At 39.8% G+C, this 60,948-nt stretch overlaps 1 protein-coding gene across 1 annotated transcript; it reads left to right on the top strand.

The window, feature by feature from the left end:
* Positions 1–6,729: 6,729 nt before the first annotated feature.
* On the top strand, positions 6,730–51,028 carry gal3st3 (galactose-3-O-sulfotransferase 3). The gene is made up of 4 exons (XM_084712271.1): positions 6,730–6,766; positions 25,249–25,288; positions 47,410–47,512; positions 48,603–51,028. The coding sequence occupies exons 3-4, from the start codon at positions 47,430–47,432 to the stop codon at positions 49,876–49,878; spliced, it is 1,359 nt and encodes a 452-aa protein (XP_084568397.1). The 5' UTR covers positions 6,730–6,766; positions 25,249–25,288; positions 47,410–47,429; the 3' UTR covers positions 49,879–51,028.
* Positions 51,029–60,948: the final 9,920 nt, after the last annotated feature.

Genomic DNA, 60,948 nt, shown 5'->3' with positions numbered 1-60,948 from the left:
CTTCCAAATGTAATATATTAATATTTGAATGTAACTTTCCCCACACTGATGGCTAGATTATTTGCGCAGTTCTGAATTGCCAAGGCGTCAGAACGTGAAAGTGCAGTGGTGGGTCCATGGGTAAGGTTACCTCGGATCTATAAGTTCTATTGTATGGTCTTGCTATTAATGCTGTCAATGGCTTCCTTTGTGGTGAGGCACCGTACTGGGAAACAGTGAGGATATTGTTGAAAGAATGACCGCATGTGTAAGATATGTACTGATCTTTTTATAGGTCGAGCTTGATCATTAAGTTATGAGCGTCTTGCGTCTTCAAGACATTTCTTCCCATCTGCGACTGGCCTATTAAGCAACACCCGTGACCCCCACTGATACCGACTCCTCCCCCATGTCCCCTTACACGTTACATCAACTTAATTTTCAGTCACCTGACTCTACTTTGAACATTGGATTATATTCCCAGACTGTGAACTTGTACATACCATGTCAACCTGCACAGCTTCCTCGTCTACTTAAATAACAGCTACACTTTTTTTCATGGTTTTATTGTTTATTCTCTATTTTTCTGTTTATGCTGCTTTAACCAGCAGTGCTTGCCTTTATCTTTATTGTATATTTTTAGCACTATCTTTGGTGTCATGCACCAACATGTCACAGAAAAGTCCTTGTAAGTGAAAACCTAGTTGACAATAAAACCGTTTCTGATTCTGATTTGTAGATTTTTGTGTAGGCTAGCGTTTGATTTGCTAAGTGAATGGAATCAGATAGATGGTAATACATACATTCAGTTTTCCTCCGTCTCAATCATTGACCTTGGCTTTTCTTTACCGGCGACACCGTCCACAACCTCATGACGCTGAATTATTCAGCTCCTGAGAGAAAGAGTGGTGGGGCCTGTTAGTGGTGCGAGGGACCCCACAGAGGTCACAGTAATGTCACAGCCCTGCCACAGTGCTCTCCATGTCTGCTGATTGCACCCTGACAGCTCAAATGGAAGATGAAGCCAAGCGTGTCCGGGGGACGGCGGCTAGCAGCAGAGCCCCCCGCCTCTGCGGACTGCACAGGGAGCAGAGGCCATGTTTGTAAAAATGCACGGTGTATGACTTTGTCCTGGTTTCACTGCTTTTCAATCTTTAGTAAAAATACAGGCGACGAGGCCGCGACAGTCACACACTGGAAAATGATGGACATTTGCCGCTTTGGCTGTTGTTTTATTATACAGAAATTGAACAGGGTATTTCGACAGTCCCAGAGCACAAGAGGCTTTTAATTTAAAATCCTGAGAGTGAAGCAAATATCATCATAAAAACCTTGTAAAAAAATAATGAAACTCTGCTCGCAGATTGCTCACATACAGTTCAGGGTGAGACATAACAAATACAGTTTAGGGGAGAACTGGGACGAATGTATCAGGATAATAATGGCTGCAAACCAGATCTTTTCTCCTGTAACACAAAAGTCAGCAGCATGTTGTGAAGTCGCAAAATACAGAAGCTGCCCTGTAGTTTGATGGTGTAGTAGTGGATACTTCTGTATTTCTTGCCAGACAGCAGCAAGTTGAATAAGCTGTTACTGGGGTAGGCATTGATTTAAAATTAACTTAATTTGCTTGTAGGACTAACTGGAGACTTGAATTTGGTTTTTACTATGCTTATGAGGACAGTATGTGTCCCTGTCACTCCTAAACTTTGCAACAACAGGCTTGATGATGTTCATTGGTACTGACTCCTGTGTGGATAACATGGTCAATAAGAGTAATTATAGGGAAGAGCAGAGAAGGGTTGTGGATCTTAACATACTGGTTTCCAGGAGCAGGGAGTGACTTATTAAGAGCTGTCTTTAAAACTGGATATCTTTTGCGATAAATACTTGTTTAGTCATATATCTGTTGTGAAAAAGAAACGATCACTTGCTCTGTAAAGTAAACACATTAGAAAACAAAACCATACACTTCATTTTTAGAAAAACAATTTCCTGCATTTTCCAATCACATCCATCACAGACCACATAAGCAGCAGAAGAAACAAAAGAGAGCATCCAATCAATCAGAAAATAGCCCCTTAAACAAATATTGTCCATTCAGCACAGTACTGTCATGCATTATTGCTGACCCACAAGCAAGCTAAAAACTATTAATTATAATGCCAGCTGGGTGTTTAACAAGCTATGGACAAACTCTACAGCTCATCACAGAGGGGATCAATAAGACGAAGAGGCAGCATTGCCTAATCAAAGTCTACTGTTCCTCCCTGAAATAATGACCCATATGGAGGAGGCAATATGCTGCAGTGTGGCTACCAAACACAATACCTCATTTAATCATTACACCCCAGAGTCCAGATCATTACTCAAACAATCTGCCTGTCATGATCCAGCAAGCATCCTTAGCCCTGTTGGAGAAACATCCAGCAATTATAGAGGGACGCAGTATAAATATAACATCAAAAGTGGTGGGATTTAATAGGAGGTAAAAGCCAGAAATCACAATAAGGTCACCAGCTATAAATTGTCTTTTAAGTAGGCTACCAGTGACTCATTATTAGTCTCTACTGGAACTGTGTGAGAAAGTTATAATAATAAAACAACCATGACATACAATGAAGTCTTTTAAAACTTACAGTTGGGTAGCAGAAACTATGGATCACTTTAAGAATAATATACAGGACACACAAAAGTGGTTAAAATAATCGAACTTAATACGCTGTAAAACGTGTATTATAGTTGAATTAATGTAATGTTCTGAATGAGTCTCATTCAGCTTTCTGCTTTAGTGATGGCAGTCACAGTCACTTAAGTTTCTGTCAGTTATAACAGCTTTAAATTATATGCCATTCCCTTAAACTGCTCTTCTTACTGCAGTAAATGCACATCAGTTAGGTTTCTCTTAGTAATGTATGTCTGACATCATGACATCCACATCTTTTTCCAGATTTTTACCCCTGCAGTCTCTTGCTGACCTGGGATGAAGTTAAGTTTAATGTAAGACAAAATTATATTTTGTGATCAAATAAAAATACAGCTATCATGAAGTCAGGGTAACTTTAAATCATGCTAACATTAGCAATTATGTTAATTATATTTAACAAACTGATAAATAAAACGCTACCATTACCATAAACAATGACTTTTTATAGCTGAAATCATACTACTATTGTTCAGGAGCATTATTTTACGTTTAGTTAAGCTGGCCTGCCTTAAATTTAGGTTGCATTAATGCAAACTGCTGATTTAAAAGCAATCGGATTATAGTACATCTGACTTAAACCAATTGTGAATATATCACTTGTAAACTTGATTTGAAAAAAACATAATTCATTAGTGTGTTATCAATTTAAGTAGTTTTTTTAAGTTGGTCCAATAATTGTTTAGTTTGTATAGACTATATGATATGTCTAATACTACAGAATATTGTCGCAGAAGTACAGTACAATGGATTTAACTGGACTACAGTGTAAACAGACACAGTTTGGGTCACAGTTTCACAATACTGGGTGTGGGCATAAAAAATTTGAAGTATTTTTTGCTTTTTATTTAATGGTGTGCAGTGTAGAACTGACTGGAAATGAGCAGAAAGAGATATGAGACGATGTTCAACAAAGATCTTTTTTTTTTTTCCTTTTTTAAGAACAACTTTAAAAACTCAACAGGCAAGACATGATATCCTGACATTTTGCTTAAGCACAGGATATCTACTGTAATTTAGAGACACTCCTTGTACTATTGTGTCTAAAAATGTCACAACGTCTTCAAACTTGCAAGCAATATTGGGTGATATTGGAAGAAAGTCTGAAGCACGTCGGGGTCATTAAGAAGACAATGACGAGGGAGTTTTTCATCTTTGTTGTGAGCTGGAAAATGAGGACAGATTTAGTTTTGTGATCTTCTCTTGAGTCACCACAGGAGCTTAGCACAGACTGCTGTCAAAGGTTACAACACTCATAAGACGTCAGAATACTAATGACAAGGACTGTCATGTCTCCAGGGTTCCTCTGTTTCCAATATCCACAACAAAACCATTTCAGCTAAATCACCTCAATCAACACGACAGAAAATACACAGCTGGCCCAGAGAGTTTATCTCTAATTTTAGCTGAGATCAGTCCAGTATTGTCCATTTAAAAGTATGAGAAACTGACCAAACTCATTCAAACTCACTCAGAAAATCATGCTCACAGACTGAGCATATCATGTCTGCCCAAACATCTCCACACAATTCCAAACGAGGAAGGACAGCCATGGCACACCAAACAAACATATGTGTTTGTTGGAGAAGGTTTGACTGGTGTCCATTGAACATTAAGATAATGTTGCCCATAATTAAAGCTTGCTGGCTAGCTTAGTTACAAGCAGACAAGCTAATGTAGTTTTAACCACACAGCAGTTGCATGATTTGTTGAAAGCAAGGGACATTTGAATTTCATCATTTTGAACTGCCACCTTGTGCCTGAATTTGTTTTCCTTTACATTGATGCATTTTCACTATAAATTTGTGCAGAAATTGGCTCAGAAAAATTCACCAGAATGCAGGAAATGAAGTGTTTAAACCCCAAAATCCCCTGAAAGAGACGCCCCATCCAGACCCCTGCTTAATGCGCCCCCCTCAAAATTTGAAACAAACCCTACGGCCTTGGAAAAGCCTGCATCCATTTACAACCTCATTAATACCAATAACATTCTCTGTTAGGAACAGGGTGAGAATAATGAATGAGGAGGCCTCCTTGGCTTTGCCTATAGGGCCCACTAATCACTAAACGTCTACACCTCACTAAACCTGTAAATTTACATATCAGTCAGCTATCAAGTTCTTGTTCAAATGCAAATCAACTTTGTTGGCATGACAGACGCATTTCATTTCATATTCAAGCACAGTACAGTAGAAGAAACAGCTTGCCAGTATTGAAGAACACAGGACAGGAGGTACTAACTGCACATAGGAGAAGTTTGCCTTCAGGGCTTTCTGCCAGAAAGATAAACTTACCAGACTGTTCTAACTGTTCAATGATTTGCCTTTACCCACTTAATCATTATGTCCACATTACTGCTAATTATTTACCAAAATCTCATTGCATTAATATTTTGTACAAGCATTCCCACAACACTGTTACAATATTGATCTTGAGGTATGTGAACAATATTATGATATTTGATTTGATGTTGTCCAGCCCTATAATGGTATGTATTTTAGAAAAAATGCGTAGATTGAGATGTATATTGCAGAATTGATCCTTTTAGGTCCTGCCCCTTTTGGAAACTTTTGTCAACTTTCTCCTCTCCTGTTTCCTGTGGGATATACTTATAGGCTATGTACAGTATTAGTGTTGTTTTTACAAGTCAAGACAGTCACAGATTGTTGTAAAACTGTTTAAGTGTAAGACTGTGAAGACACATTTTCTCCTAACAAAAATTAATGTTAGCTGCTGAAGCTAAAAAGCCTGTGTGTTTACGTACCAGGATGTAGTCACACAACAGCGGGTCTTACTTATTCTTTCTCTTCACGACTGATAAAATGACCAGGGGTCACTGGGTAAAACACTTCAGGTAAGATAAAAGGGGTATTGAGATTGGTACTAGTGATTTATATTGTAGTTCACTAAGTGGTTTCACACAAAACTAAACTAAACGATGAGTTTCTTGACTTGTGAAATGTTTTAAATTGACAAACAACATATATGTAATGTGTGGCACAGTTCAAACAGAATCAAAAAATAACTCGTCTCTTGTCATAGACCCTTTATATGTTTTTTGAGGCACTCTATTATATGTATACCCACTTTATGGACGGCCCTGCATTTGGCGTCCAGTGTCAAGTCTGCAGTATACATCTATGGTCATCAACAAGCCAGTTAATAACAATAACAGCATGCAGGTCACTATTGAGAAAGCCAGAAAATAACACATAAATGCATGCCAAATATTATTATTATCCTTGGAAAAAACAAAAACACACCAAGTAGCTTGATCAACTGCTGGTCTTGAATCATCCTGAGGGAGTTTACATACAGTGCATTATGCCTTACTTAGCAAAATGTTAGCTAGCTAGTGATAAAATCATTGCTGCATAGAGGGACATGACTTCTTTTCTGGGATAAAGAAAAACAGCACCAGGTACCATGCTTGCTCAACAGTTACTGGTGCGCTGGGCAGAAAGGGGCGGGACTTAGGAAGGGTCAATAGTCTAAAAATAATGAGATATGATTTATAAGCCATATAGCCCAGCTCTACTCTTATGAGTCACTATAACAGACCTACATAGGCGCAGTTGGCTGAGTATCCGTTAGAATTGTCCATGCGCGTTAATGCGCTCGTCTGTATGTGTGCGTGAGGACCATATGTGCTAGCTGTGTGCGTGTGTGCGCGCGGGGCAGCACGCATCCCCGCATCACAGGCTCAAACCCGCGCACATTGGCTGAATTGAAGAGAGAGAGGGACACAGAGAGGGAGGCTCAGTCTCCCGTTTTGTTGAGGAGGAGTGAGTCGTTAGGAGCCTCTCTGTGATGACAGACAGACAGATCCGCTGCCTCACTGACTGCGACACCTGAACAACCACCGAAACCAGTGAAGGAGAGCCAACCGGAGGGGAGGAAGAGGAGGAGGCGGCACGGAGGCTTTCCTAAACAATAAAGAAGAAGAAAAAGAAGAAGAAGCAGAAGAAGAAGAGGAGGGGGTGGAGAGGAGCGGGGGCAGGCAGCCGGCTGGCCGGGACACGGAGCCCGTTCACGGGGGGAGAAATCACCGTCACATCACATCCCCGCTCCGAGATGACAAAGGTGGGTGACGGACGGTGTGTTCCCATTGTGTAATATCAGCATCCCTGCCCTACATGGCGTCTTTAATCCTCATAGTAGAGTAGTAGTAGACATGTCTGTGTGCTGTAGAAGAGAAAACGGGGCCGGTGTGGTGCTACAGGAGGGCATTTATGTTTGTTTCTGCTCCGCTCCGTCCTGGAGACAGTTACGCACCGTGTGCCGCTATAAAAGCGGATTTATTTTTATGGATGAATGGGAGACACTTCGTCTTCAGGAAGATGTATCCACTCACAGCAGCCGACAGACATGTGAGCCGTTTGGCGGAGTGATTTCATTCAGCACGACCCCAAAAAAATCTAATCTAATCTGGCCCACATTTCACGGTGTGAGCGCTCCTGAGGAGATTTTTCTGTTGTTGTTTATGTCCTGTAAGAAGCGTCGTAGGCAGGGGCGGATCCAGAGGGGTGCCACCCCAGCTGCCACCCCCAGTTTGGGGCAGTTATAGTTCAAAATAGCCTCCAGTGGTGTAAAGTGCAAGGGCAGAAATTTCATGCCACTGCTGCTGGGGACAATAAACATGCCTCAGCTGGAGCTGCTAGGGTTCATGAGTCTGTTTGCAATATTATAGCTACACTACAATAATATAGCTATGTTTGAATTTAGTATCAGCAGAATTGAAGGAGACATTTAAAAGTAACACAAAACCTACAAAAAATCCTTTTCTATGCAGTTATTGGTGGTAATTCAGTTACTTAAGAGGGAAGTAACTAGTAACTGTAACTAATAACTAAATTTCACAAACTTTCTAAACATTCGTCTCCTGCCTGAGATTCACAGTGCATGCAAGGAGAGACAGAGAGATACCGTGCTGCTGCCAGAGGACTGCTGACTAAGATTACAGCATTGGCAACAAAAATGCATATGACAAGTGGGGATATTAATTTTAATAGTCAATGCTCAATTATTTTTTTTAAAAGTAACTCGATTACATAGTGGGATACAGACTATAAAAGTACAAGTACTGCAAAAAATTACTTCATTACAGACATTACAGGTATAAATTTTCAAGATTGAGTCTCTGAAGTTTGAGTGCAAGTGAATGCAGTAAGAGATGCACATAATTTAATGATCTGATCTGGCCACATTTTGAGCAAAGTGATGGGCTTATGTTGAATTTAAAAAAAGACAAATTCAGTATTCAGTTTGAAGATTTGAATATATATATATAAATATAGATATTTATTCATGTGCCACAATAATGCAATCTTCTTTTTCAAGCAAATATTTGTATAAGTGATTGTTTGCTATTTAATCATATATCAGCATATATTTTTTCCACTCCATGAATATTCCTCTAGATCCACCTCTGGTCATGTGTGTGTGTCCTCTGTGTGTGTGTGTGTGTGTTGAGGAGGAGGATGAGGGCAGAGAGGGTTGGGGGATGTTTATCGTGATGGTCTCCTTGAGCGCCTGAGGCTTGTCGGGATGATTGATTTCGCCTGTTCAGTCAGATTAGGAGAGCGCGAACACCTTTGCCGGCAAATTAATTAAACTGCACGCCAAGATTAACCACGTAAGATTATCAGCGTGCACCCGGAGGAGAGGGGGCAACAATTAATGACACACTATTTATATCTGGAGCTTTATTGGATGGACTAGTAGCCCCAATTGTTGCATGCATGTTCAATATTTTCCATAAGGCAGATTTGATTCCTCTCCATTAGTTGATTGGTTTTGTTGCTGGATGTTAACTTGGCTGAAGTTTTTCCATCTGCCGTGTTTGATGCTACAATATAGGGAAGAACCCGCATACAAATACGTAATTTGGGAGAGCTTATTGTATTATTATTTCCAAAATTTAAGAATACCAGTTTACTTTTATCTAAGTACATTTTTACACAAATACTTCAAGGTAGAATCAGGGAGATTTGTCTGAGCCGTTTGTAAATGCACCAGGAAGACATGTGATTGTTGAACTCATTCTCAGGATGTAAAATACCAGTGTTTTGGTTTGGTAAAGTGTCCTGAGCAAGTAATGAGAATATAAGGAAATACAGGCAGAGTCTCATGCAGATACAGATACCACCAAACACATCAGGCGTTTCATAAGTGATGATTGAAAGGGATTATGTTCATATGTACATGAACATATATTGTTTTGTTTTTTATATCCGAATACAGATACAGATAATTTGGTTGGTTGAACAGATACAAGTACACATAATGATGTCTATATGCACCTATGCTACAACATTTCTTAAATATTTTGTCAAAACGTCACCCTGGTCTGTATTTTGCAGCACACAACAGGCTGAATCTGGCAGCATTGAAGTGATTGATGAAGAGGAGCGAGAGCGAGCAGATAAAGAGAAAATTGGCAGAAATGGTTTGACAGTGAAGAAGCTTGTTTGATAAAATCTGCATTGAGTGTAGAGCTGAAATAATAAGTCAACTAACTGACAGTAAATCATGGACAATATATAAGTCAGTCAGTTTTATTTATATGATGTATTTGCATTTGGACATCTTTAAACACCCAGTTTGGATGTGGGGATAAAAGGGGGAGTAACACCCAGGAGGAGTGACAAAGGAGGGGTCCTTCTTCTAACACAGGCAGACAACAAAACAGATGTCATAATCAATCAATAATTCAAGTTATTTATAAAAAAAAAAAAAAAATGCAAAACAGCTTCTCAAATGTGCTCCTTTACTTTGTTTCATGTCACTGTAAATTAAGGATCACATCACCTCGAGGGCTGTGGGAAACTGCGCTTTACTTTTTTAAAAATATGTATTTTTATTAAGATTCAGCACGTACATTTGCATATTATATGCATACATTATCCATTTATGTTTGTCTGAAATGCCTTGTTGTTGGTTTGTAACCAACACAAGGGAAAATAAAAACAAAAACACTGAAAACCGTACAGTTAGGGATTGATCTTTTCATTACCGTGCAGTAAAATAATAGATTATGAAAATATAGTCTGGCCTATGGGGCATTACATAGTTAACCCAGTTTTCCCAGTGTGACACAAATAATTTCAATTCATGGTTAAAACCTATGCTGTTATCTTCTCTGACTGTAAATGTCCATCCATGCATTTAACGCTGGACTCCTGTGATAACCTGTTCCTTTCCTTTTTTCCTTTTAACCGTTCTTGAGGAACAAGTTCAAAAAACATTGTCTTACTCTCCACAGAGATATGACATCTGAAAATATCTTGTAAAGCACGATGTATCCCTCTTGAAAAGATTTTACTAACACGGCAGTCCTTGAAAACATCAAAATGATTTGCAACAGTTTCACAGGCAAACTGGGGAGTTATAACTGCACTTGTCACTGTTAAGCAAATAATCTGGTGACACACACGCATCTACGAACTCTTTGCAGATGCTTGATGACAATTATCGGCACAAAAAGATGAAAAAATGCCAGCATGCTGACATGTTTCATTCCCAGTTGGTATCTGTTGCAACTAATGGTGATTTTCATTATGGATTAAACTGCTGACCATTTTCACGATTAGCTGTTTGGTCCATGCAATATCACAAAATAACATCGGAGCAACCCAAATATATTCAGTTTACAGCCATAGAGGACTAAAGAATTGAGAAAATATTCATGTTTGAGAAGCAGGACGCTGAGAATTTGGGCATTTTTTTCTTAAAGGAATAGTTCAGATTGTTTGAAGTGGGGTTATATGAGGTACTTATTGATAATCAGTGTATTACCTACAGAGGATGTCAGCACGCCCCAGTTTGGAGAAGCAAAGAGGAGAACCAGCAGCTTAGCAACAACTGTGAACGTCTTTAAGTCACTTAAAAAAGGTCCACCTAAAAAATTCAACATCCATTTAAGTGTACACTATATTCAGAATATTTTCATAGCTTTACATTGCTGTTGAACAGCCTTTTCTGATGGGAAACTGAAATTAAAAAAAGCTAAATATCACTCTCTCCAAACCAACCAAATTTCATTGGAGAAATCAGTAATTTTACTTCACAGACCACGGGAGTTACTGGTCTATTGCTGCCTCTTGTCAGTTAATTTCTTTCTGTTATTGTGAGACCTCGATGAATCCAAACAAGCCTTTTAAAACACCAAAGTCACACAATAACACAAACAAAATAACGGATTGAGGCAGTGGTAGACCAGCAACTCCTGTGCTCTGCAAGGTAAAATTACTGATTTTGCCTATGGAGTTTGGTTGGTTTGGAGAACTATTCATTTAAAAAAATGACTTAAAGTAATTAATCAATTATCAAAACAGCTGGTGATTAGCTGACTGACTGAATTGATTCATCGACTAATTGTTGCAGCTCTACCGATGGGTGGACATAAGGAAGACCATTTCCTTACTAATTTGTTATGCATTTAAGACCACACAATTGTAAACGTAATCTTAATGCTTTTCCGAACTCGTCACCTTTTTCCCTCTGTACAGTGTCTGCCCAATCTTGTCCTGTCTATCTGTCTGTCTCCTCTCTTTGTGTCCGTCCTCCTCCTCTGTGTCTTTAGGAAGTGGGTTAGGAGAAGGGAGGGAAGGTGACTTAATAAACCCTTTCGCGGCAGGTCATTTACAAGCGCAGACCTGAAAAGGTTCCTTTTTATTTCTCCTGGTGTGTCCGTAAGAAAAGGCACAAGACCGAGTGATGAATGTGTGCTCTGTTTGGAGAATAGCAAAGCGGGGAATAACAATGGAGGTGAGGCGGTGAGGGAGGGGGGAGAGGAGGGGAGAACAGTGACACACACACACACACGCTCGTAAATAAAGGCTCACACTCACACACACACACAAGCCTCTTGAAAAAAGTCAATATGATAAAGTGTGTTGTGCTGACGAAGATTCACTGCAGCGTTATGTTAAACCTCATCACAAGAGTCTTTTTAGACTGAGGGCGCCCTTTAAAGGCCGACGCTCTGGGAAAGGAGTTTATTTATACAATATTAGACTATGATATACAGCTCCGTGGCTGCTGGCTCTACACTGTCCCTGAAGATGCCAGTTTTCAGGCCCCGAGCCAAAAAGGCAGAACTGTTTACTGCTTCCCCTGGAGCAAAATGACTCAGAAATCTTGGTATGTAACATAAATTCCTCCATTTGTCCAAGTCACTGTCAGGCTGTTTGCAGAGGAGTCCAGGAGCCAGTGTGGGTAACACCTTGGAGCAACAGAATCTGATGTCCAACTCCAATTACATTAAAGTTGGGATGTTGTGTAAAATGTAAATAATAACCTAAAGAAATTATTTGCAAAAAGACATTTAATACTCAAACTGACTAATTTATTTATTTTTTTGTACACTCATCCTGAATTTGATGCCTGCAACACGTTCAAAAAGTCAGGACAGGAGGCTGTTTACCACTGTGTTACATCACCTTTTTTAACACCGCTCAGTAAGTGTTTGGTAACGGAGGAAAATAATTGTTGAAGTTTTGAAAGTGAAATTCTTTCTCATTCTTGCTTGATTTATGACTTCAGGTGCTCAACATTTTGTGCTTCATAATGCACCACACGTTTTCGCTGGGAAACAGGTCTGGACTGCAGGCAGGTCAGTCCAGACCTGAACTGTTTTACCATGAAGCCACCCTGTTGGAATGCATGCAGAATGTGTCCTGGCTTTGACTTGCTAAAAATGAGCAGGGACGTCTCTGTAAAAGACCTTGTCTGGAAGGCACAATCCCTGTATGTACCTTTCAGCATTAATTGGGCCTTCACAGATGTGACAGTTAGCCATGTCATGAACACTAACACAGGGTAGTCCGTCTCCTTTTTATTCCGAAAGACATGACGTCCATGATTTCCTAAAACAATTTTAAATATGGGCTTTGTGTCAGTCCATCTCAGATGAGCTTGAGCATTTTTGGATGTTTGCATAGTGGAGGCTTAACTTACATTTGTTTTCCAAAGGGTTCTAAAGCTCATATAGCATGTTTAATACAATTCTTATTTGAGAACGACCGATTGACATGTTTCACCATTTTCTGACCAAACAAATAATCGATTGATCAAGAAAAGGATCCACTGATTAATCAACAATGAAAATGAACATTAGTATTTGCCAAAATATCTTCAGTCGCCATCGTCATTTCTAAATGTTTACACCTTTCTCCCATCCTAAATGACAGCAGATCTAATCTTAAACTGTCACTGGCTAGTGTTAAATATATATTATGTTACAATCACAATCACATTCTGAAATCTGCAGTATTCTTCTATTTCATTAATTATTAAAAAGCTATTATTAAAAGAAGATGTAATGTGCATGAAAAAATGATTGACATGATTACATACATGGGTAAAACACTGGCTCCCAGTGTCACCTTTCGTGTTTTGCACCCACTGCAGTTTCTTCTTCATGTCTATACCTTGATCCGTCATTTAACCTTTATTTAACTTGCCAAGTCTTCTGAGATCAAATTCTTACTAGTGAATACAAGAGATGACAAAAGGAAAAACCCCTCCTGATGGTGATTTGGGGGAAAAGAAGGAACTGAAAACATGCCAGTGGCAGTAAAGCTTAGAATGAAAGGTAGTGAAATCATACAGGGGCACAGATAAAGAGTCGTCTTTCTTCTTCTCTGTATTTTGTGGTACATGATGATGTGGTGTTTGTAACTGAGGCTGTCAGGATCAGCAGGTCTTCTTGATGTGTGTTAGTGGAGGTCGTGACTGGTGTTTAAGATGGCCTGAGTGATTAGAGCGCTTGTGATTAAAAATTTACTTGTGGGCATCTCGGCTCGCCGCAGAGAACTGAGGGAGTGTGTGTGTGTGTGTGTGTGTGTGTATGTGTGTGTGTGTGTGTGTGTGTGTGTGTGTGTGTCTGCATTTATATTGCAACATGTGATTGTGAGCCCAAGCGAGATTAATGTTCCATGTTAACAAACCTCTTGGTTTGACCCTGGCTAGCCTGCAGAAACACACACAAATACAGTCACACACACCATCCACTTGATCTTCTGTTGGCTTAAAGGGATAGTTTGGATTATTTGAAGTGAGGTTGCATGAGGCAGTTATGTCAGTGTATGACCTACAGTAGATGGCTGTCGACATACTCCTACTTTGGAGAACCAGAGAGGAGTACCGGCATGGAAGCTAAGCAATGTACTGTTGACAGGGTCAGCAAGAAAAGGTTTTTTAGACACTTAAAAAAGATTCATATAAAATAATCAATATCAATTCATGCATGCTATATTTATATTTTTAGCACTTAACTTTGCAATCAGACAGCCTTTTATATAAGCCACATATCACTCTCTCTCCAAACCAACCAAATTCATGAGACAAAATCAGTAATTTTACCTTACAGAACACAGGAGTTGTTAGGTTTATTTGTGTTTTGTGCGACTTTGGTGAGTCACTCAATGATCCAAACAAACAAACACATCAAGGCAGTGGTAGACCAGCACCTCCTGTGGTCTACGAGATAAAATGGCAAATTTTTCAGTTTTTCAAGTTTTCACCAATGGAATTTGGCAGCTCTGGAGAGAGTGATATTTGGCTTATTTAATGGTGGTTTCTCATCAGAAAAGGCTGTCTGGCAGCAAGGTAACACTGTGAAAATATTCGAAATATTGCTTATACTTAAATTGATAATGACTTTATTAGATGGACCTTTTTTTGGTGGCTAAATTACCTTTTGCAGCTGACCATGTCCACAGCATTATATAGCTTTGCTTCCATGCCAGCACTTCTCTCTACTTCCCCAAACTGGCGGCTTGTCTATCACCATCTACTGTAGGAAATACACTGACTATGGATAAGTGCTTCATACAATCCCACTTCAAATAATCAGAACTATCCCTTCAAGCACACACAAATAAACATTGAAAACTGTCCAACCACTTTCAACCACTTTGATGCATTAGCACAAAGGTGCATATTTGCCTCATTGTGGCAAATTGCTTTTGATGTGCAGGCTTATTTGTGCAAGCTCACACACAAATGCTACTGTATTTCAGATTAGAGGTGAGATCAGATATGATACATATGTAGGTAGATTGTGTAAATATAAAAAATGACCTCTCAGCCCCTTTTCTGCTTGTTTTTAAGTCAACTTGATTCCCCAGCGAGCCTATCTAAGAGAGATCTGCACATCAGCAAGACTTTTTTTCTCAGATGTTAATAAGGTGGCAAAGACTTCAAAAATGGTTTAATATTTATTCTAGAGCACTCTGTATCCCCTGTCAAAAATTAAAAGATGCTTTTATTGTGGTTGTGTGTCGGCCGTGGTTTCGTCTGCGGCCGCTGGTGCCAGATGAAGACAGATGGACGAGGGTTTTGTCAGGGTCTGGGCCCGGCTCCAGGGGAGCTGCCCTTGGTGCGAACGTTTTCATCTACTTGTAGATGTCGGACAGACAGATTCCAGCAGACCCTGGATTAAAATGGTCTGGGCAGGAAAGATTATGGGAGCAAAGTCCTGTATCTGGATGGCCCTGCTGTTCCGCATAACACGGAATGCATTATTTATTATTAATACTGAGAGCATCTCCGTCTGGTTGTTGTTGTTGTGGTCGTACAAACTTCTGTCTGGCCTCTGAGTCCTTCCTGGTCAGTTAAAGCCTGACTCGGATTTTTTCATTAATTTAATTTTCATTAATGTGATTATCTGATCTTCATTGTTTATGTATTCACGCAGTTCTCTGAATCCTCTCATGAACAGTCTGAGTAACTTTAATAAAAGTGAAACAGTAACAGGAGTTTTTCTTCAGAGAAGGTGGGATGTTGTAAGAAATTTGGTTTCAGAGTGAAATACTCTCTGGATTGTATCTGTATGGAATTTTTCATAGCTGTAATTTAACAGATTATGAGGAAACTGGTTAAAGTGCTTTTCATAATAATAGCAGTATAACAAAAATACAAATGTAAATCTCTGAATTTCTATTGAATGAATGAATGAACGAATGAATGAATTGGATTACGATACTAGTTGATCTTTATTAAAAGGAGCACCATCCTCTTGAAATAAAAAAAAACATTTAAATCAATCAAGCAACTAACAGATTATGCTGAAATTGGTTAAAATGGGTTAGTAGTATAAGAAAAACTAGAAATGTGGCCCTGTAATCCTACTAAATCATTTTAAATGTCCTTCACAGATGCCCTCTGATAGATAATTGTTGTATTTGCATCTTTACTACAAAGAAAACGGTGCATCATGGTTTATTTTTGACTGTTTCAGTTTAAGCATCTCTTCAGGGCAAGGGTCAGCTCTCAAAAGATCCATTTTTGGCCAAAAAAGAAAAACGAAAACAAATCTGTCTGGAGCCACAACTATTAAATTCTCTATTTTCCTCTGAGACTTCTCTTTTTTTGGATTTGGCATCCATATAGCCTCAGAAGGCAAAATGTAGAGGGCTATGATTCACATTTTAGTTATTTAAACATTTTCTAAATTCTGTGTACAGGCTACACAATTGGGGAATGTAAGAATCCCTTTAGGGCTACAATAATGATAAATGGAAATGTAAATGTTAAAAAATAAGCCCCCTTTCCTGCCCTTTATTCTGCCTCAACAACCTCCAGCGATAAGAAAGGGCAGTTTGTATGTAGCCTGAGAGGCAACATGCAGGGCAAAAAGAGTCAGCAAAGCACTTGATGCTCCTTGTTAATCTTATTGCTTTGAGTACAGGGTAATGATTGAAGGCGACTCAGATGAGTGCATCAATGTTTTTATTAACTATGGGGAGTGGACAGTCAGAGACACCGTTCAGAGGGAGATTGTGACCCTTTAATGCGTATTATTTTTATGACGTTGGACTTCTAATAATAATTTATGGTTGTAAATCCCGTCATGGAGGACGGCAAAAGTGTAAAATACTTAAACTTTGGATGACAGTGCTGTCCTCCATTACTGTTGCTGGTGTTCTCTGTTGGCTTCACCTAAATGCCTCTGATAGTGCCAAGACCTGAGCCAGACCATACAACAATGATAGCAATCATATCACATTCAGGGTTTGTAGTATTCAGCTGTTGTAAAAAAAAAAAAGAGATTTTTTTTTTTAACACATTGATATTGGATCGGTGCTCTGTATTGGCTGTTATGCAAAGTTCAGTTCAGTACAATAGTAAAAATGGTACTGGAACATCTCTACTAATTTTATCATTCTGCTATTGTTCACTGAAATTCTATCTGCTTTACCGTCTCAGAATTTCCAAATGAAAGCAGCATTAGAAAACAACACCAACCAGGCAAACTACATCTACTGAGGAGGATTGTGTGATACGGCTGAAAGCTCTGGAAGAGCCGTGAAATAGAGCTTGTAATAACAAATCAAAATATTGTGCATGAAAGTTTAGCATTTGTGCCAATCAATTCATGATTATACCTCTTATTCTGATTAAGATAATGAGATTAGAGTTTACATAACTGTCCCCATAATCAGATTATCTTGCTTTACATGGGATTAGATACATGACGTATACTCTTAGAAATAAAACTGTTAAATAGAACCATACAATTACTCTTTTTGGTTCCTGGCAGAACTCTTTTTTTATATAAAGGTTCCATCTGGAGCACTTTCAGAAGTTTCTACCCAGAATTTAGCATAAAGAACCATCTCTTAAAGATTCCATTTGGAACCCCCCTATGAGGGGCTCTACAGAGAACCATTCTATGGTGTCTATGGTCCACCCAGAACCCTCTCTGGAGGTTCCATCCAGAACTATTTGTCTTGTAAAGTCTTGTTAACATGAACCAACCCAGCAGGTTCTATTGGGTGCCCTTTAATATAACAAGGATTTCAAGTTGAACCCAGCCAGGGTTCATTCTGCAAGTGATTCAGCCCTTTAGGAAGAACCTCTTTAGAATGATTATTTATATAAGTGTACCCAATGCTATGTTTTAGGTTTTTCCACCAAAAAGGAACCAGCCCAGCTCAGGTTCAAGCACCTAATTTCAATCCGTTTGGAGCATTTCCACCAAAAATAAACTGGTTCCAAACCTGAACCTGAACAGTTGGTTGCTGGGGCCAAAAACTAGGTTTTCCATGGGAACCAAATCGGGTGCGTCATATTTTACAGGATGTTGGTCATTGTGCAGCGCCCTCTTTTGACAGCGTTCTTGATTGCAATGGTTCCACTCAAAACTGGTGGAAATGCAGGCTGCAGTTCAGAGAAGAACCAGAGCTTATGTGGTGGAAAAGGTGTTCGAGTGTTTTGTTTTCCTCTGTGTCCCTGAACTGAAACCTGAAGTGAAATAAGGGCAGGCACAGTTGTGGTGGTGTTGGTGTATTCTGGTGTTGATCACAGTTCTGATTGACAAAGTTGGGGGCGGTGTATTTACATCCCAGCATTGCCCTCTCAGTGGTGCTGTTCCCATGAACCCTGAGGAAACACAAACCCCTCTGAGGACAAAAAAACGACAAGGCTTATACTGCAAAGAAACCCACATCAAACAAAGCATGATCGTCCAGCAGAACAAATGAGACTGGCCATTACGGACACACTGGGTTGGCTATCGACTCCAGGGTCTGCAACAACAAGCCATTCGATACGTTGTCTATAGAATCCGTTGTACAAGATAATCTAGAAACCAGACACTGCAAACTGAATATCGCTTTTCAGCGTCTGCTTCAATGGGGGGCTTCATCAGAAAGTTTCATGTCACCACTGACTTTTAAAAAGAAGTACAGTGTATGTCGTGATAAGGAGCTTTTTCATTGTTGTCTGGTTTTAATGGTGCATTTCTCTTTGTCTCCTCTGAGTACAGCTTGTAAAATAGATGAATACCTCTGCTGAAAGTCCTCAAACTCAGCTTCATTTTTATTACAGTGCATCATATTACCTCTTATTCAATAGCCTACAAGGTGAAAGCATTCGGTTAAGGATTAATACAGGACACCTTCAAGGACTGAACAGTGCTGACAAATGCAGTGCTATTCTTTGTGGCACATTGTAATCTTTAGATGAATTTGGCATTAATACCGTACAGACAAATCCATTTTTACACTTCCTTTCTAAGGATTTCAGAAAAATGACAGTCCATACTTGTCAGGATTTGTTCATACAACAAAAGGATTTTACCTCAAATCCTGTTTTTTTATTTTGCCTAAAGACAGGATTTTTATGTGCAATCTGAATACGATGGCAGCTTATTTTAAGATATCTGGATAGTTTGTTTTCAAGGACTACAGCTAGAAATGGGAAAAAGATTTTACTGATACCAGTGTCAAAGTTCAGTTCTAAGGGCGACCCAAAGTGCAGTCAAGACACATGGGAGTAACTTTAATAAACTTACTGGCAAGAAGGCACAGAACACTAAATAACAAAAGGCAGCTGAAGAGTCCAGGCAAAAACAAGTCCAACAAAGATAAATCGAAACAACAGTGTCCACAAAACCACAAAGAATAATAAACCCAATGCACTAATCAGGAATCAAAAAGGCCTAAATTTGAATCAACAAAGACACCTCAGGAAAGTACTTACAAAATAAAACAGGAAATTACTAAACAAAAACCCCAAACCATGACAGCCACTGCAATTATTGATTGAATTGACTGATGAATTTTCTGTGTGGAGAACAAAAAGGCCTATGTGGGTTTTCAGTGTCAACCAAAGGTAGGACCAAGTCATTGTTTTGCATGTCTAAAGTAAGTCTTTGCACTCAAATCCTGAGTCAAGACTGACAAGTCCCAAGTCAAGTCTTAAGCAAAAATCAAGACAGGCAAGTTTAAGTCAAGACTGACAAGTGGCCAAGTCAAGTCCTAAACTTTCCTGTCCTAAGAAGTCATAATTTAACCCTGAGTTTCTAGCTTCAGCTAAGTTACTTAGCTGTTATGACATGAAACAAGCCTCCTTTACGCTTTACGCCTCCTGTCCTGACCTGATCATACCATGTCCTCATCCTCTCTGGAGTGGGAATCCACTGTAACGTTAAATCACTTTGTTAACCTTACTTTATTTCGTGTCTTCTTCTTGATTTCTACTTGACTACATGTTGCAACAATCCCCAAGAACAGACCTCGAATGGAGAATAAAGTAGTAGGTTGCAGCCACTCTAACACACTGTGGGCTTGGTGGAAGGTTTCAGTCAAAAGGCTCAAGTCCAAGTGAAGTCGCAAGTCATTGGTGTTAAAGTCAAAGCCGAGTTGCAAGTTGTTGTTTTTTTTTGTCAATTCCAGTAAAAAGTCATCAAATTTGTGACCTGAGTATGACTTCAATCCACAACTCTGGCACAACTGTGGAAACAGCAGAACAAAGACATGCATGTGACTCAGATGTGCAAAAGCTCCACTGCCAACTTGCTTAATTGACTGTTAATTTGTAACAGGTTCTTGATTCCCATCCCTAAGTAAAGCTTATAATTTATAAAGGCTGCTTTAACACAAGTGATTCAAACTTATTAATTTGTTTCTTCGCCCCTTTTTTTCATCCTGAAACCATATGTTGCATCTAATAAACAGGAGGAACTTAATGAGAGTGTTGAGCTGCCCAGGCAAGCGAGTAAAAGCCTCTGTAAAGTGCTAAAGGTGTTTCCTCCGGAGTCCTACACACCCTGCCAGTGTTAGTTAGAAGAGGACTTCAAATCCACAGGGGCACACAGGAATGTTGTGAACCTGTGTGTGTTCCTGTGGCATGCTTACCTGTGTCTATGTGTGAACTTCTGTGATTGTGAGTTAACGAGGTCTGCTTGCTATGAATGTGCATGTGCTTTATTTATTCACACAAGTGTCTGTATGCGTGTGTGTGTGTGTGTGTGTGTGTGTGTGTGTGTGTGTGTGGTGGGTAAAGGGGGGGTTTCAGAAGGGGCCCTCCCTTGGGGGTTCTAGTCTGGCCCCTTAATTAATCTGTTTTCTGGCCGGAGGGTCTCTGTTATCAGGCCATTACAGAGTAGCTGGCTGTGCCCTAACAGCACGATCCTGGAAAGCACAACACAGGTAGACACATACAGAAACAAGCACACACATTTGTTCTTCTATTCTTTTGAGGACACTCATTGCTGCTAATGCATTCTCCAGCCATAAACCCGTTAATAAAAAATAATTCGAGTTTCAGACTACTTGGATTTTGTTTTCATAGTTTTCCCACTTTTTATGCAAACATTTTAATGAGCAGCTCATATGCACTGCATGTCGTTTCTGCCACTAAGGGCCTGTCTGTCAAAACAATAACAAAATATACTGTTGGATGATGTTGTGAAGTTATATAAGCCAAACTTTCTCTTGCTCAACCAGACTTTATTGGCAAAAACAAGACCTTGTTAAAGACCGATACCTCACAGAACACAGGAGTTGCTGATGCATTGCTGCATCAATCTGTTAACTTGTGTCATTGTGTGACTTTAGTGAATGCAAACTAACATTTAACACCTAACTCACACAATAACACAAACTAACCAGTTGAGGCAGTGTGAGACCAGCATCTCCTGTGTTCTGCAACATAAAATGACTGATTTTGCCAATGGAGTCTGGTTGGTCTGGAGAGTACAATATTTGCCTTATATAACAGCTGTTTCCCCATCAGAAAAGGCTGTTGGGCAGCAAGGTGAAACAGGGAAAATATTTTAAATATAGCACACAATTAAATTAAACTGCTGTTGATATTTAACTATCCCTTTAACCTAAATATATGGTTAATTTATCCCCATGGCTGGTCTCAGCATTACTGTGTGATTTTGGTGTTTCTTATGCAAATTTTTGGAGAAAAGTCAAGACGCTATTTTTTCCTAGTTTTTTTCTTCAGATGTAATTTTGTAATCTCACAGTTGTTTTTTTGCTGCCCAGCATGATACAATGTTGGAATGGGTAGAAACCAATGTTTAAATCCATCTATTTCCACAGATTGTGCCAATCTGCTCTGCTCCTCTCCTGGGATGTTCAGTATGTTAAGTCTGGCAGTGGCCGGTGCAAACAGGTCATAAACGGGGCTAAGCTTACCTTAACCTAAATTTAAGCTTAACCCTAAAAACAAAATGTGAACCCTCAAAATGGCCTTTTAAAGAGAACTGACCAAAATGTCTTAACGTTGCAAAAATATTCTCGAGCTCAAAACACAAAGACCTCACAAAGACAGAAGAGCAACAGCATGGACACACATGAACACACAAACACGCAAATAAGAGCAAGCGTGGCACAGACACAGTAAATACAGGTGTGCAAGCAGTTAGATACACACATGGCACACCCACACACCAACTGCACACACAAACATATACATACACTTAACTGACTACAACCATGACAGGTTCTTCACCTCGTTCTCTTTTTGTAAAGGTTCCACTTGGAACCCTTTCAGAGAGTTTCACCTAGAACCCAACATGAGGGGTTATACCTAGAACCATCTGTGGGAGGTTTCATCCAGAAAAACCTATGAGAGGTTCTACAGAGAACCCTCGGTGTACCTTTTTATAGTCCAGGGCTTTTATCTAGAACCCACCCAGGGGGTTCCATTTAGAACCTTTTTATATTTCAAGAGTTTTATCTAGAATGTACCCATATAGCATGTTACAAAGAATCATTGACAAACTCTTGACAGAAGTATACTTCAAGGATTTTAACAATCCTTAGAGACCTCTTTCTTCTAAAAAGGGTTATTTGGACAAAAAGGGTTCTTAAATGATCTCTTAGTCTTATTAAGAACCATTCACAAACTCTTTTTTTCAAAAGGGTTCTTCAGAAGCATATGGTTCTAATGGGTAGAACCTCAGCTCTTGAGGAAGAACCCTTTTGGAACCCTTAGTGTACACTGCATGGACAAATAATCATCATATACACATAAATGTGCAACAATAACTCCACGAATCCACACACACACACACACACACACACACACACACTTGTTCTCTCAAGAACACCTTCTCCTTTTCTTTTACTTTTCCTGTAACACACCAGCCGACTGCAAAGGAGGCTGGGTGTTTGGGTGAGATGCTCGAGCGGTGTGTGAAATCTGATTACAGTCTTACACAGCTTCCCTCAGCAGCAGCAGGGCGAGCACTGTTACTGCTTCCTCACTCGCCCCAGTCTGGCTGCCCTCCACTCAATATTCCTTTTTTCACTTTGTGGATCTCTGTCTGCCTCACTACTCTGTCTACAAGCTGGACCATTGGTCAGATCGACTCTCCTGTAGCTGGAAGTTGGCGTGTTTGAACCCTGCAGCAGTTAACATGTGTCCTCTGCTAAGGTTTTCTCAAGCAAGATTAAAATCTTAAAGGAAAAGTGCACTTAGGGCATATTCTTGTGGATAATGTTTTTCTACCACAGCTGTGATTTTAGGGGCAAACACCAGACTGTTGTCATGAGCTCACAATCAAGCATTAGCTTCTTTAAAGACTAAACAAACGTGAGTGATACATTACTTTACACTATGTCTTACATTACATTACTTTTTCTTGATTTTTCATTGCAACCTTTGCTTTGATGTGTCAGATTTAGCATCGACATTCTTGTTGACATCGTTTTCTTCCTCGAAATAATTGGACCTTGATTTCAGGCAGTACACAAGAGCAGGCTTTGCATTTCTGGCTGGTGTGGTGCCATATTTTTTGGCTAAAATGAGTTTGCAAATAGTTAAGGAGAGGATAGTAAAAGAAACCACCATCCCATCCCTTTATGTATGGAGAGTTGCTCTTACTACAGCCACACGCTGCTTTAGCATGTGAAGAAATCTAAAGTCTGCCATGATAAGTTACGGTTGAATCGTCAATTCATTGAAGCAGGAAGCACCGCATTTGAATATTTGCCAGTATTTGTTTTCCTTGGTCATGGTCTCATCAACATAACCTCATTAGGACCTAACTGCTTCACTGTAGAAGACATTTAATCATGGTAACAATCAGACAGACATCAGTCCCAGAAGTTGGCTTCTTTGCTGCCAAACAGGAAAGAGAAAGTAAAGCATGTGGACGGCCACATTTGTTCAATGTGGAAGTGTTGTCCTTTTATTCTCGGTCTGGTGTTATTGAAACTGGCCTCCATCATTTCAACGACCTTCTGTCCACATATTTTCTCTCAGTTCAACACATTTTATCTTTTTCTCTCATCTGTGTGATCATCTGCCTTCTGAAAATCAGTTTTTCCACATTCTTTGGTCTTTCCATCACTATCTGTGCCTTATTTCCTCTCTTCAGTGATGCAGTGATGCATTAAAATATACACTCCAGCATAATCTGTAACTGTTAGTGAAGACAGTTATATTTTCACTGCACTTTTATGTTTTATTTTTATGTAACTCAGTTTGGTCTCACCTCATTTACCTCAGTGCGCTCACAAATAAAACGTGGTTCAGTCATTTGCCCTCCTTCCTTCTTTTGCCAAAAAAATACCATTTATTTGCTATCTCGCCTCCCTTATTTTTTTTTGCTTTTCACTCCATTCTCGCCTCTCTCTTCGCTCTACACCAAAGTTTTGCCACAGGCAGTGTGCCATCTGCTTTTGACATTTTTAGAATGAGGAGAACTTGTGAGAACACCGTGTTTATTGTTCCATTGTGGTTAATTATTCAGACTCCGGCTCTCAGTTCGGAGCGGGCGGCTATCTGGAGGCATTGCCCGGCACAAAGCAAGACTGACACTCACTGTGAAGAATCTGGAATTTGGAATCCGTCGTTCCGATGCCGTTCTGCTCCGGCCCGGAAGTGACAGTTGGAGCTGACACTGGAGAATGAGACCCTCCTATTGTCAGCCCAGCAGTTATTCTTTGACCTCTCTGCTCCGCTGAGTGCCAGAGCTGAGCCTCAAAGACATTACAACCACATGTGTGTGAGTGACACGTTCACAAGAAGACATGTTGCCTGTCGTATTCATAGCAGGGGGACTCTTTACCAGCGGCCCCCAGCCAACAGAGGGCGCACGTGTGGTCCCCTACCAGCCACAAAGCTTAATTCAGAGTCAACAAGCTTAATACATTATTTTTTAAACATCTGAAATCAGCAAATAAAGTAGTTTTTACTTAAGTGAAGCTGTACATTGTATAACTGCTGTGCAGCCAGCCACACCTCCATCCAGTACAGGTGTACAGAGGATGCAGAGGATGGTGATCAAAGGTAAAAGTTCAGAGTCACTGTGACCTCATGGCTGTCCCGTTCTCATGAAAGCGACATCTCAGGAACGCCAGGATGGAATTTCTTCAAATTTGGTAAAAGAAAAAAAAAGTCCACTTGGACTCAAGGATGAACTAATTAGAATTTAATGGTCAAAGTTCAAGGTCACAGTGTCCATCTGTCTCATTCTTGTCAATGTGATATATCTCAATTTGAAGAAATTCCGTCAAAGGTCAGCTTCACTCTAACATCATAGTTGAGGACTCTTCATGAGTCTGTCTCTGTCCTCCTCTGTAAAAAACAGTATCTGTCTAAAACAACATGTTTCCAACTGGAATCATACATATCAATATAGTGACAAAAATACACTAACTACATTTTTTATTCCGTTCACTACGCATATTATACAGGCATGGATTTAAACTACAACTGTAAACTGGAGCTGTATACTGGAACTGGTTGGTGGAGGCATTCAACTACAATGTGGTAATTCTAGTGTATTTTTGCTTTGTTTTTTTTTGCAGGCACAGAACCTGTTTGGAGAGCGCTAAAAAGAATACAAAGGTAAGGATCAGCTGTGCTTTGTGTGACTTTCATCCACCAGAATGGCTGCTTTCCAGTGCCTTTACTGGTAGCAACTTTTTTTTCCAAAATACTGCTGGTTCTGATGCCTGCAGTTTGCCATAGGAGCATTAACTGATGTGCATCATTCAGCGCTTTCGGTGCTTTTTTGGCCTTAAGGATTGAAATTCATTTCAGTTTGCCTTCAAATCTCATTCCCTTCTTAGATGTTTTTTTCGTTTCTTTGATAAATATTCACTTCACAGTCCTGAGTGAAACACTTCTGTTTGTAAGGTCTAATCAGAACTGGACATCCTCTCTGCCTATTCCTCTCACTAATTACTCCACAAGTTATCCTGAAACACCAACCACAATATTATGGCTTATTTGCTTTTTAATTTCCCAATTATCACCGCAGACGCAACAAGAATTAACCGGGGACCTCACTTCTATCAGTATGATAAACGGGGTGATTTGCTTGCTTCAGCGATAATCAACAAACTAGACACACAATTAAGCCCATTTGACCCAGTCATAATTGGGTATAAACGAGGACGCCGCCTTCTCAAGCGGTATCTAATTGCTTGCAGGGATTTCCACTATCAGAGTGATGTTATATTGATCCAGTTTGTATTGATCTTGCTTATTGCTGCTTGCACGGGGGCTTATCGGCTCATTAGCCTATGTTGTGTTTGTAAATGCAGCAGTGTGGGTAGGGTTAGGGTTCTGCATCGGGGTAATGGCATCTCTTTTCAAGATCGCATCAACTGAATGTGGTTTCCATGCCATTGCCCCAGATTTTATAACTGTTTTGCAATGTGGTCGATATTGTTTTCCACACAAAGGACCTTAACATACCATGAAGGCAATTTTTACATAGTTGTACTAATTGAACTTCTAAACTCTGGCACTGCTGGTTCCTGCTGCAGATTTATTGGTTTAATTCACCTCATGGCTGCTGTTGTAAACTTGTATTTTTCAACAGTACACACAACATCCCCTCAGGCGAGTTAGAAAGGTTAAATGAACCTGTAGGGTAACTGGTTTAAACCCCTGAGGTGGGTAGTAAAGTCTGGACAGATTGAACCATTGTAAAATTCCCAGTTCTCCCAGCAAACACTGGTGAGGGAAACAAGTACAGCTGAATCTGATCATCTCAAATACTGTCCTAACCTTCACCGCTGCACTCCCAGAAATAAGGGTTCCAAAAAGGTTCTTCCTGAAGGACTGATGTTCTACCCAGAACCATGTGCTTCTGACCCTTTTTAAAGCAATGGTTCATCAAGGGCTCTTCATAAGACTAAAGGTTCCATTAAGAACCCTTTTCAAAGGAGTTCTGTTGAAATTCTTGAAGAATTCTTTCGTCAAGTGTTCTCTGTTGTATCATATGAAAAGGTTCTCTGGGTGGTTTCTAGAAAACCCTTATAATGTAAAGGGATTCTCAGTAGAACCCCCTGGGTGGGTTTCAGATAAAACCGTTGGAACATAGAAAGGTTCTCGGTAGAACCCCCTGGATGGGTTCTAAATACAACCAACGTTTCTAGTTAGCACCCTTAATAGTTTTTTTCACAGATGGTTCTAGGTATAACCCTTTATGTTGGGTTCTAGGTAGAAATCTCTGAAAAACTTCCAAGTGGAACCTTTCTAATAGGAACCAAAGTCCTGTAGGGACTAGCGAAAGAATGTTTTATGGTTCTAGTTAGCACCTTTATTTTTCAGAGTACAACTTAAGCTACAATATGATATGAGTCAATAAACATAATTGAACTACTGAAAATTTGTCCTAAATTTGAAAAATACACATTTTTTTTTATCAGATTAAATAAACTAAACACACAAGGGAGATTTGTAAATATGGAATTATTGGAGTATTTCTGAACAGTCCAGTTAGTTATTATTTAGTTATTTGAACTATTTCTATTTTTTAGTTTTTGAGATATGTTCATTTTTGTGAGCAAAGGCATTTTCAACGGTAATGGAAATATTTCCCTAGTGCCAACATTTTTTTCTTATTGTGATGCAGTTTTCCTAGATTATCTTAAAGTCCTTTATATCCCCCAAATTTGTACAACCTAAGCTCCAAACTACTGACTGAATCCTATTTCTTTCATTCTCTCTCTGACATGAACGATCAATCTGCACTCTGCTCCTCTGCTGGTGACCTAAAAGAAAAAAGAAAGACAGGAGGAAGAACTGAAATCAGAGGAAACGCATCTGTTGACAAAATTCTCGTTGTTGGCCGCGTTTCAGACGTAATTAATTCAGCTGGGGGGCAGGGCAGACTTGAGAAAGACAGAGATTTGTTTTTGGGTCCTCTCTCCCAGTCTCTGAATAATATAATCAGTAGTATTATTCAAGAACGCAGTATAGAAATAGCCAAAAGAATGCCTAATGAATCATAAAAAATCAGAACACTTGTTCACAGTTTACCATTTTAATCCTATCCTATCATATTCTTATCATATCCCTGTCAGGACATATATGGTATAATTTAGTGACTTACAATTAGCTCAGGGAAAGCATGGGGGAAAGAGTGCACTAATGCTTAAACTACTTTTACCATTACCAATACTACTACAACTAGTACCACAACCTTTTATAATGGTAACAGTAATGTCAGTGTAGTGTTGGCAGCATGTGTGCTCAGACTAAGTGGGATCGGGGCAGCAACAGGGAGCTCCAGACCGGGTCAGCAGGGCCAGGCCCGCTGGGTCAACAGTATTGTTATTGCCAACTAATCCTTTAAACTAAGATTAGTGATACAGTTTTTCAGCCGCAAATCCACCACATCAAATCGTTTCTCCATCGCCGTTACTCTCAGAGAAACACAGAAACGCGCACTCATGCTTTTTTCTTTTTTACTTTTCCAGCTCTGCGTGTGACGACTGGTTCAAATCCAAGATACTGAGTTATTTAACTATTACCAAACAACATACAAGTTAATGTCTAGTTGTAGATGCTCATCCTTTCCCATTTCATACTGGAAAACCTGCCAGTGACCTTGACAGAAGAACACATGACAAGATCCACAAAAATAGCAAAATCTGTGCACCAGATATGTTTTCTTTCAGTTTTTCAGTACTTTAGCCCTTGTAGACTGTTGTGGAGCCAACTATCCCTGAAAAAAAAAAAAAACTGCCAACACTAAGTCAGGATACAGATCTACATCACACTACAATTACATCAAACTAAATTAATTAAGAGAATTAAACAGTTATAAAAAAATATCTTCACACAGTGTTTTAAAAAATTATTTGAAAGACTACAAGGCCACCAGAAGAGAGAGGTACAGGAAAATGGCACGCAGCCCGCTGAATCATATTGGATAATTTTTAAAGATGTTTTCTGACTTACAGACTACAGTAGTGAGTGTGTGGTTTATATAAGTCAAAAACTGTAAAATGAAATTAAAAGGGTATAATGAAGACCTAAAGAAGTTGAGAACAATATGCAAAGATTTCAGATTATGCAGAATTTTAAAAATGCATAACTAATTACCCTGCAGTATACTATAGTTGCATGTGTTTACCTCTTATTTCAGTTATTTGTACAGTTGTGACAGTGGTAAAAGGGGAAGGGGGCCACATTGAGGCTGCATATATACTAGAGATAGTCTTATATGTTTTTTTGATTCCTGATACCGATTCTGATACGAGAAAATTTGGCTACTGTGCAGCAACGTCTGGTTTTGGAGGTTAAAAGGTACAGAAATTGGTGCTCATGGATCCCTCATCCAGCATTTTGGGCTGTATTGGAGGGGTTTCTGGTACCAAAACTTGGTTCCTATACGACAATCATGACGCAGATTTCAGCACCTTATTTCATTGCCACATGTCTAAGATGTCGATGGCAATAATTAGGTCCTACATTAGCCAGTAGTTACTGTAAGCAGTTAAAATGCCAAGTGTAGCTGTATATTTCCTGAAACGATTCCAACAGTGGGTGGGACATCCAACAAATCTTTTAAAACATGCATTTAATAAACTTTAAAATAGCTTTAAAACTTTTAAATAAACCTTATTAATGACAAAAGCTGTTCTTTATGTTGTTCTTTGTATCGCTTCAGGCATGTTATGGCATTGGTAGTGTATTAAAAGTGTCCTTTAAACAACAGTATTAGAAAAAAAACACAAACAATACCCAGCCTTGGACGTCGGTATCTGAACAACCCTAATACAGGACCAAGATGTGATCAGTAAGTTCGGGAAAATCTATACTTAATCACACATGGGCAGGCCAGCTGTGTCAGGCAGCTAAAAGAGGTATTTTGCAGTTTTTTTTAGGTTAGAATTAGGGTAAAATATTCATAATAAAATAGACATTAATAACATTAGTGATAAGTACTCTGTCCTGATTAAGTACTAGCCTTACATGCCTCTATATCCCATCTGCAGGTCTTTTTCTGTGTGTACTAATCACCACAGCCCACCCTGTCTGTCTGTCCACCTCAGTAGCATTTGCAACTGGCTGATGAAAGCCGACAAGCTTTTTATACAAGCTTGTACATATTCCGCTGTGGTGCTGAGGAGCCTTTAATGTTCCTGCTGTCTCCGATCGTGACAGCGTCTCTGCTTAATTGCAGTGTGCAGGCAGCTCTTTTGGTTTTCTGCTCTGGTGCTGGCAGAATCAAAGCTCTCCGGGTTAAGATACTCCCCGTGGGGGGGCTTCGGTGAGGGGTTACTGCTGAAAATATACAGTAACTCTGAGAGAAGCTCGGCGTGTTGAGATTCATGAATCTTGCTCATTTGTCATGCTGATGAAGTGGGGCCCTCTCTTTTATCTTTAGCGAGAAGGGAAAAAAAAAACCTAAAGCGGCACACTGCAGCAGAATAAACTGTCATCCAATAAAAGCAGGAACACAAAATAGGCTGCGGTCCAAACGAACCTGCTGGATGGCTCAGCTCCCTCAGCTCTGTGTGAGTAATTGGCGCCGAGCTTAAGTACAGAACAGCGGCACGGGGGGCTTTGTGAAAAACCCACAATTGGAGTTGTGTAAAAGGACCAACAAAAGCAACGAGTGTTCGACACCCTGGTTAGCTCAGTGGATGTGAACCTGGCAGGTCGGGCCAAACAGGAAGCTGTGATTTCGAATGGTGGAGGTGCTTCAGGGCTTCGCCTCGGAACATCAAATTAATTTGGCAAGGAGGAAGCCTGCGTTTTATGTAAATGAACAGCTGAGTTGCAAAAGCACATTGAGTTCCCTGAGCAGAATATGAATGCAGATAAATAAAGAGGAGGGAGTGATATTTTGAAAGAGTGCTTCCCCCCTGAACACACACACACACACACACATCACCCCCCACTGGATAGAAGTGTATACATAAACACACAGACTCGCCGCTCGTCCAAACTAAGGAAGCGTAACAGCAACCTTTCGAGTGTTATGGAGTGCTTATGATCCAAATTGCTTTTTTATTTTTCAGTGGCGATTGAGGCGTTCTGTCATAGAGGGCTGCTAGAATAATTAGAAACCTCTTGATTGTTCATTTGTGGTCGAGGCGTGGAGAAAATTGAAGCGGTTGCTTCTGTTGTTTAAAAATTATTATGTGCCTGCGTTTCAAAGGTGCTTCTAAATGGAATGAATTTTCTCTTGCGGAAAATGAAACCTTCGTCGTCGTCATAACAAAACATTAAGTTCAGATCATTTAAAGGTACTGCAAAGGTTAGTGTAGTTTTTAGTGGTAACTAACACATGGATTTTCATGACATGTTATGCAAGTTTTTCATGCTAAAAGCATGAAACCTGGCAAATGCTTCCCAAGAAAAATGAGCCCGATCGGCCAGATGGTGGTGCTGTAATTAAAGCCAAAAGACGCAATTTTGTAAAGACCACAACCTTCACAGCGATCAACTTGAAACTGGACGCACAACTCAAACTCAAGTGTGCTCCAAAAAAGCCTGCTGGAACATGTTTTTTTTAAATTAGGGAACTTTGAGCGCACAATTATTGAAATGCTACGGGCTTTGTAAAGAGAAAGTGTGTGATTATTCTCACCCCTGTGCCTTAGTTCACCTTTGTGAAGCTTGACACCCCCTTGTTTCTGCTTGCAGCTTTAATATCGGCCAGTTGTTGAGTGGAAAAGGGCTTGGACCTGCAAATTGCTGTTTGGGGCTATAGTTTTTAATTAAAATATCTCAGCAACTAATAGAACTCTAGCAACTTTGATCCCTTGACTTCATTAGCTCTAACCACATTAGATATTTAAAGAGTCTTTCCTCTCACTCGTCACCCACTGGACAAGAGTGGGTTGTCTGCAGAGCTCTATATTAGCAAAACAAAAGAACAGATATCACCTCAAAAAAATGCACCCCAAAAAACCATCACCAATAGGTGATTTATGATCCAATCCCCCAACCCTAGTGCAGCCATGTTTCTTAACTATGGCGATGAACAAAGCCATAAAGGTTTGGTTTCCTTAAGCAGAAATGTTTACTTTTATGTTTACTTTTCTAATATCAATGCTGTGTATATATGCAGTTCAAATATATTGCTGCATTTTCTTTCAAATTAATTTGTGTATGTCCAGATTTGGCACAGTTATAAAGCTCTTGGGGCAGATCTGTGTTGCACATTGTAATGCACAAGGGTAGAGGAAACTCTGTGCATGCTGTATTTCTTGCCTTGTGGTAAATTAGATATTTTACAAAAACACAGTGGGTCTCAGAAAGCATTCATAGTGTTGCACTGAGTGGTACATGTGAAACATGACAGAAATAGTTGTGAAAAGAATGGAAAAAGAGAAGTTAAAACGCAGGCTCCTTTTTCACCTCCGTACAGCTGACCAAGCACGACGTGAAGTGGGTGTGAGTGGCGGATTATCTGTTTCAGAAAGTTATAAAAATGGTCGGACACATGCAGCTCCCCCCTAATCTGACATGGTTGGGGACGTGGTTTCCCAAAGCCGTTCAACCATCCAACAAGCACTTCTGATGAAGTGTACTAGCAGCTTTAGTCTCCTTAAAAAATATACTCCTTCAACCTTAGCCACCGTTATTATTATTCAGACATTATCGCAAAACAGTTGTTGAGGCAAAGCACAACACATCCCAGTGCAGTGGGGGTATTAAGCCATGGAGAGTGTTTATATGCAAAGAGAAAGAACAGAAGATGTGCTTGTCATTTGACTTCGCCAAAGGGAACATTGTCTCGCTGATGTTTTCTGTCTCTCCCTCTTGTTCTCTCCCTGGATTTGGCTTAAGGCGTTTGCCGGTAAGAAATGATCTAAAAGGCTTTCATCAATAAGCACACGAGTACACGGCCTGATGTTGATTCTGCCTGCTCAATCAGTATCAGGCCTCTTTCATTTTCTCCTTCCATGTTCTCTGTTTATCTTTCGTCAAATCTCATCTTTCTCCTGTGCTGCCTCCATCCTCACCCCATGTTCTCCCCCCTGTTCTCCCCCTCCCCGCCGCGCTCTCATCACTCTCTCCGGGGGGTCATTTAGGGCGAGATAAAGCCTGTATCTGCAGGTCCACGGGGAGTCTACCCTGCAGACAAGTAATGATCCAGACACACTCTCAGATGCACTCGTGCACAAACACACACATGCTTGCAAGCGAACACACATGCATTAACATACATGTTGGAGCGCAGACGCTCAGTTTGAGTCTCTGCAGCTCTAACGGGTCCAGGAACAGGGTGGGGCCAGATGCTTCAAAAGCACCATAGGGACACTGGCCAGAGAGCATGAGCTGCCTTTACTGTTAAGATAAAGGGTTAGACAGGAGAGTGATGGAGAGAGGAAAAGCCCAATGGAGGGGAAAAAGAGGAAGAGGAGGAAGAAGAGGAGGAGGGGGAGTCAGTGAGGTGCAGTTCAGATTAAAGTAATGAGGATTGGAGGGAGACTGTGGGGAGAAAGCGATAAGAGAAAGAGTACAGACAGAAGCTGTGATGTTCTCTGGCTCAAAATAAGAAGCATTTGATTCACACTGATGCGGCGCTGTGTTCGTCGGCTGCTCGTGTTGAGCTCCAACCTCCAAGTCATAAACTCTGCTTATCACACACCCAACTGATTTTGGTCTTAAATAACAACAAACTGGACCTTGTGACAAAATAATCATATCATGGTCGCTTTGCGCTGCAGATTCAGAAAGAATCTTGCAGAGTTTTGAAACACATTGAACTGAAATTAAAAGGTGAAAAAAGGACAAAGCGGTGGCTCCCCTACCCTTACCCCCTGAAAGAAGCAAAATGTTTTGTTATTTACTAGTGGTGGGAAAGAAATCGATTCTCTAAGGTATCTCTAGGTACTTTTTTCATGATTCCTGAGTCGATTTTTGGATTCCTTAATCATTTGTTTTTTATTTATCTAAATAAATAGTCTGTTAGGTTGATGCCAACTCATAATGTGAATTCTTATTGATGTGCTAAGGGGAATTAACATCACCACTGTGGTAATATTACCTGAACAAACGGATCCATTTTACTTCAAATGCTACACATGAAACATCAGACTTCACCATGTATTTTCTCAGATCTGGATACAACTACTATTTTTAAACCATTTTATTTATGGTTCTCTACTTGATGAGCAGGAACAACTAGACGGAGCACTTTACATCAAAAGTATATATATAGTTTTCAGGGGCTCTATTCATTTTGGCCTAAAATTTTTCTTTAATTTATTATTTTCTTATGGCCTCTTAAGGCAGCTAGATGAGCAGAACAGCTAAATATAGCAGTTTACTTCAAAAAAATATTTTATTTACTACTTTTATATGCAGTATAGCAATGAAGCTTCTTAAATAAAACTCAGAAAGAATAACTGACATGTGATGTACATTGTTTTTGGTAGCCATGATATACAGTTTGGAGACGTAAAAAGAAGTAAAAAAAAAAAAAAAAAAAAGAGCAATAAATGGTTCTATGGAATAGCAATACTTGGAGAACTGCAATACTTACTCAAATTGGCATTCAAGAATCATGATAGTATCAAATTGGGAGCCCTATTATTTGCCTAACAACCTAATTATTTAACCAATTTATGTGTCCTCAATTTATTTCAGCACTTAGACCATTTTATCTCCTCCGCTCAGAGCTTCACCACCTGACAGGTGAAGTGAAGATGACACTACTCAGGTTCATGACAACCTATTAAAAAAATTTGACTGATATTGCAATTGCAATATGACTTACACTATTAGAGGAAATTATTACTTTTATTGCTTCCTCAGTTTAATGTGTTGCACCTTCAGTTGAAATATGAATAATTAATACCAAACACAAGGTGGCAGTTCACACGTCCGTGGTGTCTGTGTATGTGTTTGGAATTATATTGTCTCCATGTGCACTTTCTGTTTTGGTTCATGTATGTGCCGCAGTGCAACGTGCAAAAGGGCTGGATGAAGGTGAATATAGATCAGCGGGTGTGGTGATTAAATACTCTCTCACATCACTGGTCCCAATGCTTTGAAACAGCTGCATCAATCACAGCTAAAAGAAAAATCTGTAATATATTTACTGTAATAAATAAAAAAAAATTACCATGATGTGTCATCAGAGATCAAAGAAACGTTAAGTTAATCAGAGTTCAGATTGAGTAAGTTTCTATTTATGAGTCGTAAGAAATCATTAATAATTTTAGAGAAGCAGTAAATGTTTGCAACTGTTAAATTGAGCAAAAACATTCATGGACTTTGGTAGGTAGTGAGACAGGCAGGCTCATTGTCCAGAGTGGTGTGTTTAGTGTAGTGGGCTTTTGTTTTCAGGATAACAGGCTTAACTTCACATTGACAGACAACTGAATTTATAAAAAGCTGATCAACTTACAGTGTAGGTACCCCCACCCAACCATGTGAGCTTAAACACAGCAAAGTATGAGCTTGGATGTGGGGGGCAAATTTCCCTCTGTGGTGGTTATATGCTTGTGCAAAACAAAACAAAAGAATAACTAACTAATAACTTCTAACTGATCCATTAAAATACCAGATATCACCATGTTCTCTCAGTGAGACGAACACAGACTGAGCACAAATATAGCAGTAGCATGTAGGACCAGACTTGATCGAGTTAGAGGCTGATTAGGAGACAAAGTTTCAAGGCCTTTAAACTCAGTGATACACTCACCACTGCAGGTTACACAGACTGTTTTTATGCTGCTAAAGCAAAGAAGAACCGCTGTCTTTTTGGCCGTGGATGACATGACTTCCCAGTATTACCTCGCCGCAGCCAGCTGACCCTAGTTTGAAATAACTTTAAAAATATCTCGTCTTGACGATCTTTGGCTGCACGAAGTGGTGGAAGGTGGAAGGGTGTCGCGCTGGAGGGGGCGGGCGAGGAAACACAACTGTGAAAAATAATTTCAAGCCTCATATCTCAGATTGATTTTGAGGATTTCAGAGATAAAGCCTCAGACGTAAGCAAACAGCCTTCCTGGAAAATGAACTGATTTCTTAGATCAGCCCAGAACGGCCTTTCAGGATTTCTTAGAACCTCACCACACTTTTTATTCACACACCCCAGCCACACACATTCCTCATGATTCCTACAGTAGCTCTCTACATAGTTAAAAAAAAGGTCTTTGCATTACACTGTTCCACTCTTGAGTAAATCCTCAAGTCATTATTAAGAAAATAAAGTCTTTGTCCTTGAGCTGTAACTCATTGGCAGCTGCAGATGTTAATGGCAAACCACATTTCTGTACTGAGCTGCAGCTGTTACCAGCACAGCCTCGACTCACTCGACTGCCCGTCCAGTTGTTGTTTCTTTATTTCCGACACGGTCACCTCAAGAAATTCTACCCCTTTAACACAAAGTCAAGCCACAGTTACTGCACCTTGTAAACAGTAATAATCAGATATGATACCCATTGATCCCCATAGGGAGGAAAATTGCCGGGCTGCCGTGGGAGGTCAGACCTCAGGGTCAGCAGACCTTGAACCAGGAGGAATCCGATGTCTCGCTCAAGGACATTTCGATCACTACCGCAGGGGCTTTAAAACAGTAAAACTCTTTACTCTTTACTGAATCTAGTCATGCACATACTGTAGCGTTTGTTTTAACAGGTTTTGAGCTATCTGACTCTTAAAGAGTCTGTTTACCCCCTGCATTAACATGCATCTTGAAGGATCTGATCACAGGTGGACAGCTCTGACTATTTGTGTTCACATTTCGCATTAGAATGCATCTTCACATACGCCTCGAGCCTTGTGATTGAACCTCACTTCCCCACTCTGTATGCAAATCAACATGTAGATACACCAGCAACGTTTGGGACAAACAGACACTGTTTTTTGCACAATTAAAGAAATAAATTAATGTATAACAATTGCCAAATTTGTAAGAGGTCACAAATAATTAAAATTTGTTATAAGTTTCTTAGACTGGCCCCACACTACAGGATAATTCACAAAATATTTGAGGAGGTCTGGGGGCTTTCTCCACAGATGACAAAGAAGTAGCTCATACTGTGTTTACTATAATTCTAATCACTGGACATGTTCAGCTTCATTAAAATATTGTCTTCTTTCATAAATTTGGCATAAATGGTGAAATCATTCGAAACAGTGTGTTTGAACAGCTGCTAAGTGTTTGCAGGTAAAACAAACTAAAGACAGAGTAGCCACCTGAATGGCTTTGCCACAACTGACAGTAACTTAATATGTTGCATTTATGTTGCAATATTTACAAGTAGGCACAAAAAATTAAGGATTTGCCATAGCCGTTTGGAAAGGTTTATCAAAATTGCACAGTTTTAAAGGGAGTCATATTGCAGTATAACAGTCACTGTTCGCAAACATCTGCTGCTTATCATGGCAGGTGAGAGAGAGCCCAAACACAGTCAACCAAATAATGTACTTACAGCATTAGTAAAGTACTTTCAATGAAAACAGTGTTTTCTTTTTTGTGGATTATCCAGAGTAACATACAGGCCTCTTGTTTTGTAGCAGCAAGGGCTGGAGGGCTTGCTTTAATGGAGCACAAGCAGCATATGAGCAGGCAGGTATGAAGCTGAAGCTTTGTAAGCTGACAATCAAACAGTAACAGGTAAACTTTGATTTAATTTCATTGTCCCTCGGGAACACATACTGTGCTAAAGATTCTGAATTTCAGTAAGCATCACTTACTTAGCTATTCCTCTAGCTTTCAGGGTGTACAGGATACCATCACTTTGTTCAGCAGGTGAATGTTTATCACAGTTGAAAGTGTAAAATCTGTGTTTTCATTTGGATTCATGCACTAACATGTGAAATATTGTGGCATAGGTATAGTAGCAGTACAAGAGTTAGTTTGTTTGCTTGGGTCTGGAGATGGACTCATTGTTTCTGGAAAGACACGATGCTGTTTAATTTTTTAAAGGGCAATTTTATGTCAAAGTCAATTTAACAGTCCCAGAGAGTGCTTACTCAGCCTGTGAAAACAGTTGTATGTTGTCTTCTGTGGCTCTGCAGTAGCTTTTAGAGAAATTACTCAAGTGATCTCACCTCGGTAACCTCAGTTTAGGCTTGCAGGCTAATGTCACGTTGAGGCTTGGAGGGAATGTCTGAATATTTTGGCCTCTGCTGCACCAGTTTTCTCTCACATGTCTCACAAGCTGTTAACCTACATTAAATTGGTGTAATGTGGGGGAGTTCTCAAAATCTTGCCACAAAAACCAAAACCATCTGCATGTCTGGATACCGCCAAGGGATGTAGTAGTTTGTTTGTGAATTGACCTTTAACTCATGCTTCTCACTGTTACAGCAGTTTTCATTAAAATTAGGAATTTCAAACGGCTCTTGGAACGTGTTTTTGCCTTTCTTAGCATGTTTCCCCAGGGTCACTCACATGTTAGCAACAAACTAGCATTTTCCTCACTGCTGCTGTTGAAGGGCAGCTGTAATGCTAATGTACCCCTCAGGTTTGAGCTCTGACTGTGTGTGTGTGTGTGTGTGTGTGTGTCTGTGTGTCTGTGTCCACAGCGTTAGATGGTACATCAGGCTTTGCCCTTGGTCTCCAGCAGCAACAGTCATCCTGTTACTGATGGCCTGACTTTGGGTCATCTCCCTGGTGGCTGGGCCCTGAACAGCTGTGTGTGTGTGTGTGTGTGTGTGTGTGTGTGTGTGTGTGTGTGTGTGTGTGTGTGTGTGTGTGTGTGTGTGTGTGTGTGACAAGCTGACATATGTGCATAAGCATAAGCTATCATTTGCCATGGCTTGGTATGTTGACTGGTTTGGATGCACAAATATTCACATCATTTGATAACAAAGTAGGAATTATAGAGCTCTAATCACAATTTGATAAAACACTCAAAGTGTAGAATTTATGGTCCATTGGTCCATAGTCCATTGCTGCCAGTAAAAGAGAGATAAAAAGTGAAGATTAAGTCGAAAAATTCAATTATTAGATTTTTTAAAAAATCGCAATTATTTGATAAAGGAAGTCAAAATTGTGAGGTAAACCGTTAATTATGAGATAAAAAGTCATAATAATGGGATATACAGGCGAAATTAACAGATGAAAAGGCAAAATTATTAGATAAAAAGTCAGAATGATAAAATAAAAGGTCAACATGATAAAATCAAACGTCATAATTAGTATATATAAAGTCAAAATTATTAGATTAAAAGTCAATCATTAGATAAAAGTCATAATTATTAGACAAATGAAGACAAAAATATGAGATTAAAAAGTAAATTATGAGATAAAAAAAATTAAATTATTCTATATAAAGACTTACGTTACAGAGTTTAATTTTAAATTGAGATTAAAAGTCATAATTATGAGATAAAAAGTAGTAATTATGAGATCTCCAAATCCTGTCTTTTTATCAGTGGTAGATACTTTTTCTCTTTTACTGGTGGAAATGGGCTTCCATCCAAAGAGAGAGTGTGTGTGGTGAGTGTGTGTTATGTTTCTGAAACTGTACAGATTATTTGATGTTTAAGCGTCCCTGAGGAGAGGTCGGAGGTCATCATATGAGATCAGTACAGATGACAGGCTCATAGAGCGAAGCAGCTGCTGTTGCCCTCGAGGACTGTGCATGAAGCTACCTTCATACGCTCGTTAGGCTGCCGTCAGCTGTGTGTGTGTGTGCGTGCATGTGTGTGCCCAGGGGAAAATGAGTGTGTGGTGAGCATCTGTGTGTGCGCCAGTGTCTTTGTTGCTGTATTGTGTCGTGCACGTTTGTTTTGTCTGTTATTCTCCAACTGTCAGCGTGTCCTGTGTGTATTACGTGTCTTTGAATTATAATTCTCCATCAGTTTGCCTCACTGCTGTATTTCTGCACAGGCAGACACTGTGACACTCAGACCAAACTTAGCAGGAGACAAAACTCTTTCAAAACTTGTTCCACTCTCTTTTTTTATTGATTCATAACAGCTGACATTTAGAGGATCCACATTTTCACACGGCAGCGGCAGCGACGAAGAAAAAAACAAAGACCTCTGGGAGAGATAGAGGCAAACTGAGGAGAAGACAAGAGGCAGAAGGAAAATAAGTCCAGGGAAAAGAGAGGAAATAAAGTTTGAATCACCTGCGGGGAGAATTTACGGGAGATGTGAGAATAATCCCTTTGCACATCTCCATCTGAAGGCACATTGTGTTTGTAAGCAGACACGCACAGACTGGCCAAAAAAAAAAAAAAAAAAAAAAAACTTGCCACACACAAAAAAACATCAGATCCACGGCTCAGAAACAAGCTCAAATCCAAACCAACAACAACAAAAAAAATTTAATTAATTCATGTATACTATTGTAAAGTCAGAATGCAAATTGTTGGCAAAAATGATGTGATGTTAACAACAATCATTTTAATAAATATATTTATTATATCATGGTGAAAATGGCACTTTCTAGTAGATGAGAGTAATTTTTATTTTACTTATTAAAGTGTGTTGTATTTCGATTTCAAAATGATTTCCAGTGAAGCTGATCATTTAAAATGTATCATCTTTAGCTATAAAATATATTTTTAAACTGCAAAATATCTTCCTTTATCTTCATCACAACTCTTCAGTTGAAAAGTCATAATTATAATGCACAAAGTCATAATCATGCAATAAATAGGTCATAATTATGAAGGGTGTATGGTGAAATTATAATACAAAATATTGAAATTATGAGATAAAAAGGTATAATTAGGGGTCAAAAAGCTACAACTATCAAATGTAAAGGTGAAATTGAGACAAACAGGCATAATTATGAGATAAAAAGCTGAAATTATTAGATAGAAAATCATAATTTTGACATAAAAAGTTGAAATAATGAGATAAAAATCCATAATTATGCGTTAAAAGTAATGCTGAGATATACAGGTGAAAAATATCCTCCTCAGTATATCTTCATCACAGCTCTTCAGTTTGAGTGCTTCTTGCCATAATAATAATTATTATCAAACTGTTAATTATAAGGTCAATAATGAACTTCCAAGCTTAAATTCAATTTAAGTAAAACAAAACAAACATTATCACCTTATAAACTTTTACCCCAGAGTCTGAAACATTAAAGAATAAACCAGCAAATGCTCTTATTTAAAATCTTTGCGGAGTGACCACGGTGTAAAACGGATAATCCACTCTGAGGTCTGCATTAAAGGATTAGTTGAAATCCTCCACTGAGGACGCTTCACATCAGGTGGTTCTTTACCTTCATGTCATGTGTTGAAATCCTTTAAAAACGCACACACACACACACACACCTCTTAGTGGATTATCCCTCATTTAATCATTAAATCAATACACAAATAAGATAAGGTATCTCTTCTCCTGTCTGTCTCCGTTTTCTCAATCATTGTCCGCTAGCAGAGCGATCGGGTGTCCTCTTGCTGTGCTTTCATATCTGCAGCGATCGTAAGAGAAACCCAATCACACCATTATAATTAAAGAGGCCAGAGTGTTGGTGCAGGAGGAGGAGGAAGAGGAGGAGATGGCAGCAGATGAGGGTGGATGAAGGGGAGAGGTCGAGTCTGTCTGCTGAAAGCCACTTAAATCCCTTTCTTATTAACTCCCTGTGACATATGATCTACCTCCATCCCCTCACACACACACACACACACACACACACACTCAGGTCTATGAACCAGCTCCTCTTACTTGAAGAAACAGCCCCTGCATCTCCGCTGCTGCATGCGTTCATCATGCTAACCAGGCTTTAGCTGCAGCGCTGCATCTTACTGAATGAGTGTGGCTCAGTCCGTGCTTCGTTTTCATTAATGCCTCATTCAAAACAGGTATTACAGGTGACATTTTCCTATGCAAATGGGCTCTAACCCTTCAGCCAGAGAGGCCAGTGTAACTAAATGTAATTGACCAACCTGGAAAAGGTGACATTTCACAAGATTGCAGCGAAAAGTTCATTGTGCTCCACTTCATCCAAGTGTTTTTATTAAGAAACATAATGATGTTGGCGTTAGGCACAAAGCTGTGGTAGTTACAAAGAAAAACTTTTGTTTTAGTACCTTTGGGGTCTTTTTTCGTTAACATGTATTTGTCACAAGTCAGAGAACTAACGAAAATGGCAGTGATGTCGACGTACAAGCCAAAGGCAGCCAGTGTGGCGCCTAAAGACATGAATCTTTGACGATTTTCCCTCTATATTTCATAATTTTCCTGCCTCTCTTTTTGGATTTATTTGCCTTTGATCTGCACCATAAGTTTTTGTACTTTGACTTTTGTTATTAAATCATTTGAACTACCTGCTCATTATCCAGGTCTGCATTTTGGGTCAAATTCTTTGTTTTTCTGGTTCCTTCGCTTGACACCTCTGACAGCAGTATCTGGCCACTAAGGAGGGAAGCATGCAAACTAAATACAGACTAATTAGCTAATGAGACACAGGTGAAACTAATCAGGCATCAAAACAGGCGAAAAAAGAATAAAGGAAGGAGGTTGATTAGGTTCTTTGGAGTTGGAAATCTGATTTCAGGGGGCGTTCCTGTTGAAATTTCAAACTGGGAACATGGAAATTCTGGAGTTAAAATGGGACGCATCATAAGTACAGCCTCACTGACGTGCTAACAAGGCTTTAAACTTGCTTTCACCCTGCTTTGTTCATCAGAATTTGACTGGATTATGTTTGCAGGCCATGTTTATTTGCTACAAACAGCCAATACACAGACAGTTGAGTTATTTTCATTCAGATCCTCTCCTTATTTCTCCTGTCTTTGTACATTCTTGCATTAGAGCCCTACGGCTTCTGTAGCGCAATTTTCACACAGATTTGGACCACCCAGAGCAGATTTTCCCTTTGTTTGTATACAATCACGTCAACTCTAATTTTCACTTCAGTCTGAATACACCTTTAGGGGTTTCTTTGCTGTTTATAAAATGCAAACTGCTGCTTCATCCCTTGCTAAATACAAAGAGACCTGACGATAAAATGTCTCGAGGTGAAATGTTTTTCAGCGATACGTCCTGGGAGAGACTTCAATCTCCTCCTGTCTGTCGAGTGATTAACAGTCAGGAGAGGACGATGTGACGAGGGCACTGATGAAAAGGTGAAAAAGAAATAAAACACAAACTGAGGCAGAACCACATTAAGGTGTCATGTTTAATGCGATGGATTATCCAGCGCTGGCAATTTTCAAGTCACTGGAGGTTGTTTTTCAGGATATAATAGCAGCAAATGACTTCTTCTTAAGGGGTGAAAACATGAACACGAATGTCTCCAGCTCCTCAGGCTTTGTTAACAAAGTCAGAAACAATGTAAAGGAGAGAGAGGAATCATGTTTTTCAAAAAATAACATTTTATTTATTAAAGAGTTCAACGGAACCTTGTTCCAGCCTTAAAAGTGCTGTAAGTTGTGCTGAATCGTGCCAGAAGTTTCTCTAAAAACCGACACGTGTTTACAGCAGCAAGCGATTTTGGCGTGCAAGATATAAATGGATACAAGGTAGGGGAAGTAAGGCCTGCACTTAGAGACAGACTGTGTTTTTCAAGGGCTTCCTCAAAGTAGTTAGAAATATGATGGACAATTGGTTGTTTTGCCTTCTGGAGCAGTCCCTATTTCCTGTTTCTTGTGCTGATGTATTGTCACTGGTGTTTTGTTTTGTAATTTAATAAAGTAAGAATACATAAACCACCAGTCAATCATCAGGAAAAGATCAATTTATGAATCTTAAAAGTGATTTAAAGCTCTGGTGTGGAAGATTCACAATTTTACGGCAGGATATGGAAAGGGTGGAATATAATATTCAAGAACTGTTGTGTTGTTGTCACCTTAGAATGAGCTGTTTATATCTACAGAGGGCACAGGCCACAATGTTGAACCACCATGTCTCTACAGGAGCCTGGAATGGACAATCCAAACACTGGATCTATATAGGACCTTTTGCATTTTGCACAAGTTTTGGTAGGTGTGAATTATTTGATCATCTGATCAGGGAATGATCATTTTAGCATCACTATTAATTAGTAATTAAAAAGTTATTAACAGGTATGGTTTGCCTGCCAGAATTATATGTATTAGACATACAGGCAGAGCTCACACTGGATCATGAACCTGCGATAACATAATATGAGATATTCTGCACAGTAGTAACAGTTGGTGAAGTCAACATGTCCTTAATATGGAGATATTTTATCTCGAAATACAGAAAAGCAAGAATGCAACCATACTCGATGATCAACCGCTATCTGCTTCAGAAAATGTTGACTTTCCTATTGTACCGGCAGATATCCAAATTCAGGAATCGGATTGGAACAGAAGAGAAGTGGATTGGTGCATCTCTAATAAACATCCAACTGACTTTTCCTTGGAAAAAACAGGAAAAAAGTGAAACATAGAAGAAGCAGTTGTGGTTAGATTATTGCAACATTAGTAGAGCAGGTTGAGGACATACTGCACTGAAATAGACAAAAGATTAAGAAGCCCAAAACCAACCAAACTGTGTCTACAACAGTCTGTTCATCAATTAGTGTGAGAGCATTAGCGCCTGTTTTCGTAGCAGAGGAGGCTTAGCGTTTTTGTGCATTTGTGTGTGCCTGCACATGTGTGTGTGTGTTTATGCACATTCCTACCGGGCCCGGCCACTGAAGCAGCACAATCCCAGCTGTTCCAGTGTTGTGGTAGGGAGAAAAAAAAAACGACAGTCAGTATTCGCTCTTAATCTCCTTCAATGAGGTCAACTGTCAATTTCCCTCAGAATGATTAATTAGTATTTTGGAAAACATATCTTGATTTCACTTGAACCTGGGGATCTCTTTTTTTCCCCCACAGTTGTTTAATTTGCACATAAAACAGTGCCCCACATAATTTATGAGCTTTGTGTTTTGCACTGAAGGGTGACACTTTGTTGCGTATGGTTTTAGTTTATTTTGTCTTTTTATTAATTAATCATTCCTGCAAGCCAGATTTCCATAACAGTCAGTCTATAATTAAAATTGTTGAACTGATGAAAAAAAAGTACTAAAATGATTAGTTCATCGACAGAAAGGTTTGTCTTGCTTATTAGATAACTGATGATTGATTAAGGGTATAGTTTGGATTTTTTATAGTGGGGTTGTGTGTGTTACTTATTCACAGTCCAGCTACAGGAGTTGCTGGTGTACTGCTGCCTTTGATTTGTGATTTTTGACTTCAGTGAATCCAAATTAACCTTTTAAAACACCAAAGTCACACAATAACACAAACAAACTTGCCACTGGAGTTTGGTTGCTTTGGAGAGAGTAATATTTTGCTTATATTACAGCAGTTTCCTGTCAGAAAAGTCTGTGAAAGTGGTGAAAATAGTACTTCACACAACCCCACCTGGAAAAAATCTGTCTCTTAGGTTTATTAAGCAAAAATGCTGAACAGTTTCAGTTTCCAGCTTCTCAAATATGAGGATTTGCTGTGTTTTGTCTGTTGTGAATAGAATATTTAGAGATTTTGGACTCTTTGCCAAAGAAAACAAGCAACTTGAAAGGATCATTCAAACTGTGACAGGCGTTTTTCATTTTTCACTAAAACATAAATGACAGATAATGAAAATAATAAGCTGCCGCCCTAAAAAAATGAATGATGCAGTTGTGTTTCACTTCAAAGCAGGTTTAATCTAAATCAAAACACCAGTATGTTTGGCCGGATTTAACGCTTGTTTTACTCCCATAACAAAATCCCTGTCTGTGCAGCAAACCCTTAATAATCCCGTTTATTTGAGTGGGTGCCAGTAACACCACCATGGTCAGGAGCTTCCCGCTGGGGCCATCCATGCTCAAAATTGATGCACTCATGGTCCTCCACCATGATTCAGATAAAAGCACCCACTAAAATGGCGTGCGCGGTGTAAAATATAGCCGCTTTGAGTAACATGAGATGCCGTTTCGTGACTCTTGGCATGTGCGCGGTCGGTTAACAGGACAGTGTAATCAAGGAGAGAGACGCCGGCCATTGTTATGCAAGTGAGATGCCGTCGAGAGAGGTTTGGACGCCTTCCCAGGTTCCATTGCTGTCGTAGTGCTTTTGGCGGCGCAGGTCAAGTGACAGGGGGAGTTTCAGGCTCGCAGCTCTCACCATGAAGTGCTGTTGGTTTTTCCACATATGCGTGTCCCTCGTTACGGACGGGGCCTTATGTGCGAGGCCATCTGTCCAGGGTTTGAGCCAAGAGAATATAAAAGAGTGTAACAGTGAGTGTGACCATTACAGCTGTGGAAGGTAATGAAGGTATCATTCACTGTATTATTACAGAGTGACAAAAGCCAGGCCTCACTACCCTCTCCCGCTAATGGAGCCTGACTATTATTTGCTGAATAAATCCTCCTCACTGTGTCCGTCTCTTCCTCTTGTCTGCCCGTCCTTCCACTCCTCATTTCTGCTTCCTTTCATCTTTTCTTCTCCCTGTGAACCTCCCTCTTGTTTCCTTCTCTTGCTGCTTAATTCCCCAATTTTTCTCCACCTCATTCTCATTTCCAGTTTCTCATTACACCTCCACCTGCCCTTGTTCTTTCCAACTCTGCCTTTCTCTGTGTTCTTCTGTTCTCTCTGGAAGAGGTATTCAGTTCCTTTACGCCAGTAAAAGTACAAATACAGCAATGTAAAAGTAAAACTTAAGTAAAGCTAAAAGCAAGTGTACTAGAATAGAAAAATCCTTTATTGTCTACCATTTCCATGCAAATGGCAGAAATTTGTTTTTGTTTACATGTGCAGAAAAAAAGTAAATCCAAAATTCATCACATCCAAAAAACACACATTAAAATACTACACTGTGAAAACCAAATAAGTGAGCAGTACAACAATGGAGGCAGTCAGTTGCCAGAATTTTCTTGCGTTAAGGTTAGCAGAGCTTAGTGTACATATACTCTTTGACTACAGTGAAATTATAATTATTGATTAAGCCAACTCAAATATTTTCTTTCACCCCTCTTTTGCAATAAGCAGCAGCAGAACAGAATAAATTTTAAGTATAAATACCCATTATTTCATTTTCAGTAAACTCAATACAGTAATAAATCATTTTTAAATCCCTAAAATGTTTGTTTTGTTAGGGACTTTTTTCCCATTTGATTGAAAATTATGACACAAAAGAAGGAAAATTCTCCTGGCAATCAATATTTTTAAGTTATTAAACAAACAGACTTTAAGTTTTCACTACTGAGTACAACTAATAGAGCATTTGATTTTACAGTGTGCTTAAACTTCCCCTGAAGTTAAAATCAATGTTTAAGTGTTTCTATTACATATATATTGCGCTATATGTCACATACACACCAGTATCTGGCCCAACAATAACAAAAACATTGTTTAGTAGGTATTCTCTGATATTTTTAATTGTATTGCAGAGTTTGTTTTTTTCAGAAAAGCAATTAGAAACTGTTGATGCCTCATTCCGCACTAAATCTGCGTCTCGTGAAACGGTTTCTTGTCAACGACGTAGTGGAGCATGGAAGGAGAATACATCTGTTCACTAGATGGTCATCAGTAAATCTGAGGGGCTGTGAGATGATTAATGGGAGAGGAAAGAAGAAAAAGTTCCGATGCACATATTTTCTCTAACCTTTTAATTTTTGTTAAAATCATGTGAGAAGTTTGGGGGGAGAATCCTTATTTGGTGGTTATTTGTAACTCATAGACATCTGAAATGTGAAACGAGTACACACTGCTTTCAAATCTTTAACAATATATTGTATTTTAAAAGCTAGTTACTATTGGATTGTACTTGAGTAAATGTACTTAGTTACATTTCAGCATGGCTCTATTCATCTCACGCTTCTTCTCTTCCTCCCACAGGCCCAGTGAAGCAGAGAGAGATGTCGCAGAAGAAGATATTCCTGGTCATAGTTGCCATCAGCACTGTCAGTCTCCTGCTGCACCATGGGGGCCACTTGAGCTGGTGAGTGATTGAAACGCCCACGCATATGCAAACATGCACTTGCACACATTATATAGCCTCCATATCTCCTATAGGTCTATACGGTGCTAATAACTATAAAAAATCTGTACTGTGGCAGCTCCTGTCTTCTCCTTGCAAAGACAAATTAAAAGAGGGACTGCATGCCTCATTATAATACTCAGATATGGAGACTCTGAGTACTGATGCACTGCCAAAGTTGGTCGAGGGACCAATTATAAAAGTAGAGGGATCGCAGATCTTTGACAGCGCTGTAGCCTTTTCAACTGAACGTTTTGCTCATAAAACCTTTTCCTCATTCCTGTCGTTACTGTCTCCACTCGTTATTGCCGCCTCATCTCTCTACTTTTCACACATTGTTTCCACACATTTTCAATATCTGGCCCTCTAGTTCAGCCTGCAGTGAATAGCTGTAATACTGCAGAGTATTCAGTACCCAACACTGTGTATGATTAGAGTTGGGCAAAGAATAAAGTTTTATGTCATTGTGAGTCATGCTTAATATTTTGTCTGTGTTGCATGCGTACTTCTACTTGTTATGCCTTTTCAAGATCACTTAGATCATGTTAAAAAAAAAGCCAAAAAATGCCAAAAAAGCCTGTTGTATTATTGTGTAATTGGGCTGATACAAGGGCTGCACACGCTGCAATTTTTAATAAAAGAAAGTATGTGACAAAATAGCATTGTAATGAACTACTGTAGTGCTGCAAGGATGCCCCGGCCTACAAATATTGTTCTCCAGGGCCTGTATTCACAAACATTATTAGCAAACTCTCAGTAAGCTCCTAAAAAAACAAGCAAGGAGTCCTAGCTTAGGAGTGATTTAGGAAACCTCTCACAGCAACTCCGAGCAAGGAAGAGACAGAAAATTTTATCTTAGTGAGGAGGTGTGGTTGATTCTGTTGCTAGGTATGACTCATTCTTTTAAAGAGTATGATTGGTTGATCCAAAAAAGAAAAAAAAATGAATACTTGTATAATTATGTCTCAAATGTCACCATTTCATTTGTGGTAGCTGCTGCTTTATTTGGAGCTAACTGAATTTCAAGTACACCTTCTTTTTCTTTCTCCAGGACCATGGAGGCCTTCCACCTTGGCTGTCCAGCCCTCCGTTCCCACCCCGCCCCGGGCCTGAAACCTAAACATACCAATGTGGCCTTCCTCAAGACCCACAAAACGGCCAGCACCACCATGCAGAACCTGCTTTTCCGCTTTGCTGAGCGCAACAACCTCACGGTGGCGTTGCCGGTGCAGGCCTGTAGCCACCAGTTCTGCTACCCACGCTCCTTCACCTCTCACTTCGTCCACCCGCACACGCTACCGCCAAACATCATCACCAGCCATATGCGATTCAATAAGGCAGAGCTGCAGCGCCTGATGCCCAACGACACAATATATATCACCATCCTGAGAGAGCCCGGCTCCATGTTTGAATCCTTGTTCACCTACTACAACCAATATTGCCAGAGCTTCAAGAGGGTCCCCAATGGCTCCCTGGAGGCGTTCTTAGAGGAGCCTTGGCGCTACTACCGACCAGATGAGAAAGACTCCATGTATGCACGCAACACCTTGGCCTTTGACTTAGGTGGAGACAAGGATCGCCCTGCAACAGATGTTGCATACGCGCGGGCCTTTCTGGCAGAGGTGGAGCGGGTTTTCTCTTTGGTGATGATTGCTGAGTACTTTGATGAGTCACTGGTTCTCCTTCGCCACCTCCTCTCCTGGGATCTGGACGACATTCTGTATGTTAAGCTCAACATGCGGATGCCAAGCTCAAAGCGAAGCCTGACGCCGGGTCTTTCTTCAAAGATCCGTGCCTGGAATTCCTTAGATGCACGTCTCTATGACCACTTCAATGCCTCGTTGTGGCGCCAGCTTTCAGCTCTGGGTCCAGCCTGTGTGGCGAGGGAAGTAAGACTCCTTCGGCGAGCCCAAGAGAGGCTAATGAGAAGCTGCTTTGGAGGACGGATGCCCCTTCTCCGCTCAGCCACGCAGATCAAAAACAAGGATCTCCGTCCCTGGCAGCCTAGCGGGAAAGTCGACATTGTGGGCTATGACCTGCCAGTAAATCTGAGCCGAGGGTTTTCGAGCCAGGCCCAGGAGCTCTGCCTCAAGCTTATCATGCCAGAGGTCCAGTACACCCGGGTGCTCCTACGGTCCCAATCACTGCGCTACCGCAGAGGCTACCAGCTTCGGCCTCCACAGCAGTCACATCCCCGCCAGCAGCCCATACGCACAGTCCTGCCTCGGCATCCTCAAGTGCAACGCAGCCAACCGCCTCCTGCAGCCCCTGGCCCTGCCTCAGAAACAGGGTCCACCTCCACCTCAAAGGCTGCTACGGGAACTTAAGATCACACCACAAAGTTAGGGCCTAAATCCTCACAGAGCCAGGCCTCATAGACTTAAAAACAGACTTGAATATAATCTGAGTGCCCAACAGACTGCATTGTTCTACCCATCCTGACGAGGGTGCTTGGTTGGCTCACAGTGTTCGGCGTCTCTCCTGTCCCTTCCAGACAGTTTGTGATAAAAATTAAAGGGGGGAACGGCATTAGACACATCTGGACTTTAACTTGAATCTCTCCCCTCTCTGGTCTGTGAAACAGTATCACGGTTGGCAGACACAAGGGCGGGAGAAATCTACACTGGGACTCGGCTCAATTGCACGCCTCTGCACGCCCGGATGGGAGAGGGTTTTAGGTGAAAGTGGGTCTTTGAAGCAAATCTGTTATGTGCGACCAGGACTCAATAGGGAAGTGGCGATATCGGGCCCATTGTGAGGCACAGAGTGGGCTTTGTGTGTATCACACTGGTATAGTATCACGTTACTGGCTTTCATTCTGTTTCTCAAGCTCTCTTTTGCTCTCTCTCCCTAACATATGCCATTTAAAGTCCTTGAGAGAGACATAATGACATAAAGGGATCAGCTGTCAGGCTTCCAAAGAGCCTCCTAAGAGGCCAGACAGGCATTGAGATAACCTCTAACCATTAATAAAACAGCACAATCAACAACTCTCCCCTTCTTCTGATTCTCTTACAAACTCTAGAGCCTAAAGCAACGGAGGGAGGGGGGGTTAAAAAGCCAGATAGACAGAGAGAGACCAGAGGGTAACCCTAAAGACTGCTAGATGCTCACTTTGGCCACCCATTATCGCTGTGACTCACACAGAGACTGAACACACATAAAGCTCGTGTCCCATCAGCCTTCGACCTCTCTGGCTTCCTCCATCCTCCATTGTCTCATCCCTGCTGCTGCCCTCTGGTCAGGCTCTCAATCCAGAGAGCGGCGCTGACGTCTCGCTTTCTTCAGCCCGGTTCACCTCTGACTGTGGGCTCCCTCGGACCACCAGTTGAGATCACACCTTACATCATAGAGACTTTATAACAACGACAAGGTCTCTAGATGTGGGGTTTTGTTTTATCTTGGGCGTTATTGCAATAAAATCTCCATGCCTACGTTCTACACTCAACAAAAATATAAATAAACATGACACTTTTGCTTTTGCTCCCATTTTTCATGAGTTGAAGTTAAAGATTTAAAACATCTTCTGTGCTGACAAAATGTTTGCTCACCTCCTCATTTTATCCCAATGTATGATCTTTCGTCACATTATAAAACATAAATGAAATAAGTTTAATAAGTTTGTACAACGTGAACAATGAAGAAACAAGGCGTACTAATCTTGTAAGACTTTCACTAAGCAAGGGTTATTTTCTAGACACGACGCAATAAAAAGCCACTGTGCTACGCTGTTCTTAGACATGTTATTTCCTAGGATTGTCTATGTTGAAAAGAAAAGCAAATTTTGAAGATGATAAAAACGTTGCTGGGTGAACTGTAAAAGCCACGTATAGTCTAATGTCAGTAAAACACTAGCTAACTAGCTAGCTAATGTATATGAATTGTTAGTGAAATAGTCACATCTGATAGCTAATGTTAACAAAACACTTGGCTAATATAATCATTAGCTAGTTAGCTAACATTAGCTAACTTACAGCATCTTTAATAACCTTAAAACATTTGTTTTCTTTTCAAAATAGAGGAGTTTAGTAGATAGCAAGAACAGGGAACAGGAAAGGAGAAAGTTGACTGAGGTTCCGCTTGGTACCAAGCTTGCTGAATTCTTATTGGCGCACAGACCAAAACAGGGCGGGGCTTAGGAACTGTTAATTGTGTAAACAGATTAATGTGTGCCTCATTTGCACAATAAAAGGCTGTGAATTAATCACTGTGCTGCAGTCCTCTTACGTTCCCTGGTAGGGTGAGTCAGGACTTTGCCGTCCTGTGAAAAAACAAATTTGATTCTGTGACCCTGTGTGAAATAGCTGTATGTATGTATGTATATATAGATATATACATTCTATATGCTACACCTGTCAGGTGGATGGATTATCTTGGCAAAGGAGAACTGGTCACTCACAGATTTGAACAAATTTGTGATCAAAATTCAAGAGGAACCTTTGTGTGATCGTTTACTTCAAAAGTGTCGCATTAATATTTTTGTTTAGTGCATATGAAAGGCATGGATTTAACAACCTACCAGCAACCCCACACTACACACAATGGCACAAACAAAAACGTAAAACAACTTGACAGGACAAAGACTTGAAGCCTGGGGGTCGCAGTGTTTGAATATTTAATCGTCTCCTCTCACGGCCCTCCTACGGTCCATGTTCTTGGGTTACATGGCCGCACATTTTCATCAAGAAAAACGAGTCGAAAGCTGCTCATTCTCAAACCGGAAGCACAGGAGGAGGACAAAGCGAGGAGCGTCAACGTGCGATGCTCGAAGCCTCGCAAGGCTGGTGGGCCGGCTGTGGGTTGCCTGGGATCTTAAAATGTCATCACTTATCTCAGATGTGATCCATTTTTAATGCATTCTGCTCATATTTAATGTGTCATTTATGTTCTTTTATTCCTCCAGTGATCAGCAGGGTACTGCTAAGTGACTGAGGGGCGGAGGAAGGATGTCTGAGTGTGTTTGTGGGAGTGTGTGATAGTGTGTGTGTGCAATTTTTTTTTCCACAGCCAGCCAAGTTGGCAGGGCAACAAAAGGAAGGAATGAGTGTGAGATTTATTAAAACTACTGTATGTGTTATTTATTATCGGAACTCAAAGAGTCCCATTACTGTATTTTTAACTGTTATTTTTCATGAATCACTGGATAAAACCTGAGTTAGTGGACCTTTATATGTTCAGTATACCACTTCAGGTGACAGAAATGGAACAAGGCATGTGGCAATGATGTAAAAAATTCATTCTTACACATGTTTTACATAATGCAAAACTACAAAGACCACTTCTGGAAGCCGCACACTGAAACAAGTGTAGTCGCTTTAAAATGAATCTTTCATTCAGTGGTACTTAAGTGCTCGACCACACAATGCTTTTGTGGTTGGAGTCTGTCGCGCTGTAGGTTACAATAATGAAAAACACACAAACCGCTGCTGCTCTGACAGGAGTGAAGAGTGGAGCGGGTGGAGAACAGAAGGATAAACGGTTTTATGATGTGGCTGTGAATATTTGAATTCAAAGTGTGCTTATCTGAACTTACCGGGGAACCTCAGCTTTGAAAGCACGAGATGCACAGCCGTTTTTATTTATTTACAGGTATTTTAAATGTGTTCAGATTATATAATATTTATTCAAGGTAAATACACTGTAAAACACTCTTTGGCTCAACTCAAATTAAAGGACGAGGCTGGTGTTTTTCTATATTCTTCGTACTGTCAACAAATCCCATGAATCCCACAGTTTCCAGTGTATTCTTTTAGGTTTTTGAGTGCTTTAGGAGCAGTAATTTCCTAAAGCAGCTGGTCACTGTAGTTTTTTGTTTTTTTTTTAACAAAGGTTGCGCAGAAAGTTGTGCATTTGTTCTGCAGTATTTTCAGCCCTTGGACAGTAGGTCATTTGAGGGAGAATGCCATCCCTTTTTTCAGCAAAAAGGCCAAAATGCATTTGATTCATTTGTTCCAGTAACATTTGGAAAGTCTAGAAGAGTTGCACTATTAGATCATTTCATCTTCATTCATGTTAGCAGAAGGCTAAACTAAAAGCCTCTAGGCACTTGCTCCCGCCTCCAACGCTGTGTCCAGTTCATCCTAAATACATTTATGGATATGTTACATAACTTATTTAAGTTAAGGAACTTAAAAATAAGTCAGTGTTGTTTCACATGAGACACGGAACCTGGTCTCCTTGGTCAAAGTCCTGTGTTTGTTGACCCGTCCATCCACTCCACCTCCTCCACACATTGACTTTCTTGCTCTTTATACTACATCACATCAGTATTTTACGGTGGGGATTGATAACGGGCTGCAGTGGCACAGAGGACCAACATATCAGGTTTGGATTACACATGCAATACTTAGTATTTGGTTAGTTAATTGTACATTTTGGTCTTTTCATGGGATTTGTTGACAAAGAGGGGAAATGTAGAGTACCACCGGCCTTATCCTTAAAATATGTTTGCTTTTTATGCTGATCCTATTTTAATTAGTTCAAATTCAGCTGCTAAATTTAGGAGTTTAGTTCGAAGCCAAAATGCTTTGAATGAAACTCCTGAACTGCTTCAACCTGCTGTAAATTAACAAGAAAACGCTGAATTTATGTGCTTGTCTGTTGCTCATTAAGCATTTAGCGACGTAAATGAGACCCGACATGTTCGAAATTAAATGAATAAAAAAAGACTATGAAATATACAATCATGTGAATAAATACAGTCCTGAAAACGTTTTAAAACTCGGCCGTTCATTTTTATTTCATTCCACATTTTTGAGTATCAAAATGTCCTTTTTATTTAAATTTCACACCATTTTCCCAATGATTTTTACTGTTGACCAAGACAAACAGGACAAAGACAGCGATGTAACTGTCGCTTTGGTCTGACAGACTAGATAAACATTTGGAAAAAAGGACATTTTGGAATAAAAATGGAAAGAAATAACATTTTATAACAGTGAAACATTGGAGAACAGAGTTATTTCACAGTTTCATGGTTATATTACAGATTTTGTTGCTACTTTCTCATATGATAGTTTATTTCATAGTGTCTCACATGTCATTTAATTCCGAACACTTTGGGTCTCCGTAAGCATCGGCACAAAACTTAATTTTTATCCTTAAGCTTTCTCTCATAAAGGGTATAATAACCTGATGTTGAAATGTATAAATCAAACTTTCTGTGAGTCATTTGTAGAGAAATAATGACAAACAAAGAAAAAAAAAGTACAAAACAGGTATTGGAAAATATTTTTCCTCCCATGTCTGTGTCTGAGTGGGAGCCAGCTGAAGAATGTGCTTTTATTTCCCCTCGACTGTTCATTTATGATCCATTTCTCGCTGGCTGTGAGTCTCTCTAAGTGCTCTTTTGATTGTACGAGTGGTTTGCCCGGCTGTTCTGCTTCTTGTGGGAGAATTTCAGTAATGGTCACGCTGTCGTGTCTAAAGTGTCGGCTATTCTTCTCTGAAAATGCCAGAGGGGCTGTAAAAAACAGTATGCTAAAATCTCATCATCTTCACATTAGCTGCTCCTCATATTTTTTCTTTTGAGTGACATGCAAAGCTGTTGTCTTTTATTTTACTAGCTAATGAAACTGGGCTTCTTTCTTTTTTATGTTGCAGGAGAGTAATATAGAAAAGTTCATTGTCATCAGTGATTCTCTGACTGTATTTTCCTCCACTGCCTCTTTGATCTGCTCATCATTTACTTCCATCCTCTGTTTATGAACTTATCTGTGAACTCAGAAGACTTTTCGGTCGCACTATGTTTTACAGTTCACTAATAAGACATAACAAGCTGCACTTTGTGTCAAATAAATAAAAAACTAAAAAATATGTTATTTATTAGACAGTATTTAAATATCAAGTCATTAAGGACACATTACAACACAAATATACTGTAAACTAAAGTTTATTATTTTCTGTTGTTAGACCCTAATTAGACTTTATTTGAAATAATACGCTTTAGTTCTGTTGTAATGTGTCCCTTATTACCCTCTAATAAGAGTCTAATAAAGGGTGTAATATTGTCTAATACAGAACAAGTTTTTTCTAATTTTATATGATTACAGGTACATTTGTTACGTCTTATTAGTGTACAGTAAAATAAAGTGGAACAACTTTTCTTTGATTCTGGTGATTGAGTTGAAGAGTTTAGCTGTGTGACTGATGGGGCTCTGAACAAATGGCTAATGACAATCAGAGCTAGGGGCCCCAAAGCTTTGTAATGATTGGCTGGTGAACATGACGAATAAAGTTTGAATGGTTTCAATTCATCTGCGAGTGCGCGTGTCTTTGTCTCTGCCACTTCCAACACTGATTTATTCAGATATGAATTATTCTGAATATGGAAGCAATGCACACACACTCTTCATCAGCAGCAATACATAACACACAGCGACAGTTGCTCAATTAAGATTCAGATTCTAAATGGTTTCTATTTCCCAGAAGACCCAAACCAGACATTTCAGGCTGCAATCAGTCGTTTGAAATTACCTCCATCCAGCACGCCTGTCTAAATGAGTGAACAAATTGCTTCTCACAGGGACAAAAACAAAACACGGAGAGGTGTGTTTGATATGACTGTGATTGAAGCAATCATGATGCTGTGTCCTCTCTGCCTGTCTATCATCATGACCTGCTGTTGCCATGGCGGCGCCTGCTGTGAGGCGACCCTCCGGCTGGCTGGATTGGCACCTCTCTGTCCCTCCTCTCACATCTTTGCTTCGCTCGTTTTCTTGCTCTTAACGTTCATATAATCAGTTCTAATCGCAGCTATCATCATAATTACAGTAGTTTGAATAACTTCAAGTTTCTTTACTTCTTTGTTTTTCTCTTTAGTTTCTCCTGAAACAAACTTACTGTGTGCATCTGTGCGTTCAGTGCTGTGCAGAGACACTCTTAACAACATTATGTCAGACTGACAAATGATAAACAACAATGGAGAGGAACTTAAACAACAGCAGTTTGCACCAAATCAGTAGAACAGCCCATATTTGCTTGCTGTTGGACGAAGTTAGCCTTCAAGGTTTTCTGGCAGAAAGCTGTTTGGGTTTAGGGGGGGGATTCATAGTTCATAGCTGCAGCTATTGATTATAATCGAGTATTCTATTGATTATTCTGATGATTAATCGAGTAGATTAAGAAATAAGATATTTTGCAAACTCTGCTAATGTAGAATATCAGATAGAAGCACATATACTGACTCATTAGTTAATATTTGTTTAAATCAATACTGTATATTGTTCATAAAAATTTATATGAGTGAAATAACAAATGCATAGCCTGCCAGCTGTCTGTCACTGTGTATCAGGGTGGCTGGGTCCCCCCTGGCATGTTTGCATTTAGCTCAAAGCACTGCCGTGGCTAAGTACAGGCTCACAGAGCCGCTGGCATGGCTGAAAACTTAATCTTGTTTACTGACAGCAAGCAGACTAGTTTTTCTGAGTGTTTATGTCACTTCTCTGTACAGCAGGGAATGGTTCAGTTTACTTCCTGCTAAGGAAATAGGAAATATAGATACATAATGAAGATAAGATCCAAATCAGAAAGAGTTTGTTGATCCCCAGGAGGAAACTGGGTAACATTACAGCTCCCATTCAGAAATAGAAATATATGCAAGCATAGAGAAATTACAAGAAAACAGAAGCATGTAAATATATTGTAAAAACAACAAAAACAAAGAAAATGCATATGTACATCAGTCATTAAAAGAAGTTAAGTATCTTACAACACTGATCATAAATGTGCTACATACAGGGATCACTTTGCACAAAACATCAGCAAAACACCTCTAAAAGATGTGAAAATTACCATACTTACAAGTTGCTGATGTTCAGTTACCTTTTGTGTCAACTCTGTAGTAATAATTAAAACTGGAACTTCTGTTCTGCTATTCTAATAAATATATTTTTTCCTTTTTTTCATCAATTAGTGCTTACACATATAGACAATGCGGACCTATGAATAATTCAAAATACAAAAACATGAAAGGACATGGATAGCAGGGGGCGGCATGGGAAGAAAATAAAAGCCAAACAAGAAAAGCCCAATATAATTGAAATAAATGAGAATAAAGAAGAGATTTGAAGAGTTTTGAAGGATGAGTTTGGTTGAGTATGATTAATTCTCTCTGTTCATACATACACTCTCCCACATACACATTTCTGCTTTCCTTTACAATATAAATATATAACATGACACTATGACACTTTCAAGTTGCTGTAGCATGCAGAATTATAAAGAAAGTAAACTCTCCCTACACAGAGAACAGCTGACAAGAACGTCAGAGAGTATCGCAGGGTAACAGAATAGCCACTCATTGAGGAGATCAGGCTACATGCTCTCACAAGATCACATTTAACTCTCTAATAACACACAAACACACACACACACAGCTTTGCGCTGCGGATCGTGCACTCAAACGCATTAAATCCCTTGTTAATGTATAAATAGGCTTTTACACGAGCACACAAGGGCCTCTCAGACACAAACAAACAAATTCCCCTGCAACACAAAACCAAAATGAGACCTCGAACACCAACAATGAAACACACGCATATAGGAGGACTTCAGTAGAATGGATCTCATTAATTCCATAACCATGTATTAATGCGTTGTGTTCATACTGTTGTGTAGCAATGTATAGGATTATTTGAAAGTGCACAAGTGGAACTCTGGGTAAACTGAAGGCAGTGTAAGTGCTTTGCCCTGATTGCACTATGATTGGGTCTAAAATGTCAGGCACCTGTTTATCATCGAGGAGAAAGTGCATTTCCAGCCTCGACGTATTCCAGCTCTGTGACTCACGTTGCTGTAATCACAGAAAAAATCATGGCGCCGGGGTTAAATGTGTTTATGCTCGAGGACCCGTTCTAATAATAACCACTGGGTGAATTTGGCCACTGTGTGAAGTAATCCCACAGATTCAAGAACGGCACTAAAACATGAGTCTTAACCGGTAAAACACACACATGTAGGCTGATACAGTGAGGTGCACTGAATGTTATGAAGATAACTGTTTTCCCAGGTATCATGTCAGCAGAGATGATAGTAAGCAATTTCAGCGAATTGAAATTGATTAAAAAAAAACCCAAACATTTCCATCTTTAGAAATAATTTCCTGATATTCATATGACAACTGGTCTACACCACCATGTACACCAATTGTGCAATATTAGTACTTATTCAAGACTTTTATCAGGTGTATTATAATTCAGTGTGCAATATCAGTAATTCACTCAGGTGAATTTTAATTCCTATGTGCAATAATCAGGTGTAATATCATTATTCTATGTGCAATATGAATATTCCCTCTGTGCAATGGTGTAAATTCAACTGCTGAGTCTCCTTACATTGTATAAACTCTTCTTATTTTTGTATTTCCCCTTTTTATAATGTTCCTACTTCTTATTTTTGTTTTTTTTTAAATCTTTTTTATTGATGCTTCTTTATTATTTTTGCTATCCACTTTGCTGCTGTAACACCATAAATTTCCCCGTTGTGGGACTAATAAAGGAATATCTTATCTCATATCTTATCTCTAAAATACAAAGGATCAGTCTCATAAACTGTAATCAAACATTTGTCGGTGACAAGTATCATATTCCTAAACTGTTTCTTCATAATGTCGTGTGTCTTTTCACAACATTTGAATCTTCACCTCTTTTTATGACCTGCTTTAACATTTCAGCTTTAACATCAGCAGGAAGATGCTCTCCAGCAGCTCTCCGGCTCTTTTGTCAAGCTGTGTTGGCGACGGATGTTGCAAGCTAAATGTAGTCCAGCTTTGTGACTCACAGAGAGCCAAGGAGGCACCGCAGCACAGAGGTTTCAATGTATTTTTTGCCTTTTGTGAGTCAGAGCGTGTTGGAACAATGCAGGAGCGCAGGAGGCTGGCTGGGTGGGCTGTTAGAGCAGCTTATCCCTGATAATGTGCGCTCATCCCCTCTCTGAATAACTGCTCTGATGGGCTCAGAGGTGCCACTGACATTGAATCTACCTTTTGTTCTTGTTTCACTCTCTCCTCTTCACAGAAGGAATTTATAGTTTAATTTTACATGTGTTTCTCTCGGGCAGAAGTTATATAATTGAATGATTTAAACTTTAACCAGTGAAGCCGAAGAGCCATTTTTTCAAAGTTGAATTAAAAGTACAGAAGTGCAGAGATGAAGGTAGCTTCACTAACTTTTTGTTAGCTGATGAAGTCTAATTATTTAGATCAGCTGAGTGTCCAAGTTTAGCCAAGCCACACTAGTCGGGGTGAGCTGCATCTTGCCAACAAAAGAACAAATTACAAAGTCTATAATATCTGCAGGGTGTTTCCCTAAACTGGCAGTGTATGACAACTGGACTGGACCAACACAGAAACTGTTCCTATGGATCAGGAAAAATGCAAACGTACTGCAAGAGACTGCAAAACTTTCCACTGTGACCCTGGGGATGCCCCAGTTGCCAATCATGATTGCCGATCGTCTATATACAAATAATTTTTTGGTTTTGTCAAAGCAGCTATACAGCAGTATTTGGCCCCAGACTGGGCCGGTAATACAGAAATTTAGCCCAGCATGGTGCAGGTTAAACAGTCGCAAGGCAGTGAGTTTTCACAACACGTTTCTGCAATCATTTCACAATAAAAGTCCTGCTAATGTAGTAACTTTAACAGGGGAAATGAGAGCAGATCACAACAAGACTTCAAACTTATGCCACGTTACTGTACTGACCAACTACAGCAAACAGATAATAAGACATGATGGCTATAAGAGACAGGGTTATAGTAGAGTTATACTGAAAATACAAAATGATGAGTTGTTCATTGACTGTTCAACAACACAAACTAGTTTGCAGCTTTGCGTGAAGACACCACTTAAGTCCCCCACCTCACACCTCTGCATGGCTCCACTCTCAGCTGTATGCAAAGCGTGTGCAGCGTGTACACAGTGAACAGGTGTAGTGCTTGTTTGCTTTCGGGCCTGTTGAAAATACCACTAGACAAATGAGACTTGGATTATGCTGCATGAATAGCGTGAGAGTTTCAAAACAGATGTTTTCATATAGTTTGGTTATTTCAAAAAGTGCTATAAAATTCCACAAGTCTAGGTAACACAACACAGCAAGACAGGGTGAGTAAATGATATACAAATCATGCTTTGAATGAATATATAAAGAGCCCATAAAAGAGGTCAACTAAACACAACTTAATAAATCGCAATAGCAGCACTTCCTTGTTTTTGAATGGTTCATTTTCACTCCTGATGTGAACTGTACCCAAGAGGACTGTACTTAAGACTACCTTTTCAAGTATAACAGTGCACAGATCAATGAACTGTGCAATATGCAGTGGCCACACTAATCAAACAAACTGGACTTTGGGACTCAATTGTACTCAGATCCGGTCTCTGGTCTTTAAAGCCCCCAAT

This window comes from Lutjanus erythropterus, chromosome 23 (genome assembly GCF_056507025.1).
Source record: "Lutjanus erythropterus isolate fLutEry1 chromosome 23, fLutEry1.hap2, whole genome shotgun sequence".
Taxonomy (NCBI): domain Eukaryota; kingdom Metazoa; phylum Chordata; class Actinopteri; order Lutjaniformes; family Lutjanidae; genus Lutjanus; species Lutjanus erythropterus.
This window is presented reverse-complemented; position numbering and strand designations above follow the sequence as displayed.

Excerpts from the sequence above, each read along its gene's own strand:
- gal3st3 (XM_084712271.1), top strand. The coding sequence starts at position 47,430 with ATGTCGCAGAAGAAGATATTCCTGGTCATAGTTGCCATCAGCACTGTC. Across the intron at positions 47,513-48,602 it reads CATGGGGGCCACTTGAGCTG|GACCATGGAGGCCTTCCACC; the intron begins GTGAGTGATTGA and ends TTCTTTCTCCAG.